General features: G+C 54.0%; 1 protein-coding gene across 1 annotated transcript; it reads right to left on the bottom strand.

Annotated features, from left to right (window-relative positions):
* Window positions 1-39481: 39481 nt before the first annotated feature.
* Window positions 39482-69537, bottom strand: SCRT1 (scratch family transcriptional repressor 1). The gene is made up of 2 exons (XM_072131821.1): window positions 67533-69537; window positions 39482-45998 (listed from the first exon to the last, which is right to left on the bottom strand). The coding sequence occupies exons 1-2, from the start codon at window positions 67636-67638 to the stop codon at window positions 45274-45276; spliced, it is 831 nt and encodes a 276-aa protein (XP_071987922.1). The 5' UTR covers window positions 67639-69537; the 3' UTR covers window positions 39482-45273.
* Window positions 69538-71325: the final 1788 nt, after the last annotated feature.

The raw sequence follows: 71325 nt of genomic DNA, 5'->3' as shown, positions 1-71325 counted from the left end.
CCTGTGTATGGTGATGGTAGAACCTCCTCTCCTCTAGGTGTAGAGGATGCCCCCTGTCTATGGTGATGGTAGAACCTCCTCTCCTCTAGGTGTAGAGGATGACCCCTGTCTATGGTGATGGTAGAACCTCCTCTCCTCTAGGTGTAGAGGATGCCTCCTGTCTATGGTGATGGTAGAACCTCCTCTCCTCTAGGTGTAGAGGATGCCCCCTGTCTATGGTGATGGTAGAACCTCCTCTCCTCTAGTTGTAGAGGATGCCCCCTGTCTATGGTGATGGTAGAACCTCCTCTCCTCTAGGTGTAGAGGATATCCCCTGTCTATGGTGATGGTAGAACCTCCTCTCCTCTAGGTGTAGGGGATTTCCCTTGTCTATGGTGATGGTAGAACCTCCTCTCCTCTAGGTGTAGAGGATGTCCCCTGTCTATGGTGATGGTAGAATCTCCTCTCCTCTAGGTGTAGAGGATGTCCCCTGTCTATGGTGATGGTAGAATCTCCTCTCCTCTAGGTGTAGAGGATGCCCCCTCTCTATGGTGATGGTAGAACCTCCTCTACTTTAGGTGTAGAGGATGCCCCTCTCTATGGTGATGGTAGAACCTCCTCTCCTCTAGGTGTAGAGGATGTCCCCTGTCTATGGTGATGGTGGTATCTCCTCTAGGTGTAGAGGATGCCTCCTGTCTATGGTGATGAAAGAATCTCCTTTAGGTGTAGAGGATGCCCCTGTGTATGGTGATGGTAGAACCTCCTCTCCTCTAGGTGTAGAGGATGCCCCCTGTCTATGGTGATGGTAGAACCCCCTCTTCTCTAGATGTAGAGGAGGCCCCTGTCTATGGTGATGGTAGAACCTCCTCTCCTCTAGGTGTAGAGGATGCCCCCTGTCTATGGTGATGGTAGAACCTCCTCTCCTCTAGGTGTAGAGGATGCCCCTGTCTATGGTGATGGTAGAACCTCCTCTCCTCTAGGTGTAGAGGATGCCCCTGTCTATGGTGATGATAGAACCTCCTCTCCTCTAGTTGTAGAGGATGCCCCCTGTCTCAGGTGATGGTAGAACCTCCTCTCCTCTAGGTGTAGAGGATGCCCCCTGTCTATGGTGATGGTAGAACCTCCTCTCCTCTAAGTGTAGAGGATGCCCCTGTCTATGGTGATGGTAGAACCTCCTCTCCTCTTGGTTTAGAGGATGGCCCCTGTCTATGGTGATGGTAGAACCTCCTCTCCTCTAGGTGTAAAGGATGCCCCCTGTCTATGGTGATGGTAGAACCTCCTCTCCTCTAGGTGTAGAGGATGCCCCCTGTCTATGGTGATGGTAGATCCTCCTCTCCTCTAGGTGTAGATGATGCCTCCTGTCTATGGTGATAGTAGAACCTCCTCTCCTCTAGGTGTAGAGGATGCCCCCTGTCTATGGTGATGGTGGAACCTCCTCTCCTCTAGATGTAGAGGATGCCCCTTGTCTATGGTGATAGTAGAACCTCCTCTCCTCTAGGTGTAGAGGATGCCCCCTGTCTATGGTGATGGTGGAACCTCCTCTCCTCTAGATGTAGAGGATGCCCCTTGTCTATGGTGATGGTAGAACCTCCTCTCCTCTAGGTGTAGGGGATTTCCCTTGTCTATGGTGATGGTAGAACCTCCTCTCCTCTAGGTGTAGAGGATGCCCCCTGTCTATGGTGATAGTAGAACCTCCTCTCCTCTAGGTGTAGAGGATGCCCCCTGTCTATGGTGATGGTAGAACCTCCTCTCCTCTAGGTGTAGAGGATGCCCCCTGTCTATGGTGATGGTAGAACCTCCTCTCCTCTAGGTGTAGAGGATGCCCCCTCTCTATGGTGATGATAGAACCTCCTCTCCTCTAGGTGTAGAGGATGCCCCCTGTCTATGGTGATGGTAGAACCTCCTCTCCTCTAGGTGTAGAGGATGCCCCCTGTCTATGGTGATGATAGAACCTCCTCTCCTCTAGTTGTAGAGGATGCCCCCTGTCTATGGTGATGGTAGAACCTCCTCTCCTCTAAGTGTAGAGGATGCCCCTGTCTATGGTGATGGTAGAACCTTCTCTCCTCTAGGTGTAGAGGATGCCCCTGTCTATGGTGATGGTAGAACCTCCTCTCCTGTAGGTGTAGAGGATGCCCCTGTCTATGGTGATGGTAGATCCTCCTCTCCTCTAGGTGTAGAGGATGCCTCCTGTCTATGGTGATGGTAGAACCTCCTCTCCTCTAGGTGTAGAGGATGCCCCCTGTCTATGGTGATGGTAGAACCTTCTCTCCTCTATGTGTAGAGGATGCCCCTGTCTATGGTGATGGTAGAACCTCCTCTCCTGTAGGTGTAGAGGATGCCCCTGTCTATGGTGATGATAGAACCTCCTCTCCTCTAGTTGTAGAGGATGCCCCCTGTCTATGGTGATGGTAGAACCTCCTCTCCTCTAAGTGTAGAGGATGCCCCTGTCTATGGTGATGGTAGAACCTTCTCTCCTCTAGGTGTAGAGGATGCCCCTGTCTATGGTGATGGTAGAACCTCCTCTCCTCTAGGTGTAGAGGATGCCCCTGTCTATGGTGATGGTAGAACCTCCTTTCCTCTAGGTGTAGAGGATGCCCCCTGTCTGTGGTGATGGTAGGACCTCCTCTCCTCTAGGTGTAGAGGATGCCCCCTGTCTATGGTGATGATAGAACCTCCTCTCCTCTAGGTGTAGAGGATGCCCCCTGTCTATGGTGATGGTAGAACCTCCTCTCCTCTAAGTGTAGAGGATGCCCCTGTCTATGGTGATGGTAGAACCTTCTCTCCTCTAGGTGTAGAGGATGCCCCTGTCTATGGTGATGGTAGAACCTCCTCTCCTCTAGGTGTAGAGGATGCCCCTGTCTATGGTGATGGTAGAACCTCCTTTCCTCTAGGTGTAGAGGATGCCCCCTGTCTGTGGTGATGGTAGGACCTCCTCTCCGCTAGGTGTAGAGGATGCCCCCTGTCTATGGTGATGGTAGAACCTCCTCTCCTCTGGGTGTAGAGGATGCCCCCTGTCTATGGTGATGATAGAACCTCCTCTCCTCTAAGTGTAGAGGATGCCCCCTGTCTATGGTGATGGTAGAACCTCCTTTCCTCTAGGTGTAGAGGATGTCCCCTGTCTATGGTGATGGTAGATCCTCCTCTCCACTAGTTGTAGAGGATGCCCCCTGTCTATGGTGATGGTAGGACCTCCTCTCCTCTAGGTGTAGAGGATGCCCCCTGTCTATGGTGATGGTAGAACCTCCTCTCCTCTAGGTGTAGGGGATTTCCCTTGTCTATGGTGATGGTAGAACCTCCTCTCCTCTAGGTGTAGAGGATGCCCCCTCTCTATGGTGATGGTAGAACCTCCTCTCCTCTAGGTGTAGAGGATGCCCCCCGTCTATGGTGATGATAGAACCTCCTCTCCTCTAGGTGTAGAGGATGCCCCCTCTCTATGGTGATGGTAGAACCTCCTCTCCTCTAGGTGTAGAGGATGCCCCCTGTCTATGGTGATGGTAGAACCTCCTCTCCTCTAGGTGTAGAGGATGCCCCCTGTCTATGGTGATGGTAGAACCTCCTCTCCTCTAGGTGTAGAGGATGCCCCCTCTCTATGGTGATGGTAGAACCTCCTCTCCTCTAGGTGTAGAGGATGCCCCCTGTCTATGGTGATGGTAGAACCTCCTCTCCTCTAGGTGTAGAGGATGCCCCCTGTCTATGGTGATGGTAGAACCTCCTCTCCTCTAGGTGTAGAGGATGCCCCCTCTCTATGGTGATGGTAGAACCTCCTCTCCTCTAGGTGTAGAGGATGCCCCCTCTCTATGGTGATGGTAGAACCTCCTCTCCTCTAGGTGTAGAGGATGCCCCCTGTCTATGGTGATGATAGAACCTCCTCTCCTCTAGTTGTAGAGGATGCCCCCTGTCTATGGTGATGGTAGAACCTCCTCTCCTCTAAGTGTAGAGGATGCCCCTGTCTATGGTGATGGTAGAACCTTCTCTCCTCTAGGTGTAGAGGATGCCCCTGTCTATGGTGATGGTAGAACCTCCTCTCCTGTAGGTGTAGAGGATGCCCCCTGTCTATGGTGATGGTAGAACCTCCTCTTCTCTAGGTGTAGAGGATGCCCCCTGTCTATGGTTATGATAGTACCTCCTCTCCTCTAGGTGTAGAGGATGCCCCCTGTCTATGGTGATGGTAGATCATCCTCTCCTCTAGGTGTAGAGGATGCCTCCTGTCTATGGTGATGGTAGAACCTCCTCTCCTCTAGGTGTAGAGGATGCCCCCTGTCTATGGTGATGGTAGAACCTCCTCTCCTCTAGGTGTAGGGGATTTCCCTTGTCTATGGTGATGGTAGAACCTCCTCTCCTCTAGGTGTAGAGGATGTCCCCTGTCTATGGTGATGGTAGAATCTCCTCTCCTCTAGGTGTAGAGGATGCCCCCTCTCTATGGTGATGGTAGAACCTCCTCTCCTTTAGGTGTAGAGGATGCCCCTCTCTATGGTGATGGTAGAACCTCCTCTCCTCTAGGTGTAGAGGATGTCCCCTGTCTATGGTGATGGTAGTATCTCCTCTAGGTGTAGAGGATGCCTCCTGTCTATGGTGATGATAGAATCTCCTTTAGGTGTAGAGGATGCCCCTGTGTATGGTGATGGTAGAACCTCCTCTCCTCTAGATGTAGAGGAGGCCCCTGTCTATGGTGATGGTAGAACCTCCTCTCCTCTAGGTGTAGAGGATGTCCCCTGTCTATGGTGATGGTAGAACCTCCTCTCCTGTAGGCGCAGAGGATGCCCCCTGTCTATGGTGATGGTAGAACCTCCTCTAGGTGTAGAGGATGCCCCCTGTCTATGCTGATGGTAGAACCTCCTCTCCTCTAGGTGTAGAGGATGCCCCTGTCTATGGTGATGGTAGAACCTCCTCTCCTCTAGGTGTAGAGGATGCCCCCTGTCTATGGTGATGGTAGAACCTCCTCTCCTCTAGGTGTAGAGGATGCCCCCTGTCTATGGTGATGGTAGAACCTCCTCTCCTCTAGGTGTAGAGGATGCCCCCTGTCTATGGTGATGGTAGGACCTTCTATCTTCTAGGTGTAGAGGATGCCCCCTTGTCCTGGTCACAGACCTAGGTATAAAAAGATCTTTGGAGAGATCCTTGTACTGTCCGTTCAGGTATTTGTACATTGTAATGAGGTCTCCCCTCAGTCGTCTTTTTTCTAAACTGAATTATCCCAAATTTTGTAATCTGTCAGTGTATTCTAGTCCCCCCATTCCCCTAATAATCCTGGTTGCTCTCCTCTGCACCCGTTCCAGCTCTACTATATCCTTTTTATATACTGGTGCCCAAAACTGTACACAATATTCCATGTGTGGTCTGACCAGGGATTTGTATAAGGGCAAAACTATGTCTTTATCATGAGAATCTATTCCTCTCTTGATACATCCCATAATTTTATTTGCTTTAGCAGCAGCCGCCTGGCTCTGGTCACTAAAATTAAGTTTACCATCCACCAATACCCCCAAGTCCTTTTTAGCTCCAGTTTTACCAAGTAATTGACCGTTTAGAACATAATTATACTTTTTGTTTCTATGGCCCAAGTGCATAACTTTACATTTATGTACATTAAACCTCATGTAAACCCACTACAAGGTCATTAATAAAAATATTAAAAAGAAGTGGCCCCAATACTGACCCCTGTGGCCTTCACTGGTAACATCAACCCAATCTGAGAATGTGCCATTAATGACCACCCTCTGTTTTCTATCACTAAGCCAATTACTTACCAAAATACACAGATTTTCTCCTATTCCCAGCAGTCTCATTTTATATACCAACCTTTTATGTGGCACGGTGTCAAATGCCTTTGAAAAGTCCAGATATACAACATCCACAGCGTCCCCCAAATCCAGTCTTGAACTTACCTCCTCGTAGAAACCAATCAGATTAGTCTGACAGGACCGATCCCTCATAAACCCGATGCTGACGCTGGGTTATAAGGTTGTGCACAGTGAGATACTCCAGGATAGCATCTCTAACAAACCCCTCAAATATTTTCCCCACCACAGCAGTTAGACTCACGGGTCTGTAGTTTCCAGGATCGCTATTTGATCCTTTTTTGTATATTGGTACCACATTTGCTATGCGCCAGTCCTGTGGAGCATAACCAGTCCTCCGTTATTTTTAATATTTGAAGATTCACTGTCTGTCTATCACGGTACATAGTTCATGCAGAACCCGGGGGTGTATGCCATCTGGCCCCGGTGATTTATCTATCTTAGTGGTTGCGAGGCGGCGCCGTACCTCTTCCTGGGTTAAACTGTTGACATTCCAAAAATAATTTACATTATTCCTCATTGTGTCTTCCACCAGGGGATTTTCCTGGGTAAAGACAGTTGAGAAGGCGACATTCAGTAGATTGGCCCTTTCCTCATCTCCTTCCACCATGACCCCCATGTTATTTCTAAGGGGACCCACGCTCTCTGTTTTTAGTTTCTTATCATTTATATACTTGATGAATAATTTGAGATTATTTTTGCTCTCCCTGGCAATATTTCTCTCAGTCTCTATTTTTGCGGCCTTTATCTGCTTTTTACAGGATTTATTTTTCTCTCCATAATCCTGTAATGCCTCATCGCTACCTTCACGTTTTAGCACCTTAAACGCTTTATCTTTCTCGCTTATTGCTTTCCTTACAAGACTAGTTAGCCACATAGGGTTTTTCTTGTTCCTTTTATGCTTTTTCCCATAAGGTATGTGTTTCTCACAGGACTTTTTCAGAATGTATGAGAAAAATTCCCATTTTTTTGGGGGGGGGCTTTTGTCTTTGAGAACTTTATCCCAGTCTATGCCTTTAAGGTCTTCCCTTAGTTGATGAAAATTTGCCCTCCTGAAGTTTAGAGTGTTGGTTGCCCCTTCACTAACGCTCTTAGTAAAGCGTAATACAAAATCAATGATATTATGATCACTATTCCCCAGGTTCCCCCCAACCTGTAGTTTTGATATCCTATCAGGTCTGTTGGTCAGGATAAGGTCCAGCAGTGCCCCCCCTCTTGTTGGCTCCAGGACTAGTTGCGACAGGTAATTGTCTTTTGTTGTTGACAAGAACCTGCTTCCTTTGAAGGACCTGCAGGTTTCTGCCCCCCAGTCGATATCTGGGTAATTGAAGTCCCCCATGATAAGTACTTCACCTTGCTTTGAAGCCGCATCCATTTCACTTCTCAGCATTTCCTCTGCTGCCTCCATGAATGGTATCCCTCAAGGCAAAGACCATGAGGGAAAGGAGGAACACTTACTGCAGGAGGTAAGGATGTATAAAAGTTTTTTTATTTCAATCAATGATAAAATTGAAAACAAACAAAAAAAAACACATAGACAGAGTACATACGGTGCGGTAAGTCACAGGGAAAAACGGCATACAGAGCCCAAGGCAGTATTAGAACATAAAACTGTACAATGTTGTACAGAACCTAGGAGGACCGTGTGTGACGGGGAAACCTCTGAAGTCTTAAGCTATACAAATTTATCATGTCGAACCATGCAAACCCAAGGGTGTGGGTCTGCCCTAAAATAACACTAGTCCTTACCGATTGTAGATGGATATAGGATGTTCTGCTGGCTAGGATGACTGCCTGCCCCGACGCGCGTTTCGGCTCAGAATAGAGCCTTCCATTATATTTGGAGCCTTTTAACAAACCCCTAGTAATATTTTATTATTCTTTTTCCCTCCTCTTATCTCCACCCATAGGGACTCCACATTTGCGTTACTGATGTCATCTCGTAGGACGGGCTTGAGGCAAGAATTCACATATAAACAAACCCCTCCCCCTTGTCTATTTATACGATCCTTTCTAAAAAAGACTATAACCATCTATAGTAACAGCCCAGTCATAGTCATTTTCCCTGTCCGTATTCCTTTTGTCCTTATTCCCCAATCTCATTCCAGCCCCCCTTCCTCCCCCATGGACTATGACTCTTCCCAGCTCTCTATCTACACTGTCTCTTTGCCCTGCACAAGTGTAGTTGCCCTCCCCCCAGGTCCTCCAACCTTCTAGCCATTTTTTCCCCCAAAACAGCCGCCCCCGCCCCCCAGCCCATCCCTACTGTAGAGCCTGTAGCCGACAGAAAAGTCAGCCCAGTTCTCCATGAACCCAGAGCTGATATCCTCCTCATCCGCCAGCCTGGCAAACTTATTGGGGTGCACCAGATCAGGACTAGACTCCCTACAACTCTTCCCTCTACCCCGCCTTCTACATGTTACCCAACTAGCTGCCCCCTCACTCTGCACCTCCATACTTCCCTCCCCACACCCATCTGCCCCCTCACTCTGCCCCTCCATACTTCCCTCCCCACACCCATCTGCCCCCTCACTCTGCACCTCCATACTTCCCTCCCCACCCCCATCTGCCTCCTCACTCTGCCCCTCCATACTTCCCTCCCCACACCCATCTCCCCCCTCACTCTGCACCTCCATACTTCCCTCCCCACACCCATCTGCCCCCTCATTCTGCACCTCCATACTTCCCTCCCCACACCCATCTGCCCCCTCACTCTGCACCTCCATACTTCCCTCCCCACACCCATCTCCCCCCTCACTCTGCACCTCCATACTTCCCTCCCCACACCCATCTGCCCCCTCATTCTGCACCTCCATACTTCCCTCCCCACACCCATCTGCCCCCTCACTCTGCACCTCCATACTTCCCTCCCCCCACCCATCTGCCCCCTCACTCTGCACCTCCATACTTCCCTCCCCACACCCATCTGCCCCCTCATTCTGCACCTCCATACTTCCCTCCCCACCCCCATCTTCCCCCTCACTCTGCACCTCCATACTTCCCTCCCCACCCCCATCTGCCCCCTCACTCTGCACCTCCATACTTCCCTCCCCACACCCATCTGCCCCCTCACTCTGCACCTCCATACTTCCCTCCCCACACCCATCTGCCCCCTCACTCTGCACCTCCATACTTCCCTCCCCACCCCCATCTGCCCCCTCACTCTGCACCTCCATACTTCCCTCCCCACACCCATCTGCCCCCTCACTCTGCACCTCCATACTTCCCTCCCCACACCCATCTACCCCCTCACTCTGCACCTCCATACTTCCCTCCCCACATCCATCTGCCTCCTCACTCTGCCCCTCCATACTTCCCTCCCCACACCCATCTCCCCCCTCACTCTGCACCTCCATACTTCCCTCCCCACACCCATCTGCCCCCTGACTCTGCACCTCCATACTTCCCTCCCCACACCCATCTCCCCCCTCACTCTGCACCTCCATACTTCCCTCCCCATACCCATCTGCCCCCTCACTCTGCACCTCCATACTTCCCTCCCCCCACCCATCTCCCCCCTCACTCTGCACCTCCATACTTCCCTCCCCCCACCCATCTGCCCCCCTCACTCTGCACCTCCATACTTCCCTCCCCACACCCATCTGCCCCCTCACTCTGCACCTCCATACTTCCCTCCCCACACCCATCTGCCCCCTCACTCTGCACCTCCATACTTCCCTCCCCCCACCCATCTCCCCCCTCACTCTGCACCTCCATACTTCCCTCCCCACACCCATCTGCCTCCTCACTCTGCACCTCCATACTTCCCTCCCCACACCCATCTGCCCCCTCATTCTGCACCTCCATACTTCCCTCCCCACACCCATCTGCCCCCTCACTCTGCACCTCCATACTTCCCTCCCCACACCCATCTGCCCCCTCACTCTGCACCTCCATACTTCCCTCCCCACACCCATCTGCCCCCTCACTCTGCACCTCCATACTTCCCTCCCCACACCCATCTTCCCCCTCACTCTGCACCTCCATACTTCCCTCCCCCCACCCATCTGCCCCCCTCACTCTGCACCTCCATACTTCCCTCCCCCCACCCATCTGCCCCCTCACTCTGCACCTCCATACTTCCCTCCCCACACCCATCTGCCCCCTCACTCTGCACCTCCATACTTCCCTCCCCACACCCATCTGCCCCCTCACTCTGCACCTCCATACTTCCCTCCCCCCACCCATCTGCCCCCTCACTCTGCACCTCCATACTTCCCTCCCCACACCCATCTCCCCCCTCACTCTGCACCTCCATACTTCCCTCCCCACACCCATCTGCCCCCTCACTCTGCACCTCCATACTTCCCTCCCCACACCCATCTGCCCCCTCACTCTGCACCTCCATACTTCCCTCCCCACACCCATCTTCCCCCTCACTCTGCACCTCCATACTTCCCTCCCCCCACCCATCTGCCCCCTCACTCTGCACCTCCATACTTCCCTCCTCACACCCATCTGCCTCCTCACTCTGCCCCTCCATACTTCCCTCCCCACACCCATCTGCCCCCTCACTCTGCACCTCCATACTTCCCTCCCCACACCCATCTCCCCCCTCACTCTGCACCTCCATACTTCCCTCCCCACACCCATCTCCCCCCTCACTCTGCACCTCCATACTTCCCTCCCCCCACCCATCTCCCCCCTCACTCTGCACCTCCATACTTCCCTCCCCACACCCATCTGCCTCCTCACTCTGCACCTCCATACTTCCCTCCCCACACCCATCTGCCCCCTCACTCTGCACCTCCATACTTCCCTCCCCACACCCATCTTCTCCCTCACTCTGCACCTCCATACTTCCCTCCCCACACCCATCTGCCCCCTCACTCTGCACCTCCATACTTCCCTCCTCACACCCATCTGCCCCCTCACTCTGCACCTCCATACTTCCCTCCCCACACCCATCTGCCCCCTCACTCTGCACCTCCATACTTCCCTCCCCACACCCATCTGCCCCCTCACTCTGCACCTCCATACTTCCCTCCTCACACCCATCTGCCCCCTCACTCTGCACCTCCATACTTCCCTCCCCACACCCATCTGCCTCCTCACTCTGCACCTCCATACTTCCCTCCCCCCACACATCTCCCCCCTCACTCTGCACCTCCATACTTCCCTCCCCACACCCATCTGCCTCCTCTCTCTGCACCTCCATACTTGCCTCCCCACACCCATCTGCCCCCTCACTCTGCACCTCCATACTTCCCTCCCCACCCCCATCTGCCCCCTCACTCTGCACCTCCATACTTCTCTCCCCCCACCCATCTGCCCCCTCACTCTGCACCTCCATACTTCCCTCCCCACACCCATCTTCTCCAGAGAGTTTGTGCTCCAGGAGCAGCAAACTTCGCTCCATATTATCAATTGCCAATAGCCTTGAAACTTGCTCAGTTAGATCCAGAATCTGGGCTTCCAGATGAGCAATTTTCACACACCCCACACAGCAGTATATACCCCCTCACACACCCCACACAGCAGTATATACCCCCTCACACACCCCACACAGCAGTATATACCCCCTCACACACCCCACACAGCAGTATATACCCCCTCACACATCCCACACAGCAGTATATACCCCCTCACACACCCCACACAGCAGTATATACCCCCCTCACACATCCCACACAGCAGTATATACCCCCTCACACACCCCACACAGCAGTATATAGCCCTCACACATCCCACACAGCAGTATATACCCCTCACACACCCCACACAGCAGTATATACCCCCTCACACACCCCACACAGCAGTATATACCCCCTCACACACCCCACACAGCAGTATATACCCCCTCACACATCCCACACAGCAGTATATACCCCCTCACACATCCCACACAGCAGTATATACCCCCTCACACACCCCACACAGCAGTATATACCCCCTCACACACCCCACACAGCAGTATATAGCCCCCCTCACACACCCCACACAGCAGTATATACCCCCTCACACATCCCACACAGCAGTATATACCCCCTCACACACCCCACACAGCAGTATATACCCCCCTCACACACCCCACACAGCAGTATATACCCCTCACACACCCCACACAGCAGTATATACCCCCTCACACACCCCACACAGCAGTATATACCCCCTCACACACCCCACACAGCAGTATATACCCCCTCACACACCCCACACAGCAGTTTTCCCCCTCACACACCCCACACAGCAGTATATACCCCCCTCACACACCCCACACAGCAGTATATACCCCCTCACACACCCCACACAGCAGTATTCCCCCTCACACACCCCACACAGCAGTATATACCCCCTCACACACCCCACACAGCAGTATATACCCCCTCACACATCCCACACAGCAGTATATACCCCCTCACACACCCCACACAGCAGTATATACCCCTCACACACCCCACACAGCAGTATATAGCCCTCCCCCTCACACCCCACACAGCAGTATATAGCCCCCCCCCTCACACACCCCACACAGCAGTATATACCCCCTCACACACCCCACACAGCAGTATATACCCCCTCACACACCCCACACAGCAGTATATACCCCCTCACACACCCCACACAGCAGTATATACCCCCTCACACACCCCACACAGCAGTATATACCCCCTCACACACCCCACACAGCAGTATATACCCCCCTCACACATCCCACACAGCAGTATATACCCCCTCACACACCCCACACAGCAGTATATACCCCTCACACATCCCACACAGCAGTATATACCCCTCACACACCCCACACAGCAGTATATACCCCTCACACATCCCACACAGCAGTATATACCCCCTCACACACTCCACACAGCAGTATATACCCCCTCACACACCCCACACAGCAGTATATACCCCCTCACACACCCCACACAGCAGTATATACCCCTCACACACCCCACACAGCAGTATATACCCCCTCACACACCCCACACAGCAGTATATACCCCCTCACACACCCCACACAGCAGTATATACCCCTCACACATCCCACACAGCAGTATATACCCCCTCACACCCCACACAGCAGTATATAGCCCTCACACACCCCACACAGCAGTATATACCTCCTCACACACCCCACACAGCAGTATATACCCCCCTCACACACCCCACACAGCAGTATATACCCCTCACACACCCCACACAGCAGTATATACCCCTCACACATCCCACACAGCAGTATATACCCCCTCACACACCCCACACAGCAGTATATACCCCCCTCACACACCCCACACAGCAGTATATAGCCCTCACACACCCCACACAGCAGTATATACCCCCTCACACACCCCACACAGCAGTATATACCCCCCTCACACACCCCACACAGCAGTATATAGCCCTCACACACCCCACACAGCAGTATATACCCCTCACACACCCCACACAGCAGTATATACCCCTCACACACCCCACACAGCAGTATATACCCCCTCACACACCCCACACAGCAGTATATACCCCTCACACATCCCACACAGCAGTATATACCCCCTCACACCCCACACAGCAGTATATAGCCCTCACACACCCCACACAGCAGTATATACCTCCTCACACACCCCACACAGCAGTATATACCCCCCTCACACACCCCACACAGCAGTATATACCCCTCACACACCCCACACAGCAGTATATACCCCTCACACATCCCACACAGCAGTATATACCCCCTCACACACCCCACACAGCAGTATATACCCCCCTCACACACCCCACACAGCAGTATATAGCCCTCACACACCCCACACAGCAGTATATACCCCCTCACACACCCCACACAGCAGTATATACCACCTCACACACCCCACACAGCAGTATTCCCCCTCACACACCCCACACAGCAGTATATACCCCCTCACACACCCCACACAGCAGTATATACCCCCTCACACACCCCACACAGCAGTATATACCCCCTCACACATCCCACACAGCAGTATATACCCCCTCACACACCCCACACAGCAGTATATACCCCCTCACACATCCCACACAGCAGTATATACCCCCTCACACACCCCACACAGCAGTATATACCCCTCACACACCCCACACAGCAGTATATACCCCCTCACACATCCCACACAGCAGTATATACCCCCTCACACACCCCACACAGCAGTATATACCCCCCTCACACACCCCACACAGCAGTATATAGCCCCCCCCCTCACACACCCCACACAGCAGTATATACCCCCTCACACATCCCACACAGCAGTATATACCCCCTCACACATCCCACACAGCAGTATATACCCCCTCACACACCCCACACAGCAGTATATACCCCCCTCACACACCCCACACAGCAGTATATAGCCCCCCCCCCTCACACACCCCACACAGCAGTATATACCCCCTCACACACCCCACACAGCAGTATATACCCCCTCACACACCCCACACAGCAGTATTCCCCCTCACACACCCCACACAGCAGTATTCCCCCTCACACACCCCACACAGCAGTATATACCCCCTCACACACCCCACACAGCAGTATATACCCCCTCACACACCCCACACAGCAGTATTCCCCCTCACACACCCCACACAGCAGTATATACCCCCTCACACACCCCACACAGCAGTATATACCCCCTCACACACCCCACACAGCAGTATATACCCCCTCACACATCCCACACAGCAGTATATTCCCCTCACACACCCCACACAGCAGTATATACCCCCTCACACACCCCACACAGCAGTATATACCCCCTCACACACCCCACACAGCAGTATATACCCCCTCACACACCCCACATAGCAGTATTCCCCTCACACACCCCACACAGCAGTATATACCCCTCACACACCCCACACAGCAGTATATACCCCTCACACATCCCACACAGCAGTATTCCCCCTCACACACCCCACACAGCAGTATATAGCCCCCCCCTCACACACCCCACACAGCAGTATATAGCCCCCCCCCTCACACACCCCACACAGCAGTATATAGCCCCCCCCTCACACACCCCACACAGCAGTATATACCCCCCCTCACACACCCCACACAGCAGTATATACCCCCTCACACATCCCACACAGCAGTATATAGCCCCCCCCCTCACACACCCCACACAGCAGTATATACCCCCTCACACACCCCACACAGCAGTATATACCCCCTCACACACCCCACACAGCAGTATATACCCCCTCACACATCCCACACAGCAGTATATACCCCCCTCACACATCCCACACAGCAGTATATACCCCCTCACACACCCCACACAGCAGTATACATACCTCCCAACCGTCCCGTTTTGGGCGGGACAGTCCCGTTTTTTAACCCTTGTCCCGCCTGCACGGACCGTTAAGTGAAAGTCCCGGTTTTTTTGCGGTTTCACGGATTTTTCCGTTTTGTCCCGCCCCCGAGTCCCGCCCCCCCCGAGTCCCGCCCCCGAGTCCCGCCCCCGTCCTGCTCAGGATACAGAGAAGCCAGGGGGCGGGGTACAGCGTCCTCCTCCTCTCCAGCTCCCGGGCTGTCTGCTGCAGAGCCGGCACCTCCCCCATCCCCTCCCCTGGGAGGCAGAGCCCTCCCTGTCCTCAGGCTGCCACTTGCAGGCACATGGATGGATGGATGGATGGATGGAGCAGTGCAGAGTGTCATGTTCTCTGCACTGCCCCTGCACAGCAGCCCCAGGGGATCATCCTCCGTGCAGGCAGGAACTCTCCAGCACTGCTACATCAATGGCTCCCTGCCCCCACCTCCTCCTGCTCCTCACTGAAGTTCGTCTGATGAAGCAGAGCCGAGTGTGTGCAGCTGCTGCAGTGTGATAACAGGTACTCTACAGTGACTGCAGGCAGCAGCTAAAGGGTTAAACACTTTCCTCCATAGACCCCCTGCCCCATCCCTAACCCCCCCAGTGCCCTTCTATTCTGCTTTTATTGTACCATATACTTAATCCCTTAACCCCTTAAGGACGGAGGGTTTTTCTCTCATTTCTCGCTCTCCAACTTCAAAAATCCATAACTTTTTCATTTTTCCGTGTACAGAGCTGTGTGAGGGCTTATTTTGTGCGTAACAAATTTTACTTTCCCGTAATGTTATTTATTTTAACATGCCGTGTACTGCGAAGCTGCAAAAAATTCCAAATGTGGAAAAATTTTTTTAAAAAACCGCACATGTCACGTTCTTGTGGGCTCAGTTTTTTCGACTTTGACTGTGCACTCAAAATAACACCTCAGCTTTATTCTTTGGTTTGGTGCGATCGCGGTGATACCGGATTTATAGGTTTTATTGTGTTTTAATACATTTTCAAAAATTAAACGCATGTGTGCAAAAAAAAAAAAAAAAAAATTTTTGCCATCTTCTGACGCTAATAACTTTTTCATATTTCGGTGCACGGAGCTGGGGGTGGGGTCATTTTTGGCGAAATGAGGCGACGTTTTCATTGCTACCATTTTGAGGTCTGTGCGACATTTTGATCATTTTTAATTTCATTTTTTATGTGATGTAAAAAGGTGTAAAAGTCGCATTTCGGACATTTGGGCGCCATTTCCCGCCTCGGAGGTCACCGCCGCCCGTAACCGTTTTTATATTTTGATAGATCGGGCATTTTGGGACGCGGTGATACCTAATATGTTTGTGATTTTTACTGTTTATTATGTTTTATATCCGTTCTAGGGAAAGGGAGGTGATTAGAATTTTTAATATTTTATAAATTTTTTTTATTTTTAAAACCTGTTTTTTCTTTTTTTTCCACTATTTCTTAGACCATCTACGGTACATTAACCCTAGATGGTCAGATCGCTCCTACCATATACTGCAATACTTCTGGCTCATTGTAACGAACCTGCAGAAGCCATGTAGCCTCGTGTCAAAAGAAGACCCGAGGCTACCACGGCAAACGATCGCCGCCCCCGATGACGTTCGGGGGCACAGCGATCGTAAAAAAGACTTTGCCGGCGACAATGACCGACTGCGGTTATTAGCGGTGGGGGTTTTCTGCAACATGCAAAACCCCCCACCTTGTATGAAGAAGACTCAGCCCGTGAGCCCTCTTCATACACTCCTTATACTCTCTGCGTCGTAGAGCTACGGCGCAGAGCGTTAAGGGGTTAAAGGGGTTTTCCCACAAATACAAGTTAGGCCCTATCCATAGGACAGGGCTTAACCTGCTGATGTGTGGGGGTTTCAGTGATGTGACCCCCATAGATCATGAAAACGAGGGGTCTGTTGGGGTCCACATAAGGTCCATGTCATCGCTCTATGACGGTAATGGAGCAGAATGGTCATACACGGCCGCCTGCTCCATTACTCTGACGGAACAATTTTTGCGTTTCCATATTTCACTCCCCACTTTCAAAAATCAATAACTTTTTTATTTTTCCACGTACAGAGCTGTGTGCGGCCTGTTTCTGCGTAACAAATTATACTTCCTAGTGACAGTATTAAATATTCCAGGCCCTGTACTGGGAAGCGGGAAGGAAAATATCAAATGTGTTTTTTATGGCTTTCACTGCGCGCTCAATAGGACTCCTCCCCTTTACTGCGCTCCATAGGACCCCTCCCCTTTACTGCGCTCCATAGGACCCCTCCCCTTTACTGCGCTCCATAGGACCCCTCCCCTTTACTGCGCTCCATAGGACCCCTCCCCTTTACTGCGCTCCATAGGACCCCTCCCCTTTACTGCGCTCCATAGGACCCCTCCCCTTTACTGCGACAACGAGCATGTCCCCCCCCTAGACAACGAGGATTTCCCCCCCTAGACAACGAGCATTTCCCCCTGTTAGACAACGAGCATGTCTCCCCCTGACCCCTAGACAACGAGCATGTCCCCCCCCAAGACAACGAGCATGCCCCCCCCCCAGACAACGAGCATGTCCCCCCCCCCAGACAACGAGCATTCCCCCCCCTAGACAACGAGCATGTCTCCCCCGACTCCTAGACAACGAGCATGTCCCCCCCCTAGACAACTAGCATTCCCCCCCCCTAGACAACGAGCATGTCTACCCCTGACCCCTAGACAACGAGCCTGTCCTCCCCTGTGGCTGCGTGCCCTTTTTTGTGTGTTTGTGTTATTTTTGTCTTCCAGGACCGTGCCTGCTGTGGACTGCTTCGGATTCGAAGGATTACGTCTATGACCGACATTTCTAACAAATAAAATGGTCAACGAGGGTGTGTCTGCGTCTTTTGTTCAATAAAATTTTCTGAAAACGGTGTGATTATTTATTTTTTTGCGACACTCTTCATAGTTTGCCGTAGTAGTGGTGCCGGCTAGGTGACGGTGCTCATTACTAAGGGCTGGCCTTAGTGTTTGCCTTCATTTTTTTGGCAAATTTACACTAACGCCCATACCATTACCCCGGTACCCACCGCCACCAGGGGTGCCGGGAAGAGCCGGGTACAAACCAGTACCTGACCGTCTATAGATGGTCAGGTGTTGGGGCGGCTGCAGGCTGTTATTGTTGCGCTGGGATAGCCCCCTAACAGTGGCCTATCCCAGCTCAGTAATGGCAGGCTGCTGCTGCTTTTTTGTATCAGGCTGATTTGAACAATAGGGGGCACCCCATGCCGTTTTTCCCCCCCATTTTTTTGTAAAAATGGGGGAAACAGCCTGGGAGCCCCCTTTAAAGGGGGGACCCCACGCATATTTTTGTCAAAAATTTGAAGAAAAAACGGCATGGGGTGCCCCTATTTTTCAAATCAGCCTGATACAAAAAAGCAGCAGCAGCCTGCCATTACTGAGCTGGGATAGGCCACTGTTAGGGGGCTATTCCAGCGCAACAATAACAGCCTGCAGCCGCCCCAACACCTGACCATCTATAGACGGTCAGGTACTGGTTTGTACCCGGCTCTTCCCGGCACCCCTGGTGGCGGTGGGTACCGGGGTAATGGTATGGGCGTTAGTGTGAATTTGCCAAAAAAATTAAGGCAAACACTAAGGCCAGCCCTTAGTAATGAGCACCGTCATCTAGCCGGCACCACTACTACGGCAAACTATGAAGAGTGTCGCAAAAAAATAAATAATCACACCGTTTTCAGAAAATTTTATTGAACAAAAAACGCAGACACACCCTCGTTGACCATTTTATTTGTTAGAACTGTCGGTCATCGATGTAATCCTTCGAATCGGAAGCAGTCCACAGCAGGCACGGTCCTGGAAGACAAAAATAACACAAACACACAAAAAAGGGCACGCAGCCACAGGGGGGGACAGGCTCGTTGTCTAGGTGGGGGACATGCTCGTTGTCTAGGGGGGGGGGACATGCTCGTTGTCTAGGGGGGGACATGGTCGTTGTCTAGGTGGGGGTACATTCTCGTTGTCTAGGTGGGGGTACATGCTCGTTGTCTAGGGGGGGGCATGCTCGTTGTCTAGGGGACATGCTCGTTGTCTAGGGGGGGCATGCTTGTTGTCTAGGGGGGGCATGCTCGTTGTCTAGGGGGGGCATGCTCGTTGTCTGGGGGGGACATGCTCGTTGTCTAGGGGGGGGCATGCTCGTTGTCTGGGGGCGGACATGCCCGTTGTCTGGGGGGGACATGCTCGTTGTCTGGGGGGGACATGCTCGTTGTCTGGGGGCGGACATGCCCGTTGTCTGGGGGGGACATGCTCGTTGTCTAGGGGGGGACATGCTCGTTGTCTAGGGGAGGACATGCTCGTTGTCTGGGGGGGGCATGCTCGTTGTCTAGGGGAGGACATGCTCGTTGTCTAGGAGGGCATGCTCGTTGTCTAGGGGGAGTGGAATATGCCCCCCAATTATATACATAAATATACATTGGTGCCAGTGGATGCGTTGAAGGTATGAGCAGTGGCGTGGCCAGGGGGTGTGGTTAGGGGGCGTGGCTAGGGTGTGGCTTCTGTGGGTAAAAAAATCGCCGCGGCGCGCTTCGCGCGCCGCCATTTTGTCCCTCTTTCTCCTCCACAAAAGTTGGGAGGTATGAGTATATACCCCCTCACACACCCCACACAGCAGTATATACCCCCTCACACACCCCACACAGCAGTATATACCCCTCACACACCCCACACAGCAGTATATAACCCCTCACACACCCCACACAGCAGTATATACCCCCTCACACACCCCACACAGCAGTATATACCCCCTCACACATCCCACACAGCAGTATATACCCCCCTCACACATCCCACACAGCAGTATATACCCCCTCACACATCCCACACAGCAGTATATACCCCCTCACACACCCCACACAGCAGTATATACCCCCTCACACACCCCACACAGCAGTATTCCCCCTCACACACCCCACACATCAGTATATACCCCCTCACACATCCCACACAGCAGTATATACCCCCTCACACATCCCACACAGCAGTATATACCCCCTCACACATCCCACACAGCAGTATATAGCCCTCACACATCCCACACAGCAGTATATACCTCCTCACACACCCCACACAGCAGTATATACCCCTCACACATCCCACACATCAGTATATACCCCCTCACACATCCCACACAGCAGTATATACCCCCTCACACATCCCACACAGCAGTATATACCCCTCACACACCCCACACAGCAGTATTCCCCCTCACACTCCCCACACAGCAGTATATACCCCTCACACACCCCACACAGCAGTATATTCCCCCTCACACACCCCACACAGCAGTATATACCCCCTCACACACCCCACACAGCAGTATATACCCCCTCACACATCCCACACAGCAGTATATACCCCTCACACACCCCACACAGCAGTATATAGCCCCCCCCCCCTCACACACCCCACACAGCAGTATATACCCCTCACACATCCCACACAGCAGTATATACCCCTCACACATCCCACACAGCAGTATATACCCCCTCACACACCCCACACAGCAGTATATACCCCCCTCACACATCCCACACAGCAGTATATACCCCTCACACACCCCACACAGCAGTATATACCCCCTCACACATCCCACACAGCAGTATATACCCCCTCACACACCCCACACAGCAGTATATACCCCTCACACACCCCACACAGCAGTATATACCCCTCACACACCCCACACAGCAGTATTCCCCCTCAAACGGCTGCTCAAGGAAAGCATACATGGCACAGGATGTACACTGCGTAGCAATGCCACATATGGAGTCTATTGTTCTAATGGGGATTACAATAGGATTATGCACAGAAAGAAGAATTTACAGTCAAAGTAACACAAAACACAGCAGTTACCTGCTAAAGCCCCTCAAACTTAAGTCCCTTAAACCTAAGTCACACTTAGGACTCGGCACACACTGAGGATCAATGCACACTCGCCACCAAGCTCCCACACTCGCTTTTCTGATGCTTTTTTAAAGGTAATGTGCCACAAAACTCTGCAGAGCTCACTGCAACAAGATCTGGCTGCAGTGACTAGGTGTTAGTATCAGAGAGCAGGCGATAGTATCAGAGACCAGGCGATAGTATCAGAGACCGGGCGATGGTATCAGAGATCGGGCGATGGTATCAGAGACCAGGCGAAAGTATCAGAGACCAGGTGATAGTATCAGAGACCAGGCGATAGTATCAGAGAGCAGGCGATAGTATCAGAGACCAGGCGATAGTATCAGAGACCAGGCGATAGTATCAGAGACCAGGCGATAGTATCAGAGAGCAGGCGATAGTATCAGAGACCAGGCGATGGTATCAGAGACCAGGCGATGGTATCAGAGATCAGGCGATGGTATCAGAGACCAGGCGAAGATATCAGAGACCAGGCGATAGTATCAGAGACCAGGCGATAGTATCAGAGACCAGGCGATAGTATCAGAGACCAGGCGATAGTATCAGAGACCAGGTGGATAGTATCAGAGACCAGGTGATAGTATCAGAGACCAGGCGATGGTATCAGAGACCAGGCGATGGTATCAGAGACCAGGCGATGGTATCAGAGACCAGGCGATGGTATCAGAGACCAGGCGATGGTATCAGAGACCAGGCGATGGTATCAGAGACCAGGCGATGGTATCAGAGACCAGGCGATGGTATCAGAGACCAGGCGATGGTGTCAGAGACCAGGCGATGGTGTCAGAGACCAGGCGATGGTGTCAGAGACCAGGCGATGGTGTCAGAGACCAGGCGATGGTGTCAGAGACCAGGCGATGGTGTCAGAGACCAGGCGATGGTGTCAGAGACCAGGCGATGGTGTCAGAGACCAGGCGATGGTGTCAGAGACCAGGCGATGGTGTCAGAGACCAGGCGATGGTGTCAGAGACCAGGCGATGGTGTCAGAGACCAGGCGATGGTGTCAGAGACCAGGCGATGGTGTCAGAGACCAGGCGATGGCATCTGATTTCTGATTCTTGCGACCACATGTACAGATACCTTTTGGCTATATAAAGTTTTATGCCAAGAATCATGAAACTTCTCAAAGTAACGGGATCAATTTCCAAATTCTGGCATAGAATCAATGCTGCTCCACAGAAGGTGTGAAATAGAAGGGTCTCAAGCTAAAAGAGGCCTCAATGTGGCCTGAGGTGGGGGAGATACTGAGGCTGGTACTTCGAGGAGTGGGGGATGCCCTGAGGCTTTACGTGTATTGTAGGCGTAGGCCAACGCTGTGGCCATTCCCCAGGGGCTCATGTCAGAGAGGTCAGGATCTACAAGTTCTACAAATGACCGGAGATCATCAAGGCGTCCACATACGTCTGTACCCCCACCTCTGGAAGTTACCAAAGTGTTTGTCCTGGATCCGCCCTGCACCCACACTACTGCCAATTAGCCCAGCGCTTAGTTCAGGGGTCTGGATCCTACTTTCTAAATTTCTCCACCCAATACCGATTGTTCAGAGACTCATTGGAGGCGTCTGGTCACAAGTTCTGCTCCACCATCCCTGGAGATTGCTGGGGCAGAGGCCATGAATCTGCAGAAACCCCACCCCCCCCACCCCCCCAGATTGTGGAACATTTTGTTCAATGACATTTCCCGCCAAGGCCGATGTCTGATAAGAATCTTCCAGGATGGAAAGTGGGAGATTTATTACGTGTCTGAGCTAATTATACTCTGAGATCTGACTATTAACATCCAAGATCTTCATCCAGGGACCTCTGGTGGGAGCTGAGTACGGAGGGGGTGCTCGGGGCATAGAGAAACTCATGACAAAAACTGGAGAAGACTCCTGGAGTGTCCTACAGAAGAGACAGAGGAGTCCTCCAACACCTTCTCACACACCGTGCAATCAGCTGTCAGGAGATGATTCCAGGGAAGCAACGTTCAATGCGTTCCACTAAAGATGGCGGCACTGAGTATAGAAGATGGGGGCAGCACAGGCCATGAGGATCGCCGCCCCAGATATTAGATAACCGCCTCCCCGAGATTGTACCCCTGCCCTAACCCCCTCCCCAAGAGTGTACCCCTGCCCTAACCCCCTCCCCAAGAGTGTACTCCTGCCCTAACCCACTCCCCAAGAGTGTACCCCTGCCCTAACCCACTCCCCAAGAGTGTACCCCTGCCCTAACCCACTCCCCAAGAGTGTACCCCTGCCCTAACCCACTCCCTAACAGTGTACCCCTGCCCTAACCCACTCCCTAACAGTGTACCCCTGCCCTAACCCCCTCCCCAAGAGTGTACCCCTGCCCTAACCCACTCCCCAAGAGTGTACCCCTGACCTAACCCACTCCCTAGCAGTGTACCCCTGCCCTAACCCACTCCCCAAGAGTGTACCCCTGCCCTAACCCACTCCCTAACAGTGTACCCCTGCCCTAACCCCCTCCCCAAGAGTGTACCCCTGCCCTAACCCCCTCCCCAAGAGTGTACCCCTGCCCTAACCCACTCCCTAACAGTGTACCCCTGCCCTAACCCCCTCCCCAACAGTGTACCCCTGCCCTAACCCACTCCCCAAGAGTGTAACCCTGCCCTAACCCCCTCCCCAAGAGTGTACCCCTGCCCTAACCCACTCCCTAACAGTGTACCCCTGCCCTAACCCACTCCCCAAGATTGTACCCCTGCCCTAACCCACTCCCCAAGAGTGTACCCCTGCCTTAACCACCTCCCCAAGATTGTACCCCTGCCCTAACCCCCTCCCCAAGAGTGTACCCCTGCCCTAACCCACTCCCTAACAGTGTACCCCTGCCCTAACCCACTCCCCAAGAGTGTACCCCTGCCCTAACCCACTCCCCAAGAGTGTACCCCTGCCCTAACCCCCTCCCCAAGAGTGTACCCCTGCCCTAACCCACTCCCCAAGAGTGTACCCCTGCCCTAACCCACTCCCCAAGAGTGTACCCCTGCCCTAACCCCCTCCCCAAGAGTGTACCCCTGCCCTAATCCCCTCCCCAAGAGTGTACCCCTGCCCTAACCCCCTCCCCGAGAGTGTACCCCTGCCCTAACCCACTCCCCAAGATTGTACTCCTGCCCTAACCCACTCCCTAACAGTGTACCCCTGCCCTAACCCACTCCCCAAGATTGTACTCCTGCCCTAACCCCCTCCCCAAGAGTGTACCCCTGCCCTAACCCACTCCCCAAGAGTGTACCCCTGCCCTAACCCACTCCCCAAGAGTGTACCCCTGCACTAACCCACTCCCTAACAGTGTACCCCTGCCCTAACCCACTCCCTAACAGTGTACCCCTGCCCTAACCCCCTCCCCAAGAGTATACCCCTGCCCTAACCCACTCCCCAAGAGTGTACCCCTGCCCTAACCCACTCCCCAAGAGTGTACCCCTGACCTAACCCACTCCCTAGCAGTGTACCCCTGCCCTAACCCACTCCCTAACAGTGTACCCCTGCCCTAACCCCCTCCCCAAGAGTGTACCCCTGCCCTAACCCACTCCCCAAGAGTGTACCCCTGCCCTAACCCCCTCCCCAAGAGTGTACCCCTGCCCTAACCCACTCCCTAACAGTGTACCCCTGCCCTAACCCCCTCCCCAAGAGTGTACCCCTGCCCTAACCCACTCCCCAAGAGTGTACCCCTGCCCTAACCCACTCCCCAAGAGTGTACCCCTGCCCTAACCCACTCCCCAACAGTGTACCCCAGCCCTATTCCACTCCCTAACAGTGTACCCCTGCCCTAACCCACTCCCCAAGAGTGTACCCCTGCCCTAACCCACTCCCTAACAGTGTACCCCTGCCCTAACCCCCTTCCCAAGAGTGTACCCCTGCCCTAACCCACTCCCCAAGAGTGTACCCCTGCCCTAACCCACTCCCTAACAGTGTACCCCTGCCCTAACCCACTCCCTAACAGTGTACCCCTGCCCTAACCCCCTCCCCAAAATTGTACTCCTGCCCTAACCCACTCCCCAAGAGTGTACCCCTGCCCTAAGCCCCTCGCCAAGAGTGTACCCCTGCTCTAAGCCACTCTCTAACAGTGTACCCCTGCCCTAATCCCCTCCCCAAGAGTGTACCCCTGCCCTAACCCCCTCCCCGAGAGTGTACCCCTGCCCTAACCCCCTCCCTAACAGTGCACCCCTGCCCTAACCCCCTCCCCAAGAGTGTACCCCTGCCCTAACCCCCTTCCCAAGAGTGTACCCCTGCCCTAACCCACTCGCTAAGATTGTACCCCTGCCCTAACCCACTCCCCAAGAGTGTACCCCTGCCCTAACCCCCTCCCCAAGAGTGTACCCCTGCGCTAACCCACTCCCTAACAGTGTACCCCTGCCCTAACCCAGTCCCTAACAGTGTACCCCTCCCCTAACCCCCTCCCCAAGAGTGTACCCCTGCCCTAACCCCCTCCCTAACAGTGTACCCCTGCCCTAACCCCCTCCCCAAGAGTGTACCCCTGCCCTAACCCACTCCCTAACAGTGTACCCCTGCCCTAACCCACTCCTCCAGACCTTCTCCTCCAGACTCCTCTGTCCTCCTCCTCCTCCAGAATCCTCTGTCCTCCTCCTCCTCCAGTCTCCTCTGTCCTCCTCCTCCTCCAGACCCCTCTGTCCTCCTCCTCCTCCAGTCTCCTCTGTCCTCCTCCTCCTCCAGACTCCTCTGTCCTCCTCCTCCAGACTCCTCTGTCCTCCTCCTCCTCCAGACCCCTCTGTCCTCCTCCTCCAGACCCCTCTGTCCTCCTCCTCCAGACTCCTCTGTCCTCCTCCTCCTCCAGACCCCTCTGTCCTCCTCCTCCTCCAGACCCCTCTGTCCTCCTCCTCCAGACTCCTCTGTCCTCCTCCTCCTCCAGACCCCTCTGTCCTCCTCCTCCTCCAGAATCCTCTGTCCTCCTCCTCCTCCAGAAACCTCTGTCCGCCTCCTCCTCCAGACCCCTCTGTCCTCCTCCCCCTCCAGACCCCTCTGTCCTCCTCCTCCTCCAGTCTCCTCTGTCCTCCTCCTCCTCCAGACTCCTCTGTCCTCCTCCTCCAGACTCCTCTGTCCTCCTACTCCTCCAGACCCCTCTGTCCTCCTCCTCCTCCAGACTCCTCTGTCCTCCTCCTCCTCCAGAATCCTCTGTCCTCCTCCTCCTCCAGACTCCTCTGTCCTCCTCCTCCTCCAGACTCCTCTGTCCTCCTCCTCCTCCAGACCCCTCTGTCCTCCTCCTCCAAACCCTTCTGTCCTCCTCCTCCAGACTCCTCTGTCCTCCTCCTCCAGACTCCTCTGTCCTCCTCCTCCTCCAGACTCCTCTGTCCTCCTCCTCCTCCAGAATCCTCTGTCCTCCTCCTCCTCCAGACTCCTCTGTCCTCCTCCTCCTCCAGACTCCTCTGTCCTCCTCCTCCTCCAGACCCCTCTGTCCTCCTCCTCCAAACCCTTCTGTCCTCCTCCTCCAGACTCCTCTGTCCTCCTCCTCCAGACCCCTCTGTCCTCCTCCTCCAAACCCTTCTGTCCTCCTCCTCCAGACTCCTCTGTCCTCCTCCTCCAGACTCCTCTGTCCTCCTCCTCCAGACCCCTCTGTCCTCCTCCCCCTCCAGACCCCTCTGTCCTCCTCCCCCTCCAGACCCCTCTGTCCTCCTCCTCCAGACTCCTCTGTCCTCCTCCTCCTCCAGACCCCTCTGTCCTCCTCCTCCTCCAGACCCCTCTGTCCTCCTCCTCCAGACTCCTCTGTCCTCCTCCTCCTCCAGACCCCTCTGTCCTCCTCCTCCTCCAGACCCCTCTGTCCTCCTCCTCCAGACTCCTCTGTCCTCCTCCTCCTCCAGACCCCTCTGTCCTCCTCCTCCTCCAGACTCCTCTGTCCTCCTCCTCCTCCAGACCCCTCTGTCCTCCTCCTCCTCCAGACCCCCTCTGTCCTCCTGCTCCAGACTCCTCTGTCCTCCTCCTCCTCCAGTCTCCTCTGTCCTCCTCCTCCTCCAGACTCCTCTGTCCTCCTCCTCCAGAATCCTCTGTCCGCCTCCTCCTCCAGACTTCTCTGTCCTTCTCCTCCTCCAGACTCCTCGGTCCTCCTCCTCCTCCTCCAGACTCATCTGTCCTCCTCCAGACTCCTCTGTCCTCCTCCTCTATACTCATCTGTCCTCCTCCTCCCCAGACTCCTCTCTCCGTCTCCTCTAGACTCCTCTGTCCTCCTCCTCCCCCAGATTCCTCTGTTCTCCTACTCCTTCACACTTCTCTGTCCTCCTCCTCCAGAATCCTCTCTCCTCCTCCTCCTCCTCCTCCTCCAGACTCCTCTCTCCTCCTCCTCCTCCAGACTCCTCTTTTCTTATCCAAACTCCTCTGTCCTCCTCCTCCAGACTCCTCTTTCTCCTCTAGACCCCTCTGTCCTCCTCCTCCAGACACATCTGTCCTCCTCCACCAGACTCCTCTGTCCTCCTCCAGACTCTTCTGTCCTCCTTCTCCTCCAGACTCTTCTGTCCTCCTCCTCCAGACTCCTCTGTCCTCCCCCTCCTCCAGACTCCTCTGTCCTCCTCCTCCTCCAAATTCCTCTGTCATCCTTCTCCAGACTCTTCTGTCCTCCTTCTCCTCCTCCAGACTCCTCTGTCCTCTTCCTCCAGACTCCGCTGTTCTCCTCCACCATACTCCTCTGTCCTCCTCCTCCTCCAGACTCCTCTATCCTCCTCCTCCAAACTCCTCTGTCCTCCTCCTCCAGACTTCTATGTTCTCCTCCTCCTCCAGACTCCTCTGTTCTTCTCCAGACCCCTCTGTCCTCCTCCTCCTGACCCCTCTGACCTCCTCCTTCAGACCCCTCTGTCCTCCTTCTCCAGACTCCTATGTCCTCCTCCTATAGACCCCCTGCCCTCATCCTCCAGACTCCTCTGACCTCCTCCTCCAGACTCCTCTGCCCTCCTTCTCCTTCAGACTCCTATGTCATCCTCCTCCAGACTACTATGTCCTCCTCCACACTCTTCTGTCCTCCTCGTCCTCCAGACCCCTCTGTCCTCCTCCTCCCCCAGACTCCTCTGTCCTCCTCCTCCTCCTCCTGACTCCTCTGTCCTCCTCATCCTCCTGACTCCTCTGTCCTCTTCCACCAGACTCCTCTGTTCTCCTCCTCCTCCAGACCCCTCTGACCTCCTCCTCCTCCAGACCCCTCTGTCCTCCTCCTCCTCCTCCAGACTCCTCTGTCCAACTCCTACTCCGGACTCTTCTGTCCTCCTCCTCCTCCAGACCCCTCTTTCCTCCTCCTCCAGACTCATATGTCTTCTACTTGACTCCTCTGTCCTCCTCCTCAAGACCCCTCTGTCCTCGTCCTCCTACTGACTCCTCTGTTCTCCTCCTACTCCAGACTCCTCTGTCCTCCTGCTCCTCCAGACTCTTCTGTCCTCCTCCTCCAGACCCCTCTTTCCTCCTCCTCCAGACTCCTCTGTCCTCCTCCTCCTCCAGACTCCTCTATCCTCCTCCTCCAAACTCCTCTGTCATCCTCCTCCAGACTTCTATGTTCTCCTCCTCCAGACCCCTCTGTCCTCCTTCTCCAGACTCATCTGTCCTCCTCCTCCCCAGACTCCTCTGTCCGTCTCCTCTAGACTTCTATGTTCTCCTCCTCCAGACCCCTCTGTCCTCCTTCTCCAGACTCATCTGTCCTCCTCCTCCCCAGACTCCTCTGTCCGTCTCCTCTAGACTCATATGTCCTCCTCCTCCTCCAGACTCCTCTTTTCTTATCCAAACTCCTCTGTCCTCCTCCTCCAGACTCCTTTGTCCTCCTCCTCCTCCAGACTCCTCTGTACTCCTCCTCCAGACACATCTGTCCTCCTCCAGACTCTTCTGTCCTCCTTCTTCTCCAGACTCTTCTGTCCTCCTCCTCCAGACTCCTCTGTCCTCCTCCTCCTCCAAATTCCTCTGTCCTCCTTCTCCAGACTCTTCTGTCCTCCTTCTTCTCCAGACTCTTCTGTCCTCCTCCTCCAGACTCCTCTGTCCTCCTCCTCCTCCAAATTCCTCTGTCCTCCTTCTCCAGACTCTTCTGTCCTCCTTCTCCTACTTCAGACTCCTCTGTCCTTTTCCAGACTCCAATGTCCTCCTCCTTCAGACTCCTCTGTCCTCCTCCTCCAGACTCCTCTGTCCTCTTCCTCCAGACTCCGCTGTTCTCCTCCACCATACTCCTCTGTCCTCCTCCTCCTCCAGACTCCTCTATCCTCCTCCTCCAAACTCCTCTGTCCTCCTCCTCCAGACTTCTATGTTCTCCTCCTCCAAACCCCTCTGTCCTCCTCCAGACTCCTCTGTCCTCCTTCTCCAGACTCCTCTGTCCTCCTCCTCCTCCAGACTCCTCTGTCCTCCTCTTCCAGACTCCTCCTCCTCCAGACTCCTCATTTCTTCTCCAGACCCCTCTGTCCTCCTCTGTCCTCCTCCTCCAGACTCCTCTGTCCTCCTCCTCCAGACTCCTCTATTCTTCTCCAGACCCCTCTGTCCTCCTTCTCCAGACTCCTCTGTCCTCCTCCTCCTCCAGACTCCTCTGTCCTCCTCTTCCAGACTCCTCCTCCTCCAGACTCCTCATTTCTTCTCCAGACCCCTCTGTCCTCCTCTGTCCTCCTCCTCCAGACTCCTCTGTCCTCCTCCTCCAGACTCCTCTATTCTTCTCCAGACTCCTCTGTCCTCCTCCTCCAGAACCCTCTGTCCTCCACATCCTCCAGACTCCTCTGTCCTCCACATCCTCCAGACTCCTCTGACCTCCTCTTCCAGACTCCTCTGACCTCCTCCTCCAGACTCCTCTGCCCTCCTTCTCCTTCAGACTCCTATGTCATCCTCCTCCAGACTACTATGTCCTCCTCCTCCTGCAGACTCCTCTGTCCTCCTCCTCCTCCAGACTCTTCTGTCCTCCTCGTCCTCCAGACCCCTCTGTCCTCCTCCTCCCCCAGACTCCTCTGTCCTCCTCCTCCTCCTCCTGACTCCTCTGTCCTCCTCCTGCTCCAGACTCCTCTGTCCTCTTCCACCAGACTCCTCTGTTCTCCTCCTCCTCCAGACCCCTCTGACCCTGCTCCTCCTCCAGACCCCTCTGTCCTCCTCCTCCTCCTCCAGACTCCTCTGTCCAACTCCTACTCCGGACTCTTCTGTCCTCCTCCTCCTCCAGACCCCTCTTTCCTCCTCCTCCAGACTCATATGTCTTCTACTTGACTCCTCTGTCCTCCTCCTCCTGACCCCTCTGACCTCCTCCTTCAGACCCCTCTGTCCTCCTTCTCCAGACTCCTATGTCCTCCTCCTATAGACCCCCTGCCCTCATCCTCCAGACTCCTCTGACCTCCTCCTCCAGACTCCTCTGCCCTCCTTCTCCTTCAGACTCCTATGTCATCCTCCTCCAGACTACTATGTCCTCCTCCACACTCTTCTGTCCTCCTCGTCCTCCAGACCCCTCTGTCCTCCTCCTCCCCCAGACTCCTCTGTCCTCCTCCTCCTCCTGACTCCTCTGTCCTCCTCCTCCTCCAGACTCCTCTGTCCTCTTCCACCAGACTCTTCTGTCCTACTCATCCTCCAGACCCCTCTTTCCTCCTCCTCCAGACTCATATGTCTTCTACTTGACTCCTCTGTCCTCCTCCTCAAGACCCCTCTGTCCTCGTCCTCCTACTGACTCCTCTGTTCTCCTCCTACTCCAGACTCCTCTGTCCTCCTGCTCCTCCAGACTCTACTGTCCTCCTCCTCCAGACCCCTCTTTCCTCCTCCTCCAGACTCCTCTGTCCTCCTCCTCCCCCAGACTCCTCTATCCTCCTCCTCCAAACTCCTCTGTCCTCCTCCTCCAGACTTCTATGTTCTCCTCCTCCAGACCCCTCTGTCCTCCTTCTCCAGACTCATCTGTCCTCCTCCTCCCCAGACTCCTCTGTCCGTCTCCTCTAGACTCATATGTCCTCCTCCTCCTCCAGACTCCTCTTTTCTTATCCAAACTCCTCTGTCCTCCTCCTCCAGACTCCTTTGTCCTCCTCCTCCTCCAGACTCCTCTGTCCTCCTCCTCCAGACACATCTGTCCTCCTCCAGACTCTTCTGTCCTCCTTCTTCTCCAGACTCTTCTGTCCTCCTCCTCCAGACTCCCCTGTCCTCCTCCTCCTCCAAATTCCTCTGTCCTCCTTCTCCAGACTCTTCTGTCCTCCTCCTCCAGACTCCTCTGTCCTCTTCCTCCAGACTCCAATGTCCTCCTCCTCCAGACTCCTCTGTCCTCCTCCTCCAGACTCCTCTGTCCTCTTCCTCCAGACTCCGCTGTTCTCCTCCACCATACTCCTCTGTCCTCCTCCTCCTCCAGACTCCTCTATCCTCCTCCTCCAAACTCCTCTGTCCTCCTCCTCCAGACTTCTATGTTCTCCTCCTCCAGACCCCTCTGTCCTCCTCCAGACTCCTCTGTCCTCCTTCTCCAGACTCCTCTGTCCTCCTCCTCCTCCAGACTCCTCTGTCCTCCTCTTCCAGACTCCTCCTCCTCCAGACTCCTCATTTCTTCTCCAGACCCCTCTGTCCTCCTCCTCTGTCCTCCTCTGTCCTCCTCCTCCAGACTCCTCTGTCCTCCTCCTCCAGACTCCTCTATTCTTCTCCAGACCCCTCTGTCCTCCTCCTCCAGACTCCTCTGTCCTCCTCCTCCAGAACCCTCTGTCCTCCACATCCTCCAGACTCCTCTGTCCTCCTCCAGACTCCTCTGTCCTCCTCCTCCTCCAGACTCCTCTGTCCTCCTCCTCCTCTAGACTCATCTGTCCTCCTCCTCCTCCAGACCCCTCTGCCCTCATTCTCCAGACTCCTCTGTCCTCCAGACCCCTCTGACCTCCTCCTTCAGACCCCTCTGTCCTCCTTTTCCAGACTCCTCTGTCCTCCTCCTACAGACCCGCTGCCCTCATCCTCCAGACTCCTCTGCCCTCCTCTTCCTCCAGACTCCTCTATCCTCCTCCAGACTCCTCTGTCCTCCTCCTCCTCCAGACCCCTCTGCCCTCATTCTCCAGACTCCTCTGTCCTCCAGACCCCTCTGACCTCCTCCTTCAGACCCCTCTGTCCTCCTTTTCCAGACTCCTCTGTCCTCCTCCTACAGACCCGCTGCCCTCATCCTCCAGACTCCTCTGCCCTCCTCTTCCTCCAGACTCCTCTATCCTCCTCTAGACTCCTCTGTCCTCCTCCTCCTCCAGACTCCTCTGTTCTTCTCCAGACCCCTCTGTCCTCCTCCTCCTGACCCCTCTGACCTCCTCCTTCAGACCCCTCTGTCCTCCTTCTCCAGACTCCTATGTCCTCCTCCTATAGACCCCCTGCCCTCATCCTCCAGACTCCTCTGACCTCCTCCTCCAGACTCCTCTGCCCTTTTTCTCCTTCAGACTCCTATGTCATCCTCCTCTAGACTACTATGTCCTCCTCCACACTCTTCTGTCCTCCTCGTCCTCCAGACCCCTCTGTCCTCCTCCTCCCCCAGACTCCTCTGTCCTCCTCCTCCCCCAGACTCCTCTGTCCTCCTCCTCCTCCTCCTGACTCCTCTGTCCTCCTCCTCCTCCAGACTCCTCTGTCCTCTTCCACCAGACTCCTCTGTTCTCCTCCTCCTCCAGACCCCTCTGACCTCCTCCTCCTCCAGACCCCTATGTCCTCCTCCTCCTCCTCCAGACTCCTCTGTCCAACTCCTACTCCGGACTCTTCTGTCCTCCTCCTCCTCCAGACCCCTCTTTCCTCCTCCTCCAGACTCATATGTCTTCTACTTGACTCCTCTGTCCTCCTCCTCAAGACCCCTCTGTCCTCGTCCTCCTACTGACTCCTCTGTTCTCCTCCTACTCCAGACTCCTCTGTCCTCCTGCTCCTCCAGACTCTTCTGTCCTCCTCCTCCTCCAGACTCTTCTGTCCTCCTCCTCCTCCAGACCCCTCTTTCCTCCTCCTCCAGACTCCTCTGTCCTCTTCCTCCTCCAGACTCCTCTGTCCTCCTCCTCCTCCAGACTCCTCTGTCCTCCTTCTCCAGACTCCTCTTTTCTCCTCTTCCAGACCTCTCTATCTTCCTCCCCCTCCAGACTCCTCTTTTCTTATCCAGACCCCTCTGTCCTCCTCCTCTAGACTCCACTGTCCTCCTCCTCTAGACTCCTCTGTCCCCCTCCAGACTCCTCTGTCCTCCTCCAGACTCCTCTGTCCTCCTCCTCCAGACTCCTCTGTCCTCCTCCTCCTCTAGAGTCCTCTGTCCTCCTCCTCCAGACTCATCTTTCCTCCACCTCCTTCAGATTCCCCTGCACTCCTCCTCCAGAATTCTCTGCCCTCCTCCTCCAGGGCCGTCTGTCCTCTTCCTCCTCCAGACTCCTCTGTCCTCTTCCTCCTCCAGACTCCTCTGTCCTCCTCCTCCTCCAGACTCCTCTGTCCTCGTTCTCCAGACTCCTCTTTTCTCCTCTTCCAGACCTCTCTATCTTCCTCCCCCTCCAGACTCCTCTTTTCTTATCCAGACCCCTCTGTCCTCCTCCTCTAGACTCCTCTGTCCTCCTCCTCCTCCAGACTCCTCTTTTCTTATCCAGACCCCTCTGTCCTCCTCCTCCAGACTCCTCTGTCCTCCTCCAGACTCCTCTGTCCTCCTCCTCCAGACTCCTCTGTCCTCCTCCTCCTCTAGAGTCCTCTAGACTCATCTTTCCTCCACCTCCTTCAGACTCCCCTGCACTCCTCCTCCAGAATTCTCTGCCCTCCTCCTCCAGGGCCGTCTGTCCTCCTCCTTCTCCAGACTCCTCTGTCCTCTTCCTCCTCCAGACTCCTCTGTCCTCCTCCTCCTCCAGACTCCTCTGTCCTCGTTCTCCAGACTCCTCTTTTCTCCTCTTCCAGACCTCTCTATCTTCCTCCCCCTCCAGACTCCTCTTTTCTTATCCAGACCCCTCTGTCCTCCTCCTCTAGACTCCTCTGTCCTCCTCCTCCTCCAGACTCCTCTTTTCTTATCCAGACTCCTCTGTCCCCCTCCAGACTCCTCTGTCCCCCTCCAGACTCCTCTGTCCTCCTCCAGACTCCTCTGTCCTCCTCCTCCAGACTCCTCTGTCCTCCTCCTCCTCTAGAGTCCTCTGTCCTCCTCCTCCAGACTCATCTTTCCTCCACCTCCTTCAGATTCCCCTGCACTCCTCCTCCAGAATGCTCTGCCCTCCTCCTCCAGGGCCGTCTGTCCTCTTCCTCCTCCAGACTCCTCTGTCCTCTTCCTCCTCCAGACTCCTCTGTCCTCCTCCTCCTCCAGACTCCTCTGTCCTCGTTCTCCAGACTCCTCTTTTCTCCTCTTCCAGACCTCTCTATCTTCCTCCCCCTCCAGACTCCTCTTTTCTTATCCAGACCCCTCTGTCCTCCTCCTCTAGACTCCTCTGTCCTCCTCCTCCTCCAGACTCCTTTTTTCTTATCCAGACCCCTCTGTCCTCCTCCTCCAGACTCCTCTGTCCTCCTCCCCCTCCAGACTCCTCTGTCCTCCTCCTCCAGACTCCTCTGTCCTCCTCCTCCAGACTCCTCTGTCCTCCTCCTCCTCTAGAGTCCTCTAGACTCATCTTTCCTCCACCTCCTTCAGACTCCCCTGCACTCCTCCTCCAGAATTCTCTGCCCTCCTCCTCCAGGGCCGTCTGTCCTCCTCCTTCTCCAGACTCCTCTGTCCTCTTCCTCCTCCAGACTCCTCTGTCCTCTTCCTCCTCCAGACTCCTCTGTCCTCCTCCTCCTCCAGACTCCTCTGTCCTCCTTCTCCAGACTCCTCCTTTCTCCTCTTCCAGACCTCTCTATCTTCCTCCCCCTCCAGACTCCTCTTTTCTTATCCAGACCCCTCTGTCCTCCTCCTCTAGACTTCTCTGTCCTCCTCCTCCTCCAGACTCCTCTGTCCCCCTCCAGACCCCTCTGTCCTCCTCCTCCAGACTCCTCTGTCCTCCTCCTCCAGACTCCTCTGTCCTCTTACTCCTCCAGACCCCTCTGTCCTGCTCCAGACTCCTCTGTCCTCCTCCTCCTCCAGACTTCTCTGTCCTCCTCCTCCAGACCCCTCTGCCCTCCTCTTCCTCCAGACTCCGTTGTCCTCCTCCTCCTCCAGACCCCTCTGTCCTCCTCCTCCTCCAGACTCCTCTGTCCTCCTCCAGACTCCTCTGTCCTCCAGACTCCTCTGTCCTCCTCCAGACTCCTCTGTCCTCCTCCAGACCCCTCTGTCCTCCAGACTCCTCTGTCCTCCTCCAGACTCCTCTGTCCTCCAGACTCCTCTGTCCTCCTCCTCCTCCAGACCCCTCTGTCCTCTTCCTCCAGACTCCTCTGTCCTCCTCCTCCAGACTCCTCTGTCCTCCTACTCCTCCAGACTCCTCTGTTCTCCTCCTCCAGACTCCTTTGTCCTCCTCCTCCTCCAGACCCCTCTGTGCTCCTCCTCCTCCAGACTCCTCTGTCTTCCTCCAGACCCTCTGTCCTCCTCCTCCAGACCCCTCTGTCCTCCTCCTCCAGACTCCTCTGTCCTCCTCCTTCTCCAGACCCCTCTGTCCTCCTCCTCCAGACTCCTCTGTCCTCCTCCTCCAGACCCCTTTGTCCTCCTCCTCCAGACTCCTCTGTCCTCCTCCTTCTCCAGACCCCTCTGTCCTCCTCCTCCAGACCCCTCTGTCCTCCTCCTCCAGACTCCTCTGTCCTCCTCCTCCTCCTCCAGACCCCTCTGTCCTCTTCCTCCAGACTCCTCTGTCCTCCTCCTCCAGACTCCTCTGTCCTCCTACTCCTCCAGACTCCTCTGTTCTCCTCCTCCAGACTCCTTTGTCCTCCTCCTCCTCCAGACCCCTCTGTCCTCCTCCTCCTCCTCCAGACTCCTCTGTCTTCCTCCAGACCCCTCTGTCCTCCTACTCCAGACTCCTCTGTCCTCCTCCTTCTCCAGACCCCTCTGTCCTCTTCCTCCAGACCCCTCTGTCCTCCTCCTCCTCCAGACTCCTCTGTCTTCCTCCAGACCCCTCTGTCCTCCTCCTCCAGACTCCTCTGTCCTCCTCCTTCTCCAGACCCCTCTGTCCTCCTCCTCCAGACTCCTCTGTCCTCCTCCTCCAGACCCCTCTGTCCTCCTCCTCCAGACTCCTCTGTCCTCCTCCTTCTCCAGACTCCTCTGTCCTCCTCCTCCAGACCCCTCTGTCCTCCTCCTCCAGACTCCTCTGTCCTCCTCCTTCTCCAGACCCCTCTGTCCTCCTCCTCCAGACTCTTCTGTCCTCCTACTCCTCCAGACTCCTCTGTTCTCCTCCTCCAGACTCCTTTGTCCTCCTCCTCCTCCAGACCCCTCTGTCCTCCTCCTCCTCCAGACTCCTCTGTCTTCCTCCAGACCCCTCTGTCCTCCTCCTCCAGACTCATCTGTCCTCCTCCTTCTCCAGACCCCTCTGTCCTCTTCCTCCAGACCCCTCTGTCCTCCTCCTCCAGACTCCTCTGTCCTCCTCCTTCTCCAGACCCCTCTGCCCTCCTCCAGACTCCTTTGTCCTCCTCCTCCTCCAGACCCCTCTGTCCTCCTCCTCCAGACTCCTCTGTCCTCCTCCTTCTCCAGACCCCTCTGTCCTCCTCCTCCAGACTCCTCTGTCCTCCTCCTCCAGACTCCTCTGTCCTTCTACTCCTTCAGACCCCTCTGTCCTCCTCCAGACTCCTTTGTCCTCCTCCTTCTCCAGACTCCTCTGTCCTCTTCCTCCTGCAGACTCCTCTGTCCTCTTCCTCCTCCAGACTCCTCTGTCCTCCTCCTCCTCCAGACCCCTCTGTCCTCCTTCTCCAGACTCCTTCTTTCTCCTCTTCCAGACCTCTCTATCTTCCTCCCCCTCCAGACTCCTCTTTTCTTATCCAGACCCCTCTGTCCTCCTCCTCTAGACTCCTCTGTCCTCCTCCTCCTCCAGACTCCTCTGTCCCCCTCCAGACCCCTCTGTCCTCCTCCTCCAGACTCCTCTGTCCTCCTCCTCCAGACTCCTCTGTCCTCTTACTCCTCCAGACCCCTCTGTCCTGCTCCAGACTCCTCTGTCCTCCTCCTCCTCCAGACTTCTCTGTCCTCCTCCTCCAAACCCCTCTGCCCTCCTCTTCCTCCAGACTCCGTTGTCCTCCTCCTCCTCCAGACCCCTCTGTCCTCCTCCTCCTCCAGACTCCTCTGTCCTCCTCCAGACTCCTCTGTCCTCCAGACTCCTCTGTCCTCCTCCAGACTCCTCTGTCCTCCTCCAGACTCCTCTGTCCTCCTCCAGACTCCTCTGTCCTCCAGACTCCTCTGTCCTCCTCCTCCTCCTCCAGACCCCTCTGTCCTCTTCCTCCAGACTCCTCTGTCCTCCTCCTCCAGACTCCTCTGTCCTCCTACTCCTCCAGACCCCTCTGCCCTCCTCTTCCTCCAGACTCCTTTGTCCTCCTCCTCCTCCAGACCCCTCTGTCCTCCTCCTCCTCCAGACTCCTCTGTCTTCCTCCAGACCCCTCTGTCCTCCTCCTCCAGAATCCTCTGTCCTCCTCCTTCTCCAGACCCCTCTGTCCTCCTCCTCCAGACTCCTCTGTCCTCCTCCTCCAGACTCCTCTGTCCTCCTCCTCCAGACTCCTCTGTCCTCCTCCTCCAGACCCCTTTGTCCTCCTCCTTCTCCAGACCCCTCTGTCCTCCTCCTCCAGACCCCTCTGTCCTCTTCCTCCAGACTCCTCTGTCCTCCTCCTCCAGACTCCTCTGTCCTCCTACTCCTCCAGACTCCTCTGTTCTCCTCCTCCAGACTCCTTTGTCCTCCTCCTCCTCCAGACCCCTCTGTCCTCCTCCTCCTCCAGACTCCTCTGTCTTCCTCCAGACCCCTCTGTCCTCCTACTCCAGACTCCTCTGTCCTCCTCCTTCTCCAGACCCCTCTGTCCTCTTCCTCCAGACCCCTCTGTCCTCCTCCTCCTCCAGACTCCTCTGTCTTCCTCCAGACCCCTCTGTCCTCCTCCTCCAGACTCCTCTGTCCTCCTCCTCCTCCAGACCCCTCTGTCCTCCTCCTCCAGACTCCTCTGTCCTCCTCCTCCAGACCCCTCTGTCCTACTCCTCCAGACTCCTCTGTCCTCCTCCTTCTCCAGACTCCTCTGTCCTCCTCCTTCTCCAGACTCCTCTGTCCTCCTCCTCCAGAGCCCTCTGTCCTCCTCCTCCAGACCCCTCTGTCCTCCTCCTCCAGACTCCTCTGTCCTCCTCCTTCTCCAGACCCCTCTGTCCTCCTCCTCCAGACTCCTCTGTCCTCCTCCTCCTCCAGACTCCTCTGTCCTCCTCCTTCTCCAGACCCCTCTGTCCTCCTCCTCCAGACTCCTCTGTCCTCCTCCTCCTCCAGACTCCTCTGTCCTCCTCCTCCAGACTCCTCTGTTCTCCTCCTCCAGACTCCTTTGTCCTCCTCCTCCTCCAGACCCCTCTGTCCTCCTCCTCCTCCAGACCCCTCTGTCCTCCTCCTCCAGACTCCTCTGTCCTCCTCCTTCTCCAGACCCCTCTGTCCTCCTCCTCCAGACTCCTCTGTCCTCCTCCTTCTCCAGACCCCTCTGCCCTCCTCCAGACTCCTTTGTCCTCCTCCTCCTCCAGACCCCTCTGTCCTCCTCCTCCTCCAGACTCCTCTGTCTTCCTCCAGACCCCTCTGTCCTCCTCCTCCAGACTCCTCTGTCCTCCTCCTTCTCCAGACCCCTCTGTCCTCCTCCTCCAGACTCCTCTGTCCTCCTCCTCCAGACTCCTCTGTCCTCCTCCTCCTCCAGACTCCTCTGTCCTCCAGACTCCTCTGTCCTCCTCCAGACTCCTCTGTCCTCCAGACTCCTCTGTCCTCCTCCTCCAGACTCCTCTGTCCTCCTCCTCCAGACTCCTCTGTCCTTCTACTCCTCCAGACCCCTCTGTCCTCCTCCAGACTCCTCTGTCCTCCTCCTCCTCCAGACTTCTCTGTCCTCCTCCTCCAGACCCCTCTGCCCACCTCCTCCTCCAGACTCCTTTGTCCTCCTCCTCCTCCTCCTCCAGACCCCTCTGTCCTCCTCCTCCTCCAGACTCCTCTGTCCTCCTCCAGACCCCTCTGTCCTCCTCCAGACCCCTCTGTCCTCCTCCAGACTCCTCTGTCCTCCTCCTCCTCCAGACCCCTCTGTCCTCTTCCTCCAGACTCCTCTGTCCTCCTCCTCCAGACTCCTCTGTCCTCCTCCTCCTCCTCCAGACCCCTCTGTCCTCTTCCTCCAGACTCCTCTGTCCTGCTCCTCCAGACTCCTCTGTCCTCCTCCTCCAGACTCCTCTGTCCTCCTCCTCCTCCTCCAGACCCCTCTGTCCTCTTCCTCCAGACTCCTCTGTCCTGCTCCTCCAGACTCCTCTGTCCTCCTCCTCCAGACTCCTCTGTCCTCCTCCTCCTCCTCCTCCAGACCCCTCTGTCCTCTTCCTCCAGACTCCTCTGTCCTGCTCCTCCAGACTCCTCTGTCCTCCTCCTCCAGACTCCTCTGTCCTCCTCCTCCAGACTCACTCCTCCGTGGATGGTGGTTTGCAGGTCAGCCACCGGTGTATTTTGGTAACAATCTTGTGGACAGTGAGGTCGGGTCTGTTGGGATATCGATCCCTTTCCCAGCAGTGAATGAAAGAAGAAGACGGATGGAGTTTATTGATTGCTTTATTGAGGTGCAGTAAAGGCCTATAATAAATTGTACATTGTGCTTTCATTCTACGTAGATCGCCCCCTCTTTCCACGCATAAAAATAACACCTCCCCCGGGGGGTGGGGGCGGAGTCCAGAACATCCATCATGAAAAATCGCTGTATCCACCGTTGTAAGAAGAGCCAAAGGATCTGCATGAGCTGCAGCCACAGGATGATGCATGAGCTGCGGCCACAGGACGATGCATGAGCTGCAGCCACAGGACGATGCATGAGCTGCAGCCACAGGACGATGTATGAGCTGCGGCCACAGGACGATGCATGGGCTGCAGCCACAGGACGATGCATGAGCTGCAGCCACAGGACGATGGATGAGCTGCGGCCACAGTACGATGCATGAGCTGCAGCCACAGGACGATGCATGAGCTGCAGCCACAGTACGATGCATGAGCTGCGGCCACAGGACGATGCATGAGCTGCGGCCACAGGACGATGCATGAGCTGCGGCCACAGGACGTTGCATGAGCTGCGGCCACAGGACGATGCATGAGCTGCGGCCACAGGACGATGCATGAGCTGCGGCCACAGGACGATGCATGAGCTGCGGCCACAGGACGATGCATGAGCTGCGGCCACAGGACGATGCATGAGCTGCGGCCACAGGACGATGCATGAGCTGCAGCCACAGGACGATGTATGAGCTGCAGCCACAGGACGATGCATGAGCTGCAACCACAGGACGATTTATGAACTGCAGCCACAGGACGATGTATGAGCTGCAGCCACAGGACGATTTATGAACTGCAGCCACAGGACGATGTATGAGATGCGGCCACAGGACGATGCATGAGCTGCAGCCACAGGACGATGCATGAGCTGCAGCCACAGGACGATGCATGAGCTGCAGCCACAGGACGATTTATGAACTGCAGCCACAGGACGATGTATGAGCTGTGGCCACAGGACGATGTATGAGCTGCAGCCACAGGACGATACATAAGCTGCAGCCACAGGACGATGCATGAGCTGCAGCCACAAGGCGATTCATGAGCTGCAGCCACAAGACAATGCATGAGCTGCAGCCACAAGACAATGCATGAGCTGCAGCCACAGGACGATGGACAGGACGATGCATGAGCTGCGACCACAGGACCATGTATGAGCTGCAGCCACAGGACGATACATAAGCTGCAGCCACAAGAGGATGCATGAGCTGCAGCCACAAGAGGATGCATGAGCTGCAGCCACAAGAGGATGCATGAGCTGCAGCCACAGGATGATGCATGAGCTGCAGCCACAGGACCTTGTATGAGCTGCAGCCACAGGACGATACATAAGCTGCAGCCACAAGAGGATGCATGAGCTGCAGCCACAAGAGGATGCATGAGCTGCAGCCACAGGACGATGCATGTGCAATTGTCCATTTCCAGTCCTGACTCCTGACAGCGTCCAATGTTTTTTCTTTTAAATTAACTAAACAAGTGCAGAAATACCTGAAGGATTCCCCGCCCCCTCCTGGCATGAGCTCCGCCCCTGATCCTGTGGGAGGGGCACTGGCACCAGGAGGGAGGGGCGATTAATAATCGTTTTTGTGCTGAATTCACATTATCATAAATATCGTCATAACTAAAGCAATTGCTACTGTAGAAAGGTGGTCACATGGCTTATCACTGACGCCAACGCTGCTTATCACTGACGCCAACGCCGCTTATCACTGACGCCAACGCCGCTTATCACTGACGCCAACGCCGCTGATCACTGACGCCAACGCCGCTGATCACTGACGCCAACGCCGCTGATCACTGACGCCAACGCTGCTTATCACTGACGCCAACGCCGCTGATCACTGACGCCAGCTCCGCTTATCACTGACGCCAACGCCGCTGATCACTGACGCCAACGCCGCTTATCACTGACGCCAACGCAGCTGATCACTGACGCCAACGCCGCTTATCACTGACGCCAACGCCGCTGATCACTGACGCCAACGCCGCTGATCACTTACGCCAACGCCGCTGATCACTGACGCCAACGTCGCTTATCACTGACGCCAACTCCGCTTATCACTGACGCCAACGCCGCTGATCACTGACGCCAGCTCCGCTTATCACTGACGCCAACGTCGCTTATCACTGACGCCAACTCCGCTTATCACTGACGCCAACGCCGCTGATCACTGACGCCAGCTCCGCTTATCACTGACGCCAACGTCGCTTATCACTGACGCCAACACCGCTTATCACTGACGCCAACGCCGCTGATCACTGACGCCAGCTCCGCTTATCACTGCCGCCAACGCCGCTTATCACTGACGCCAGCGCTGCTGATCACTGACGCCAACGCCCCCTGTCACTGACGCCAACGCCGCTGATCATTGCCGCCAACGCCGCTCGTCACCGACGCCAACGCCGCTGATCACCGACGCTGCTCGTCACTGATGCCGACGCCGCTTTTTACTGACGCCAACGCCGCTTATCACTGACGCCATCGCCGCTGATCACTGACGCCAACGCCGCTTATCACGGACGCCAACGCCGCTGATCACTGACGCCAACGCCGCTGATCACTGACGCCAACACCGCTTATCATTGACGCCAACGTCGCTCCTCACCGACGCCACCGACGCTCATCTCTGACGCCAACGCCGCTCATCACTGACGCCAACGCCGCTCATCTCTGACACCACGTAATTTTTTTCATTATTTTTCATTTTTTAACAAAAAATTTAATCCTGTAGCGTCATCTTCATCCTCCAGGAAGTCAGAGATTCTATGTCCTACATCTAAATTGCGCTAATCTGCAGGCAACGCATTACATGGAAGAAAAAAGGAAATGTCGCCCCTTTCCCGCACCTCGTCCGCTCCAAGCTGCAGAAACGCGGCAGGGAAAGGGTCGAACAGCGCTGCATGATCACCAGGCGACCACCGGGGGGCCCAGGGGGTCACTGCACCCACAGGGGCCTGAACTGGTACCAGAACATCCTGCCTGCTATTCTGTGTTATCAGTGCTGTTACATGGGACTGCAGGACGCATCTACTACACAGGACGCAGCTGGTTCCTGGAGGACAGGTCTATATATTGGGCCTCTCACTGCTCCCGCATCCAGGGCATCCTGGGGGTTGTAGTGCACCCGGCTGCTGACCCCTCCTGTGTGACTCATGCAGCGCTGATCTAAAGCAGAGTCCCCAAAATACAAGGTCATTCGCTAAATCCCTGATACAAGAGTAATGGCGGCAGAGCTGCCCGGACGCGCATGCACGACATGTGGTTATTATTGCTTCATCTTCAGTATCGATTCCCCACGGGAACATATTGCAACTAAGCGCTTCCCCCCTCCCCCCAAACCCTACAAAAGTGGCAGCGATTCCAAATTCTGCATGCAAACCCCCAGAAAATAAGGTGACATGGACCAGTCCACAGTCCACGCCTCTCCCTACGATTGTGCCACGGTTTTCTCTGCTTTGTCCTGGGACCAGGTGGGGAATTTTTTTCGGAATCTCATATTTTCTGAACAGAAAAGTGACTTATGCTTTGGCATAGAGATAGAGATACTGATCAGTAACCTGACCCCAGTCATAGCCCCGACTGGGACCCCCACCACGCTGGTCAATGCCCATCACTAATGGGCCACCACCATCCATGGCCGGAGTGTCCAGCGCTTATTGCTAGCTATGAGACCTGGGGCCGGTGGGGCTCCAGACATCATTGTCATTGAGCGGCTCCATCATGACCCAATCACAAAGGACGCACAACCCTTTCACTGCTGGGGTCTCCTCATTATTGCAGGAGGTCCACGTCTCATGGAGTCTTGATGACTGAGTGGTCATCCTGGTAGGTTGTTGGGCTTTGAGAATGGAGAGTTATGAAGGTTGTGAAGGTGATGGATTGTCAGGGTGGGGGTAGAGGTTACTCATGGACCAGTCACATTGGAAGGTCTCATGCACAAGACCGTTAGACACAACCATGTGCCGCACTGCCCGGCACATAAACAATACAACACAGCCTATTTTTGGATGTTTTTGAAGTACAAAATGTGCATCATAAGGGTTTGTCCGGCACATGCGGCCTGTTTCTGCGGTGGGTTACCCAGGAGATCAGGTCACGTGCGCGCCAACCCACCATATTTTACTGCGGATATGGCTCATTTACGGTGGCTCGTGGCTTACACACAGGTGACACGTGGCTGGAAAACCACTGCAAAAACAGGACCGCAAAATGCATCCGGTGGTGTGCATGAGGCCTAAGATGGGGGAATACGACTTATCGGGACCTCCTCAGTAGGAGAAACACAAGTCCTAACATCCTTGGCTCCACAGTTGGACTGAGATGTTCTACAAGCACAAAGCTCCTCGGCTTCTCTTCTGCCATGAGGTCTGGATGGGAAAGTCGGACACAGTTCCATCACCACAATCATCACCAGGATGGATCTGGTGGAGCACTACACTAGTCAGAGCCTGTGACATATTCATGAATTCCCTCCATGGTGGGAGGTGGTTTTTTAAATTCCGCCGTTTTTCAGAATCCGTTGGGTTGTCCGACTGCCATGAAAGCCGCCGTGATTGCGACAAAAACCGATCGCGGAATTCATCGCAAAACGGAAAAATTCGGGAAACCCAACGAAAGTGCGGCCACGGAGCCCTTAGTAAATGAGCCCCATTGTTTCCATGATATGGTGGAAGGTCAATGAGAACATCTTCTAGGCTCCAAAATCTATATCACCCTCTACTAAACGGCAAGATAAGGGACATGGAAAACCCCGAGAAGATAATGTAGAGACACCACAAGGGTGAAGTCTACTATTTCTAGTCACTGACAATGGGGAGAGCAGCTCAGTTACCCGAAATGAATAGAGGTAAAGGATCACAACCCCCACCATCAGAACATCATTGTGACTGGTCAACCCCTTAAAGTAACGCAGAGAAAAACACTGCCCCCCCCCCCCCGGGTCCCCCATAAAACTCCATTCTGTATTGTCCTACAACAATGGACCAGGGTGTGATTAAGACTGGAAGACATCTTGTCAGAGCCTTGGGAGGGTCATGTACATGCTGGAAGGAATGATAATGTGATGGGTTAAAGTTCTGGTGGTCAAACTGGCAGCAGTGAAAGGGTTAATGCGTATTGTCTGCTCATAACCACAGACATCCATGAAAATACATCTGATTAAAAAAAGAAACATCCTAAAAAATCTATAAAACCCTCAAGGTTTTTGTGGAGTGAAGAAGGCGAGGATGCACTGGAAGCACATGGAGAGGACGCCCAGTGAAGCCTTCTCCTCCTGATGGGCGCTCAAATGACCTCCCCCAGGTCTCCATTTATTGCTCCTTGTAGTAAATTCCTACTGGTCCAAACAAGTTTCCTACTTATTGTAGGAAACCCCCAGTATCAGCATCGGAGACGGGTAAGGGCTGAATGGCTCCTGTGCGGCCCCAGGGCATTCACAAATGAAGGACCAATTGGAAGAAGAGGATGGTTTCTAGAAGAAGAAGCAGGTCTTCTCCAATCTGTGACTTCACGTTATGGCTACAATCTCAGGCCTGCTCCCTTCCCAGGCTCCATGATGAAACTAAAAGTCTAAAGAAGATGCTTTGATGCAAATAGCAAGACCCATCGTTCAATGTAAGAAAAGGGAAGCTCCCCCTGGGTCACCAGGATCTCCGGTGAGGAGAAACAACCATCAGAGGAGCAAGAAGACACATGAGCAAGAGGAGATATACTCTGCACCGGAGCGGCCATGGAGTCAGGTACAAGGATGCAGGTAGTGGTCATGTCCTCCATGAACGGAGCAGCTTCAGTCCTCCTCTGGGCTGAGTGGAGGCACCGAGCCCTTGAAGCAGGCAGACTCGTAGTGTTTGTTCAGGTAGGACTTGAGAGCGAAGGTCTTGCTGCATCGCTTGCACTTGTAGTGTTTGAAGGCAGAGTGCGTCTGCATGTGGGCACGGAGGTTGGAGCGGTCAGCAAAGGCTTTTCCACAGTGGGCACAGCCAAAGGGCTTTTCGCCAGTGTGGGACCTCAGATGACCCTGGAGAAGCCACGGGCGGCTGAAAGCTTTCCCACAGGTATCACACTTGTGCTTGAGGTCGTGTGTGAGGAGATGCATGGCCATGGCCGGCATGGACACATATACCTTGCCACAGGTCGGGCACTTCTTGGCTAGCTTGCTATCCAGGCTGCGATGAGTCTGCTTGTGTCGGCTTAGGTTTGAAGATGTGGCGTAGCTCTTCCCGCACTCGCTGCAGCTATGTCTCTGAATTGAACGACCTCCAGTTAAGACCTTACGACGAGACCGACCATCAGTGATGAAGAACGTATCCACTGAGTACCCCTCACTAACTGCTGTGTCCCCATTGATGTAGCCCCCGGTGATCTCAGAGCGGGGGCTGTCAGGGGGCTCAGAGTCGGGGGCTCCATACTCGCTTTGCACTGCTGTATACAGGGTGTCTGGGGAGGGGACTTTGATAGCTCCATTGCTGTCTCCATCGTATACGGATGGCGTGATGTAGTCACTGATGTAACCTGAAAGACAGAAGTACAATAGTTACAGTATTGTGAGGAGTTATTATGCCCCTCCCCCTTGACTATGACACCTACCCACCAGGTAATCTGTCCCCCCCCCCCTCCATGTGTCCTCTGTCCCATGAGTAGAAATGTTAATAGATGTAGACTCTACGACTGAGGCATAACCAGAACCAGAATCGTCAGAACTCGGATTTCTCAGTTCTTGGCAATGGGTCAGTAATCAGCAGCATCTGATATTCGTGGACAACGAGCGCCATGGATCAGACGTGTCTGCTGGACCTCACCATGACCCATCACAAAGGTCATTCCCCTCCACCAACATCCACTCCTGGTCAGAGCAACGAGATGTCCACAATGTCAATGGTTCTCCTCCAGGACCTTAGAGAACGATTAGCTTTGTGTGATCGCCGACTGTACAAACTTTTATACTTCAGGGAATGGAGGAGCCTGACACCGACCTTGGATATACACATAGGAGGAGCCTGACACAAGCCATAGATATACAACTAGCCGGAGCCTGACACAGACCTTGGATATACACATAGGAGGAGCCTGACACAAGCCTTATAGTACCATAATATATAGTATTATATCTAGGTGTAGAGGATGCCCCCTGTCTATGGTGATGGTAAAACCTCCTCTCCTCTAGGTGTAGAGGATGCCTCCTGTCTATGGTGATGGTAGAACCTCCTCTCCTCTAGGTGTAGAGGATGCCCCCTGTCTATGCTGATGGTAGAACCTCCTCTCCTCTAGGTGTAGAGGATGCCCCCTGTCTATGGTGATGGTAGAACCTCCTCTCCTCTAGGTGTAGAGGATGCCCCCTGTCTATGGTGATGGTAGAACCTCCTCTCCTCTAGGTGTAGAGGATGCCCCCTGTCTATGGTGATGGTAGAACCTCCTCTCCTCTAGGTGTAGAGGATGCCCCCTGTCTATGGTGATGGTAGAACCTCCTCTCCTCTAGGTGTAGAGGATGCCCCTGTCTATGGTGATGGTAGAACCTCCTCTCCTTTAGGTGTAGAGGATGCCCCTGTCTATGGTGATGGTAGAACATCCTTTCCTCTAGGTGTAGAGGATGCCCCCTGTCTATGGTGATGGTAGAACCTCCTCTCCTCTAGGTGTAGAGGATGCCTCCTGTCTATGGTGATGGTAGAACCTCCTATCCTCTAGGTGTAGAGGATGCCTCCTGTCTATGGTGATGGTAGAACCTCCTCTCCTCTAGGTGTAGAGGATGCCCCCTGTCTATGGTGATGGTAGAACCTCCTCTCCTCTAGGTGTAGAGGATGCCCCCTGTCTATGGTGATGGTAGAACCTCCTCTCCTCTAGGTGTAGAGGATGCCCCCTGTCTATGGTGATGGTAGAACCTCCTCTCCTCTAGGTGTAGAGGATTCCCCCTGTCTATGGTGATGGTAGAACCTCCTCTCCTCTAGGTGCAGAGGATGCCCCCTGTCTATGGTGATGGTAGAACCTCCTCTCCTCTAGGTGTAGAAGATGCCCCCTGTCTATGGTGATGATAGAACCTCCTCTCCTCTAGGTGTAGAGGATGCCCCTGTCTATGGTGATGGTAAAACCTCCTCTAGGTGTACAGGATGTCCCCTGTCTATGGTGATGGTAGAACCTCTTCTCCTCTAGGTGTAGAGGATGCCCCCTGTCTATGGTGATGATAGAACCTCCTCTCCTCTAGGTGTAGAGGATGCGCCCTGTCTATGGTGATGGTAGATCCTCCTCTCCTCTAGGTGTAGAGGATGTCCCCTGTCTATGGTGATGGTAGAACCTCCTCTCCTCTAGGTGTAGAGGATGCCCCTGTCCATGGTGATGGTAGAACCTCCTCTCCTTTAGGTGTAGAGGATGGCCCCTGTCTATGGTGATGGTAGAACCTCCTCTCCTCTAGGTGTAGAGGATGCCCCCTGTCTATGGTGATGGTAGAACCTCCTCTCCTCTAGGTGTAGAGGATTCCCCCTGTCTATGGTGATGGTAGAACCTCTTCTCCTCTAGGTGTAGAGGATGCCTCCTGTCTATGGTGATGGTAGAACCTCCTCTCCTCTAGATGTAGAGGATGCCCCCTGTCTATGGTGATGGTAGAACCTCCTCTCCTCTAGGTGTAGAGGATGTCCCCTGTCTATGGTGATGGTAGAACCTCCTCTCCTCTAGGTGTAGAGGATGGCCCCTGTCTATGGTGATGGTGGAACCTCCTCTCCTCTAGGTGTAGAGGATGCCCCCTGTCTATGGTGATGGTAGACCCTCCTCTCCTCTAGGTGTAGAGGATGTCCCCTGTCTATGGTGATGGTAGAACCTCCTCTCCTCTAGGTGTAGAGGATGCCTCCTGTCTATGGTGATGGTAGAACCTCCTCTCCTCTAGGTGTAGAGGATGCCTCCTGTCTATGGTGATGGTAGAACCTCCTCTCCTCTAGGTGTAGAAGATGCCCCCTATCTATGGTGATGCTAGAACCTCCTCTCCTCTAGGTGTAGAGGATGCCCCTTGTCTATGGTGATGATATAACCTCCTCTCCGCTAGGTGTAGAGGATGCCCCCTGTCTATGGTGATGGCAGAACCTCCTCTCCTCTAGGTGTAGAGGATGTCCCCTGTCTATGGTGATGGTAGAACCTCCTCTCCTCTAGGTGTAGAGGATGCCTCCTGTCTATGGTGATGGTAGAACCTCCTCTCCTCTAGGTGTAGAGGATGCCTCCTGTCTATGGTGATGGTAGAACCTCCTCTCCTCTAGGTGTAGAAGATGCCCCCTATCTATGGTGATGCTAGAACCTCCTCTCCTCTAGGTGTAGAGGATGCCCCTTGTCTATGGTGATGATATAACCTCCTCTCCTCTAGGTGTAGAGGATGCCCCCTGTCTATGGTGATGGTAAAACCTCCTCTCCTCTAGGTGTAGAGGATGCCCCCTGTCTATGGTGATGGTAGAACCTCCTCTCCTCTAGGTGTAGAGGATGCCCCTGTCTATGGTGATGGTAGAACCTCCTCTCCTCTAGGTGTAGAGGATGCCCCCCTGTCTATGGTGATGGTAGAACCTCCTCTCCTCTAGGTGTAGAGGATGCCCCCTGTCTATGGTAATGGTAGAACCTCCTCTCCTCTAGGTGTAGAGGATGCTCCCTGTCTATGGTGATGGTAGAGCCGCCTCTCCTCTAGGTGTAGAGGATGCCTCCTGTCTATGGTGATGGTAGAACCTCCTCTCCTCTAGGTGTAGAGGATGCCCCCTGTCTATGGTGATGGTAGGACCTCCTCTCCTCTAGGTGTAGTGGATGCCCCCTGTCTATGGTGATGGTAGAACCTCCTCTCCTCTAAGTGTAGAGGATGCCCCCTGTCTATAGTGATGGTAGAACCTCCTCTCCTCTAGGTGTAGAGGATGCCCCCTGTCTATGGTGATGGTAGAACCTCCTCTCCTCTAGGTGTAGAGGATACTCCCTGTCTATGGTGATGGTAGAACCTCCTCTCCTCTAGGTGCAGAGGATGTCCCCTGTCTATAGTGATGGTAGAACCTCCTCTCCTCTAGGTGTAGAGGATGTCCCCTGTCTATGGTGATGGTAGAACCTCCTCTCCTCTAGGTGTAGAGGATGCCCCCTGTCTATGGTGATGGTAGAACCTCCTTTCCTCTAGGCGTAGAGGATGCCCCCTGTCTATGGTGATGGGAGAACATCATCTCCTCTAGGTGTAGAGGATGCCCCTGTCTATGGTGATGGTAGAACCTCCTCTCCTTTAGGTGTAGAGGATGCCCCTGTCTATGGTGATAGTAGAACCTCCTCTCCTCTAGGTGTAGAGCATGCTCCCTGTCTAAGGTGATGGTAGAACCTCCTCTCCTCTAGGTGTAGAGGATGCCCCCTGTCTATGGTGATGGTAGAACCTCCTCTCCTCTAGGTGTAGATAATGTCCCCTGTCCCATGTTGATGGAATACTTTTGTTAAAGAGTGCTAAGGCTAGGCTGTTGATAGTGTAATTTGACAATATGCTTTGGTTGGTGAGGGCTGAGGCTAGGCTCTCATTGGTGGGAGGTGATGGCATGTTTTGGTTGAAGAGGGCTGAGGCTAGGTTCTCGTTGGTTGGAGGTGATGGTATGCTTTGGTTGGTGAGGGCTGAGGCTTGGTTCTCGTTGGTTGGAGTTGATGACATGCTTTGGTTGGTGAGGGCTGAGGCTAGACTCTCATTGGTGTGACATGATGGTATGCTTTGGTTGGTGAGGGCTGAGGCTAGGCTCCCATTGGTGGGAGGTGATGGCATGTTTTTGTTGTAAAGGGCTGAGGCTAGGTTCTCGTTGGTTGGAGGTGATTGTATGCTTTGGTTAGTGAGGGCTGAGGCTAGACTCTCATTGGTGTGAGATGATGGTATGCTTTGGTTAGTGAGGGCTGAGTCTAGGCTATGGTTGGTGTGAGGTGACGGTATGTTTTGGTTGGTGAGTGGCGAGGGTAGGCTCTTGTTGGTGTGAGGTGATGGTATGCTTTGGTTGGTGAGGTGCTGAGGCTCTTGTTGCAGTGAAGGGACAGTATGATCTGGTTGGTATGAAGTGATGCTACAGTGTGGTGCTGAATTACCCTATGCTCCGAATTTTGTGAGGTGATGCTAAGCTCTGATTGGTGTTGGGTGATGGTATGCTTTGGTTGGTGAGGGGTGAGGCTACCCTTTGGTTGGTGTGGAGTGATGGTACACTCTAGACGATTTTGGTTGATGCTATGCTCACCCTCTGAGGTGAGGGCTGACGCAAGGCTCTCATTGGTGTGAGGTGATGATATGCTTTAGTTGGTGAGGGGTGAGGCTAGGTTCTCGTTGGCGCGAGGTGATGGTATACTTTAGTTGGTAAGGGTGAGGCTAGGCTCTTGTTGGTGTGAGATAATGGTATGCTTTGGTTAGTGAGGGCTTAGGCAAGGCTATGGTTGGTGTGAGGTGACGGTATGCTTTGGTTAGTGAGGGCTGAGGCTAGACTCTCATTGGTGTGAGGTGATGATATGCTTTGGTTGGTGAGAGCTGAGTCTAGGCTATCGTTAGTGTAAGGTCACGGTATTCCTTGGTTGCTGAGGTTAGGCTATGGTTGGTGTGAGGTGACGGTATGCTTTGGTTGGTGAGGGCTGAGGCTAGGCTATTCTTGGTGTGAGGTGATGGTATGCTTTGGTTGGTGAGGGCTGAGGCTAGGCTATGGTTGGTGTGAGGTGACGGTATGCTTTGGTTGGTAAGGGGTGAGGCTAGGCTCTCTTTGGTGTGAGGTGATGATATGCTTTGGTTGGTGAGGGCTGAGTCTAGTCTATCATTAGTGTAAGGTGACGGTATTCCTTGTTTGCTCAGGCTAGGCTCTCATTGGTGTGAGGTGATGGTATGCTTTAGTTGGTGAGGGGCTGAGGCTAGGCTATGGTTGGTGTGAGGTGACGGTATTCTTTGGTTGGTGAGGGGCTGAGGCTAGACTATGGTTGGTGTGAGGTGATAGTATGCTTTGGTTGGTGAGGGCTGAGGCTAGGCTCTCATTGGTGTGAGATGATGGTATGCTATGGTTGGTGAGTGCTGAGGCTAGACTCTCTTTGGTGTGAGGTGATGGTATGCTTTGGTTGGTGAGGGCTGAGGCTACACTCTCATTGGTGTGAGGTGATGGTATGCTTTGGTTGGTGAGGGCTGAGGCTAGGCTCTCTTTGGTGTGAGGTGATGATATGCTTTGGTTGGTGAGAGCTGAGTCTAGGCTATCGTTAGTGTAAGGTGACGATATTCCTTGGTTGCTGCGGCTAGGCTATGGTTGGTGTGAGGTGATGATATGCTTTGGTTGGTGAGGGCTGAGTCTAGACTATCGTTAGTGTAAGGTGACGGTATTCCTTGGTTGCTGAGGCTAGGCTATGGTTGGTGTAAGGTGACGGTATGCTTTGGTTGGTGAGGGCTGAGGCTAGGCTATGGTTGGTGTGAGGTGACGGTATGCTGTGGTTGGTATAAGGTCATGCTATGCTGTGGTTGGTACAGGGTCATGCTACACTGTGGTTGGTACAGGGTCATGCTACGCTATGGTTGGTACAGGGTCATGCTACGCTGTGGTTGGTTTTGGGTGATGCCATGCTGTGTTTGGTACAGGGTCATGCTACGCTGTGGTTGGTTTTTGGTGATGTTATGCTGCGGTTGGTTTTGGGTGATGCCATGCTGTGGTTGGTACAGGGTCATGCTATGCTGTGGTTGGTACAGGGTCATGCTATGCTCTGGTTGGTACAGGGTCATGCTATGCTGTGGTTGGTATAGGGTCATGCTATGCTGTGGTTGGTACAGGGTCATGCTACGCTGTGGTTGGTACAGGGTCATGCTACGCTGTGGTTGGTTTTTGGGTGATGCCATGCTGTGGTTGGTACAGGGTCATGCTATGCTGTGGTTGGTACAGGGTCATGCTATGCTGTGGTTGGTATAGGGTCATGCTATGATGTGGTTGGTACAGGGTCATGCTATGCTGTGGTTGGTATAGGGTCATGCTATGCTGTGGTTGGTACAGGGTCATGCTACGCTGTGGTTAGAATAGGGTTATGCTATGCTGTGGTTGGTACAGGGTCATGCTACACTGTGGTTGGTTTAGGGCCATGCTATGCTGTGGTTGGTACAGGGTCATGCTATGCTGTGGTTGGTACAGGGTCATGCTATGCTGTGGTTGGTTTTGGGTGATGCCATGCTGTGGTTGGTACAGGGTCATGCTATGCTGTGGTTGGTACAGGGTCATGCTATGCTGTGGTTGGTTTTGGGTGATGCCATGCTGTGGTTGGTACAGGGTCATGCTATGCTGTGGTTGGTACAGGGTCATGCTATGCTGTGGTTGGTACAGGGTCATGCTATGCTGTGGTTGGTACAGGGTCATTCTATGCTGTGGTTGGTACAGGGTCATGCTATGCTGTGGTTGGTATAGGGTCATGCTACACTGTGGTTGGTATAGGGTCATGCTATGCTGTGGTTGGTACAGGGTCATGCTATGCTGTGGTTGGTACAGGGTCATGCTACGCTGTGGTTGGTACAGGGTCATGCTACGCTCTGGTTGGTACAGGGTCATGCTATGCTGTGGTTGGTACAGGGTCATGCTATGCTGTGGTTTGTATAGGGTCATGCTATGCTGTGGTTGGTACAGGGTCATGCTATGCTGTGGTTGGTATAGGGTCATGCTATGCTGTGGTTGGTACAGGGTCATGCTATGCTGTGGTTGGTATATGGTCATGCTACACTGTGGTTGGTACAGGGTCATGCCACGCTGTGGTTGGTACAGGGTCATGCTACGCTGTGGTTGGTTTTTGGTGATGCTACGCTGTGGTTGGTACAGGGTCATGCTATGCTCTGGTTGGTTTTTGGTCATGCTATGCTCTGGTTGGTTTTTGGTCATGCTATGCTCTGGTTGGTACAGGGTCATGCTATGCTCTGGTTGGTACAGGGTCATGCTACACTGTGGTTGGTTTTGGTTGATGCTATGCTCTGGTTGGTTTTGGTTGATGCCATGCTGTGGTTGGTACAGGGTCATGCTACGCTGTGGTTGGTATAGGTTCATGCTATGCTCTGGTTGGTTTTGGTTGATGCTACGTTGTGGTTGGTTTTGGGTGATGCTATGCTGTGGTTGGTATAGGGTCATGCTATGCTGTGGTTGGTATAGGGTCATGCTATGCTGTGGTTGGTACAGGGTCATGCTATGTTGTGGTTGGATTTGGTTGATGCCATGCTGTGGTTTGTTTTGGGTGATGCTATGCTGTGGTTGGTATAGGGTCATGCTATGCTCTGGTTGGTACAGGGTCATGCTACACTGTGGTTGGTACAGGGTCATGCTATGCTGTGGTTGGTACAGTATCATGCTACACTGTGGTTGGTACAGGGTCATGCTATGCTGTGGTTGGTATAGGGTCATGCTATGCTGTGGTTGGTATAGGGTCATGCTACGCTGTGGTAGGTTTAGGGTGATGCTACGCTGTGGTTGGTACAGGGTCATGCTATGCTGTGGTTGGTACAGGGACATGCTATGCTCTGGTTGGTACAGGGTCATGCTACGCTGTGGTTGGTATAGGGTCATGCTATGCTGTGGTTGGTACAGGGACATGCTATGCTCTGGTTGGTACAGGGTCATGCTATGCTGTGGTTGGTTTTGGGTGATGCTATGCTGTGGTTGGTATAGGGTCATGCTATGCTGTGGTTGGTACAGGGTCATGCTACACTGTGGTTGGTACAGGGTCATGCTACGCTCTGGTTGGTTTTGGGTGATGCCATGCTGTGGTTGGTTTTGGGTGATGCCATGCTGTGGTTGGTACAGGGTCATGCTATGCTGTGGTTGGTACAGGGTCATGCTATGCTGTGGTTGGTACAGGGTCATGCTATGCTGTGGTTGGTATAGGGTCATGCTATGCTGTGGTTGGTATAGGGTCATGCTATGCTGTGGTTGGTACAGGGTCATGCTATGCTGTGGTTGGTACAGGGTCATGCTATGCTGTGGTTGGTATAGGGTCATGCTATGCTGTGGTTGGTACAGGGTCATGCTATGCTGTGGTTGGTATAGGGTCATGCTACGCTCTGGTTGGTACAGGGTCATGCTATGCTCTGGTTGGTACAGGGTCATGCTATGCTGTGGTTGGTACAGGGTCATGCTATGCTGTGGTTGGTATAGGGTCATGCTATGCTGTGGTTGGTACAGGGTCATGCAATGCTGTGGTTGGTACAGGGTCATGCTATGCTCTGGTTGGTAAAGGGTCATGCTATGCTGTGGTTGGTACAGGGTCATGCTATGCTGTGGTTGGTACAGGGTCATGCTACGCTGTGGTTGGTTTTGGGTGATGCTACGCTCTGGTTGGTTTTGGGTTATGCCATGCTCTGGTTGGTACAGGGTCATGCTATGCTGTGGTTGGTATAGGGTCATGCTACGCTGTGGTTGATACAGGGTCATGCTATGCTGTGGTTGGTACAGGGTCATGCTACACTGTGGTTGGTACAGGGTCATGCTATGCTGTGGTTGGTACAGGGTCATGCTACGCTGTGGTTGGTATAGGGTCATGCTATGCTGTGGTTGGTACAGGGTCATGCTATGCTGTGGTTGGTAAAGGGTCATGCTACACTGTGGTTGGTACAGGGTCATGCTATGCTGTGGTTGGTATAGGGTCATGCTATGCTGTGGTTGGTACAGGGTCATGCTATGCTGTGGTTGGTATAGGGTCATGCTACGCTGTGGTTGGTACAGGGTCATGCTATGCTGTGGTTGGTACAGGGTCATGCTACACTGTGGTTGGTACAGGGTCATGCTATGCTGTGGTTGGTACAGGGTCATGCTATGCTGTGGTTGGTTTTGGGTGATGCTACGCTCTGGTTGGTTTTGGGTTATGCCATGCTCTGGTTGGTACAGGGTCATGCCATGCTGTGGTTGGTACAGGGTCATGCTATGCTGTGGTTGGTACAGGGTCATGCTATGCTGCGTTTGGTTTTGGGTGATGCTACGCTCTGGTTGGTACAGGGTTCTGGTTGGTACAGCGTCATGCTACGCTGTGGTTGGTACAGGGTCATGCTACGCTGTGGTTGGTACAGGGTCATGCTACGCTGTGGTTGGTACAGGGTCATGCTATGCTGTGGTTGGTACAGGGTCATGCTATGCTGTGGTTGGTACAGGGTCATGCTATGCTGTGGTTGGTACAGGGTCATGCTATGCTGTGGTTGGTTTTGGGTGATGCCATGCTGTGGTTGGTACAGGGTCATGCTATGCTGTGGTTGGTACAGGGTCATGCTATGCTGTGGTTGGTACAGGGTCATGCTATGCTGTGGTTGGTACAGGGTCATTCTATGCTGTGGTTGGTACAGGGTCATGCTATGCTGTGGTTGGTATAGGGTCATGCTATGCTGTGGTTGGTATAGGGTCATGCCACGCTGTGGTTGGTACAGGGTCATGCTATGCTGTGGTTGGTACATGGTCATTCTATGCTGTGGTTGGTACAGGGTCATGCTATGCTGTGGTTGGTACAGGGTCATGCTATGCTGTGGTTGGTACAGGGTCATGCTATGCTCTGGTTGGTATAGGGTCATGCTACGCTGTGGTTGGTACAGGGTCATGCTACGCTGTGGTTGGTACAGGGTCATGCTATGCTGTGGTTGGTACAGGGTCATGCTATGCTGTGGTTGGTACAGGGTCATGCTATGCTGTGGTTGGTACAGGGTCATGCTATGCTGTGGTTGGTACAGGGTCATGCTATGCTGTGGTTGGTACAGGGTCATGCTACACTGTGGTTGGTACAGGGTCATGCTACACTGTGGTTGGTACAGGGTCATGCTACGCTGTGGTTGGTACAGGGTCATGCTATGCTGTGGTTGGTACAGGGTCATGCTATGCTGTGGTTGGTACAGGGTCATGCTATGCTGTGGTTGGTACAGGGTCATGCTACACTGTGGTTGGTACAGGGTCATGCTACGCTCTGGTTGGTATAGGGTCATGCTATGCTGTGGTTGGTACAGGGTCATGCTATAATGTGGTTGGTATAGGGTCATGCTATGCTGTGGTTGGTACAGGGACATGCTACACTGTGGTTGGTACAGGGTCATGCTATGCTGTGGTTGGTACAGGGTCATGCTATGCTGTGGTTGGTACAGGGTCATGCTATAATGTGGTTGGTATAGGGTCATGTTATGCTGTGGTTGGTACAGGGACATGCTACACTGTGGTTGGTATAGGGTCATGCTATGCTGTGGTTGGTACAGGGACATGCTACGCTGTGGTTGGTACAGGGTCATGCTATGCTGTGGTTGGTACAGGGTCGTGCTATGCTGTGGTTGGTACAGGGTCGTGCTATGCTGTGGTTGGTACAGGGTCATGCTATGCTGTGGTTGGTACAGGGTCGTGCTATGCTGTGGTTGGTACAGGGTCGTGCTATGCTGTGGTTGGTACAGGGTCATGCTATGCTGTGGTTGGTACAGGGTTCTGGTTGGTACAGGGTCATGCTACGCTTGTCGGTGTTGGTTGGTATAGGGTCGTGCTATGCTGTGGTTGGTACAGGGTCATGCTACGCTCTGGTTGGTACAGGGCTCTGGTTGGTACAGGGTCATGCTACGCTAGTCGGTGTTGGTTGATACTGGGTTCTGGTTGGTACAGGGTCATGCTACGCTAGTCGGTGTTGGTTGATACTGGGTTCTGGTTGGAATGGGCTGACGTTACGCTCTTGTTGACACATAAACTGGTGAAAGACGTGTTTGGGGTGATGATCCGGCTGTGAGGCGCCTTGTTGCTTGCTTGGCAGCCATCTTTGTTTTAGGCGGAGTGCAGGCACAGGGCTAATCCCTGACAACCCCCAGCAGAGTATCTCACCCATGCCAGTGCAACACTCTGCAGCTCCAGGCAGGGATGGGTTAATGCCGTTACTGCAGTCAGAGCTGCGCATTCAGCGGATTTCCCAGAATAGAATCCGACTTCTTATTTCCATCCAAAACAATGAGATTCCAGCAGTTGTGAGCCCCCTCCATCCGCCCCTGCTCCCCCCATCCGCCCCTGCTCCCTCCATCCGCCCCTGCTCCCTCCATCCGCCCCTGCTCCCTCCCTCTGGAATATCTCAAGGTCAGCAGCTTTGATCCAGGGGCCCCATGACGCCCGGGGAGGGGTGGGGGACCTGTAACCTGGGCCCCTGAGATTATCCCCATTAGGAGCCACAAGCGGTCCGGTCCCAGCTCATCCAGAACGGCGCCCCCCAGGCTGTGCCCTTGAATACTTACAGCAACGGCAGGAGCTGCAGAGAACATCCCCCAACTCTAAATATAGAAAGCAGAGGCCTTGCAGCAGATGCAGAGCAATTTGCCTGTGAGCGCCAACTGTGAAGAGTTGATAGTGTGCCAAGAGCTGCAGAGCATTGTGTATAGGTGGCTGAAGCTGCAGAGCATTGTGTATAGGAGTCTGGAGCTGCAGAGCATTGTGTATAGATGGCTGGAGCTGCAGAGCATTGTGTATAGGAGTCTGGAGCTGCAGAGCATTGCGTATAGGTGGCTGGAGCTGCAGAGCATTGTGTATAGGTGGCTAGAGCTGCAGAGCATTGTGTATAGGTGGCTGAAGCTGCAGAGCATTGTGAATAGGTGACTGGAGCTGCAGAGCATTGTGTATAGGTGGCTGGAGCTGCAGAGCATTGTGAATAGATGGCTGGAGCTGCAGAGCATTGTGTATAGGTGGCTGAAGCTGCAGAGCATTGTGTATAGGTGGCTGAAGCTGCAGAGCATTGTGTATAGGTGGCTGGAGCTGCAGAGCATTGTGTATAGGTGGCTGGAGCTGAAGAGCATTGTGTATAAGTTGCTGGAGCTGCAGAGCATTGCGTATAGGTGGCTGGAGCTGCAGAGCATTGTGTATAGGTGGCTGGAGCTGCAGAGCATTGTGTATAGGTGGCTGGAGCTGCAGAGCATTGCGTATAGGTGGCTGGAGCTGCAGAGCATTGCGTATAGGTGGCTGGAGCTGCAGAGCATTGTGTTTAGGTGGCTGAAGCTGCAGAGCATTGTGTATAGGTGGCTGGAGCTGCAGAGCATTGTGTATAGGTGGCTAGAGCTGCAGAGCATTGTGTATAGGAGTCTGGAGCTGCAGAGCATTGTGTATAGGAGTCTGGAGCTGCAGAGCATTGTGTATAGGTGGCTGGAGCTGCAGAGCATTGTGTATAGGAGTCTGGAGCTGCAGAGCATTGCGTATAGGTGGCTGGAGCTGCAGAGCATTGTGTATAGATGGCTGGAGCTGCAGAGCATTGTGTATAGGTGGCTGGAGCTGCAGAGCATTGTGTATAGGTGGCTGGAGCTGCAGAGCATTGTGTATAGGTGGCTGGAGCTGCAGAGCATTGTGTATGGGTGGCTGGAGCTGCAGAGCATTGCGTATAGGAGTCTGGAGCTGCAGAGCATTGCGTATAGGAGTCTGGAGCTGCAGAGCATTGTGTATAGGTGGCTGGAGCTGCAGAGCATTGTGTATAGGAGTCTGGAGCTGCAGAGCATTGTGTATAGGAGTCTGGAGCTGCAGAGCATTGTGTATAGGTGGCTGAAGCTGCAGAGCATTGTGTATAGGTTGTTGATGCTGCAGAGCATTGCGTATAGGTGGCTGGAGCTGCAGAGCATTGTGTATAGGTGGCTAGAGCTGCAGAGCATTGTGTATAGGAGTCTGGAGCTGCATGGCATTGTGTATAGGAGTCTGGAGCTGCAGAGCATTGTGTATAGGTGGCTGGAGCTGCAGAGCATTGTGTATAGGAGTCTGGAGCTGCAGAGCATTGTGTATAGGTGGCTGGAGCTGCAGAGCATTGCGTATAGGTGGCTGGAGCTGCAGAGCATTGTGTATAGATGGCTGGAGCTGCAGAGCATTGTGTATAGGTGGCTGGAGCTGCAGAGCATTGTGTATAGGTGGCTGGAGCTGCAGAGCATTGTGTATAGATGGCTGGAGCTGCAGAGCATTGTGTATAGATGGCTGGAGCTGCAGAGCATTGTGTATAGGTGGCTAGAGCTGCAGAGCATTGTGTATAGGAGTCTGGAGCTGCAGAGCATTGTGTATAGGAGTCTGGAGCTGCAGAGCATTGTGTATAGGTGGCTGGAGCTGCAGAGCATTGTGTATAGGTGGCTGGAGCTGCAGAGCATTGTGTATAGGAGTCTGGAGGTGCAGAGCATTGTGTATAGATGGCTGGAGCTGCAGAGCATTGTGTATAGGTGACTGGAGCTGCAGAGCATTGTTTATAGGAGTCTGGAGCTGCAGAGCATTGTGTATAGATGGCTGGAGCTGCAGAGCATTGTGTATAGGTGACTGGAGCTGCAGAGCATTGTGAATAGGTGACTGGAGCTGCAGAGCATTGTGTATAGGAGTCTGAAGCTGCAGAGCATTGTGAATAGATGGCTGGAGCTGCAGAGCATTGTGTATAGGTGGCTGGAGCTGCAGAGCATTGTGTTTAGGTGGCTGGAGCTGCAGAGCATTGTGTATAGGAGTCTGGAGCTGCAGAGCATTGTGTTTAGGTGGCTGGAGCTGCAGAGCATTGTGTATAGGAGTCTGGAGCTGCAGAGCATTGTGTATAGGAGTCTGGAGCTGCAGAGCATTGTGTATAGGAGTCTGGAGCTGCAGAGCATTGTGTATAGGTGGCTAGAGCTGCAGAGCATTGTGTATAGGAGTCTGGAGCTGCAGAGCATTGTGTATAGGTGGCTAGAGCTGCAGAACATTGTGTATAGGAGTCTGGAGCTGCAGAGCATTGTGTATAGGAGTCTGGAGCTGCAGAGCATTGTGTGTAGGAGTCTGGAGCGGCAGAGCATTATGAATAGGAGTCTGGAGCTGCAGAGCATTGTGTATAGATGGCTGGAGCTGCAGAGCATTGTGTATAGGAGTCTGGAGCTGCAGAGCATTGTCAATAGGAGACTGGAGCTGCAGAGCATTGTGTGTAGGTGGCTGGAGCTGCAGAGCATTGTGTATAGGTGGCTAGAGCTGCAGAGCATTGTGTATAGGTGGCTGGAGCTGCAGAGCATTGTGTATAGGTGGGTGGAGCTGCAGAGCATTGTGTATAGGTGGCTGAAGCTGCAGAGCATTGTGTATGGGTGGCTGGAGCTGCAGAGCATTGTGAATAGGTGTCTGGAGCTGCAGAGCATTGTGTATAGGTGGCTGGAGCTGCAGAGCATTGTGAATAGGTGACTGGAGCTGCAGAGCATTGTGTTTAGGTGGCTGGAGCTGCAGAGCATTGTGAATAGGTGTCTGGAGCTGCAGAGCATTATGTATAGGTGACTGGAGCTGCAGAGCATTGTGAATAGGTGACTGGAGCTGCAGAGCATTGTGTATAGGTGGCTGGAGCTGCAGAGCATTGTGAATAGGTGACTGGAGCTGCAGAGCATTGTGTATGGGTGGCTGGAGCTGCAGAGCATTGTGAATAGGTGACTGGAGCTGCAGAGCATTGTGTATAGGTGGCTGGAGCTGCAGAGCATTGTGAATAGGTGTCTGGAGCTGCAGAGCATTGTGTTTAGGTGGCTGGAGCTGCAGAGCATTGTGTATAGGTGGCTGGAGCTGCAGAGCATTGTGTATAGGTGGCTGGAGCTGCAGAGCATTGTGAATAGGTGTCTGGAGCTGCAGAGCATTGTGTATAGGTGGCTGGAGCTGCAGAGCATTGTGAATAGGTGACTGGAGCTGCAGAGCATTGTGAATAGGTGTCTGGAGCTGCAGAGCATTGTGAATAGGTGTCTGGAGCTGCAGAGCATTGTGTATAAGTGGCGGGAGCTGCAGAGCATTGTGAATAGGAGTCTGGAGCTGCAGAGCATTGTGTATAGGTGGCTGGAGCTGCAGAGCATTGTGAATAGGTGACTGGAGCTGCAGAGCATTGTGAATAGGTGTCTGGAGCTGCAGAGCATTGTGAATAGGTGGCTGGAGCTGCAGAGCATTGTGAATAGGTGACTGGAGCTGCAGAGCATTGTGTATAGGTGGCTGGAGCTGCAGAGCATTGTGAATAGGTGTCTGGAGCTGCAGAGCATTGTGTTTAGGAGGCTGGAGCTGCAGAGCATTGTGAATAGGAGTCTGGAGCTGCAGAGCATTGTGTATAGGATTCTGGAGGTGCAGAGCATTGTGTATAGATGGCTGGAGCTGCAGAGCATTGTGAATAGGTGACTGGAGCTGCAGAGCATTGTGTATAGGAGGCTGGAGCTGCAGAGCATTGTGTATAGGTGGCTGGAGCTGCAGAGCATTGTGTATAGGTGGCTGGAGCTGCAGAGCATTGTGAATAGGTGACTGGAGCTGCAGAGCATTGTGTTTAGGTGGCTGGAGCTGCAGAGCATTGTGAATAGGTGTCTGGAGCTGCAGAGCATTGTGTATAGGTGGCTGGAGCTGCAGAGCATTGTGAATAGGTGTCTGGAGCTGCAGAGCATTGTGTATAGGTGGCTAGAGCTGCAGAGCATTGTGTTTAGGTGGCTGGAGCTGCAGAGCATTGTGAATAGGTGTCTGGAGCTGCAGAGCATTGTGTATAGGTGGCTAGAGCTGCAGAGCATTGTGTATAGGTGGCTGGAGCTGCAGAGCATTGTGTATAGGTGGCTGGAGCTGCAGAGCATTGTGTATAGGTGACTGGAGCTGCAGAGCATTGTGAATAGGTGTCTGGAGCTGCAGAGCATTGTGTATAGGTGGCTGGAGCTGCAGAGCATTGTGAATAGGTGACTGGAGCTGCAGAGCATTGTGTATAGGTGGCTGGAGCTGCAGAGCATTGTGAATAGGTGTCTGGAGCTGCAGAGCATTGTGTTTAGGTGGCTGGAGCTGCAGAGCATTATGAATAGGAGTCTGGAGCTGCAGAGCATTGTGTATAGGATTCTGGAGGTGCAGAGCATTGTGTATAGGTGGCTGGAGCTGCAGAGCATTGTGAATAGGAGTTTGGAGCTACAGAGCATTGTGTATGGGTGGCTGGAGCTGCAGAGCATTGCGTATAGGAGTCTGGAGCTGCAGAGCATTGTGTATAGGAGTCTGGAGCCGCAGAGCATTGTGAATAGGAGTCTGGAGTAAGAGAGCATTGTGTATAGGAGTCTGGAGCGGCAGAGCATTGTGTATAGATGGCTGGAGCTGCAGAGCATTGTGAATAGGAGTCTGGAGCTGCAGAGCATTGTGTATAGGTGGCTAGAGCTGCAGAGCATTGTGTATAGGAGTCTGGAGCTGCAGAGCATTGTGTATAAGTGGCGGGAGCTGCAGAGCATTGTGTATAGGAGTCTGGAGCTGCAGAGCATTGTGTATAGGTGGCTAGAGCTGCAGAGCATTGTGTATAGGTGGCTAGAGCTGCAGAGCATTGTGTATATGTGGCTGGAGCTGCAGAGCATTGTGAATAGGTGGCTGGAGCTGCAGAGCATTGTGTATAGGTGGCTGGAGCAGCAGAGCATTGTGTATATGTGGCTGGAGCTGCAGAGCATTGTGAATAGGTGGCTGGAGCTGCAGAGCATTGTGTATAGGTGTCTGGAGCTGCAGAGCATTGTGTATAGGTGGCTGGAGCTGCAGAGCATTGTGTATAGGTGGCTGGAGCTGCAGAGCATTGTGTATAGGTGGCTGGAGCTGCAGAGCATTGTGTATAGGTGGCTGGAGCTGCAGAGCATTGTGAATAGGAGTCTGGAGCTGCAGAGCATTGTGAATAGGTGACTGGAGCTGCAGAGCATTGTGTATAGGTGGCTGGAGCTGCAGAGCATTGTGAATAGGTGACTGGAGCTGCAGAGCATTGTGTATAGGTGGCTGGAGCTGCAGAGCATTGTGTATAGGAGTCTGGAGCAGCAGAGCATTGTGTATAGGAGTCTGGAGCGGCAGAGCATTGTGTATAGGTGGCTAGAGCTGCAGAGCATTGTGTATAGGAGTCTGGAGCTGCAGAGCATTGTGTATAGGTGGCTAGAGCTGCAGAACATTGTGTATAGGAGTCTGGAGCTGCAGAGCATTGTGTATAGGAGTCTGGAGCTGCAGAGCATTGTGTATAGGTGGCTAGAGCTGCAGAGCATTGTGTATAGGAGTCTGGAGCTGCAGAGCATTGTGAATAGGAGTCTGGAGGTGCAGAGCATTGTGAATAGCAGTCTGGAGCTGCAGAGCATTGTGTATAGGTGGCTGGAGCTGCAGAGCATTGTGAATAGGAGTCTGGAGCTGCAGAGCATTGTGTATAGGTGGCTAGAGCTGCAGAGCATTGTGAATAGGTGACTGGAGCTGCAGAGCATTGTGTATAGGTGGCTGGAGCTGCAGAGCATTGTGTATGGGTGGCTGGAGATGCAGAGCATTGTGTATAGGTGGCTGGAGCTGCAGAGCATTGTGTATAGATGGCTGGAGCTGCAGAGCATTGTGAATAGGTGACTGGAGCTGCAGAGCATTGTGTTTAGGTGGCTGGAGCGGCAGAGCATTGTGAAGAGGTGACTGGAGCTGCAGAGCATTGTGTATAGGAATCTGGAGCGGCAGAGCATTGTGTTTAGGTGGCTGGAGCTGCAGAGCATTGTGGATAGGTGGCTGGAGCTGCAGAGCATTGTGTATAGGAGTCTGGAGCTGCAGAGCATTGTGTATAGGTGGCTGGAGCTGCAGAGCATTGTGTATTGGTGGCTGGAGCTGCAGGGCATTGTGTATAGGTGGCTGGAGCTGCAGAGCATTGTGTATAGGAGTCTGGAGCTGCAGAACATTGTGTATAGGAGTCTGGAGCTGCAGAGCATTGTGTATAGGTGGCTGGAGCTGCAGAGCATTGTGTATAGGTGGCTGGAGCTGCAGAGCATTGTGTATAGGTGGCTGGAGCTGCAGAGCATTGTGTATAGGTGGCTGGAGCTGCAGAGCATTGTGTTTAGGTGGCTGGAGCTGCAGAGCATTGTGTATAGGTGGCTGGAGCTGCAGAGGATTGTGAATAGATGGCTGGAGCTGCAGAGCATTGTGAATAGGAGTCTGGAGCTACAGAGCATTGTGTATGGGTGGCTGGAGCTGCAGAGCATTGTGTATAGGTGGCTGGAGCTGCAGAGCATTGTGTTTAGGTGGCTGGAGCTGCAGAGCATTGTGTATAGATGGCTGGAGCTGCAGAGCATTGTGTATAGATGGCTGGAGCTGCAGAGCATTGTGTATAGGTGGCTGGAGCTGCAGAGCATTGTGTTTAGGTGGCTGGAGCTGCAGAGCATTGTGTATAGGTGGCTGGAGCTGCAGAGCATTGTGTATAGGTGGCTAGAGCTGCAGAGCATTGCGTATAGGAGTCTGGAGCTGCAGAGCATTGTGTATAGGAGTCTGGAGCTGCAGAGCATTGTGTATAGGAATCTGGAGCCGCAGAGCATTGTGTAAAGGTGGCTGGAGCTGCAGAGCATTGTTTATAGGAATCTGGAGCCGCAGAGCATTGTGTATAGGTGGCTGGAGCTGCAGAGCATTGTGTATAGGAGTCTGGAGCCGCAGAGCATTGTTTATAAATGGCTGGAGCTGCAGAGCATTGTGTATAGATGGATGGAGCTGCAGAGCATTGTGTATAGGTGGCTGGAGCTGCAGAGCATTGTGTATAGGTGGCTGGAGCTGCAGGGCATTGTGTATAGGTGGCTGGAGCTGCAGAGCATTGTGTATAGGAGTCTGGAGCCGCAGAGCATTGTGTTTAGGTTGGCTGGAGCTGCAGAGCATTGTGTATAGGTGGCTAGAGCTGCAGAGCATTGTGTATAGGAGTCTGGAGCTGCAGAGCATTGTGTATAGGTGGCTGGAGCTGCAGAGCATTATGTATAGGTGGCTGGAGCTGCAGAGCATTATGTATAGGTGGCTGGAGTTCCAGAGCATTGTGTATAGGTGGCTGGAGCTGCAGAGCATTGTGTATAGGTGGCAGAGCATTGTGTATAGGTTGGCTGGAGCTGCAGAGCATTGTGTATAGGTGGCTGGAGCTGCAGAGCATTGTGTATGGGGTCAGATGCAGAGCCTTGCAGAGCTTTGTGTTCCGCTGGAGAGTAACATGTGTGCAGCTAGAGGGAGGTTAGGGCACCAATCAGCAGTCGGGTCTCTACTGCGGCTCGGTAGCTGCCCTGTGATTGGCTGCTCTGGGGGAGTTCTGCACTTTTACACCTGTTAGTGAATCGCAGTGCGAGTCTTGTGATGGTAACGATTCCTTGTGGAGGATGATGGGGGTGCTACTGCAGTGTGTAGTGTGACCTACCTGCATATCTATACGCTGCAACCCACAGCCCACCAGGACCCAACAAAATCAGTACACGGCGAGCGCGGCTACATCAGTACACGGTGAGCGCGGCTACATCAGTGCACAGCGAGAACAGCTACACCAGAACACGGCGAGCCAAGCTACATCAGTACACGGCGAGCCAAGCTACATCAGTACACGGCGAGCCAAGCTACATCAGTACACGGCGAGCCAAGCTACATCAGTACACGGCGAGCGCGGCTACATCAGTACACGGCGAGCCAAGCTACATCAGTACACAGCGAGAACAGCTACACCAGAACACGGCGAGCCAAGCTACATCAGTACACGGCGAGCCAAGCTACATCAGTACACGGCGAGCCAAGCTACATTAGTACACGGCGAGCGCAGTTACATCAATTCACAGCAAGAGCGGCTACATCAGTACATGGCGAGCACAGCTACATCAGTACACGGCGAGCGCGGCTACATCAGTACACGGCGAGCGTGGCTACATCAGTACATGGCGAGCACAGCTACATCAGTGCACAACGAGCGCAGCTACATCAGTACATGGCGAGCACAGCTACATCAGTACACGGCGAGCGCGGCTACATCAGTACACGGCGAGCGCAGCTACATCAGTACACAGCGAGAGCGGCTACATCAGTGCACAACGAGCGCAGCTACATCAGTACACAGCTAGTGGCGCTACATCAGTACACAGCGAGCTTGGCTACATCAGTGCACAACGAGCGCAGCTACATCAGTACACGGCGAGCGCAGCTACATCAGTACACAGCTAGTGGCGCTACATCAGTGCACAGCGAGCGCAGCTACATCAGTGCACAACGAGCACAGCTACATCAGTACACGGCGAGCGCAGCTCTATCAGTACACAGCTAGTGGCGCTACATCAGTGCACAGCGAGCGCAGCTACATCAGTACACAGCTAGTGGCGCTACATCAGTGCACAGCGAGCGCAGCTACATCAGTGCACAGCGAGCGCAGCTACATCAGTACACAGCTAGTGGCGCTACATCAGTACACAGCGAGCGCAGCTACATCAGTACACAGCGAGCGCGGCTAAATCAGTACACATCGAGCGTGGCTACATCAGTACACAGCGAGTGCAGCTACATCAGTAAACGGCGAGCCAAGCTACATCTATACACGGCGAGCGCAGCTACATCAGTACATGGCGAGAACAGCTCTATCAGTACACAGTGAGCGTGGCTACATCAGTACACAGCCAGTGGTGCTACATCAGTGCACAGCGAGCGCAGCTACATCAGTGCACCACGAGCGCGGCTACATCAGTGCACAACGAGCGCAGCTACATCAGTACACAGCTAGTGGCGCTACATCAGTACACAGCGAGCGCGGCTACATCAGTGCACAACGAGCGCAGCTACATCAGTACACGGCAAGCGCAGCTCTATCAGTACACAGCTAGTGGCGCTACATCAGTGCACAGCGAGCGCAGCTACATCAGTGCACAACGAGCGCAGCTACATCAGTACACGGCGAGCGCAGCTCTATCAGTACACAGCTAGTGGCGCTACATCAGTGCACAGCGAGCGCAGCTACATCAGTACACAGCTAGTGGCGCTACATCAGTGCACAGCGAGCGCAGCTACATCAGTACACAGCTAGTGGCGCTACATCAGTACACAGCGAGCGCAGCTACATCAGTACACAGCGAGCGCGGCTAAATCAGTACACATCGAGCGTGGCTACATCAGTACACAGCAAGCGCAGCTACATCAGTACACAGCTAGTGGCGCTACATCAGTACACAGCGAGCGCGGCTACATCAGTACACAGCGAGAGTGGCTACATCAGTACACAGCTGGTGGCGCTACATCAGTACACAGCGAGCGCAGCTACATCAGTGCACAGCGAGCGCAGCTACATCAGTTCACAGAAAGTGGTGCTACATCTGTACACAGCGAGTACCTCAACATGTATACATGGAGTGCAGCTACATTGATAAACCCTTTGTACAAGCCCTGCTGGGCATGTTAGTGCACCTACCTTTCTCAGAGAGGTGGGTTGTGAAGTCGGTACGGTGTCTTGCATACTCGCCCTCCGCAGAACAGAAGCCATCCTTCACCTTTTTCACTAGGAACGACCTTGGCATTGTTCCTTGTCGCCTCCAGAGGTGAGAGGTCAGGGGGAGGTGAGGGTCAGAACGGTGAAGAGAGGTGAAGGAGGGACATTCAGCCGCAGATCTCCTCCAGCCTCCTCACACAGCGGCCACAATGTTCTTCTGCAGGTCAGAGGCCCTGCATGGGGCAGAGGATGATGCTGCAGCCCTCTCGAGGCGGGGGTCCTCTGCTGGGCACCATCAGGTCTGCGGAGTTCAGCACTGGACAGCAGCCACCCCTAAGCTCCGGGCAGGCTCCAGGCTTCAGCACTGGACAGCTCCCAAATCCAGCGTCTGCTGCATCTCCCTCCAGTTGTGATCCTCGACGTTATCGCATACACTGCTATGTGGGGGTCTTGCATACACTGCTCTCTGATGTGGGGGTCTCGCACACCTCCCTCTGATGTGGGGGTCTCACACTTGGCTCTGTGATACAGGGGTCTTGCACACCTTTTCTTGTGATGTTGGGATCTCTTACATCTTCTGCTGCGATATGGGGGTCTCACACACCTTGCTTTGTGATGTAGGGGACTTGCACACCTTGCTTTATGATATGGGGGTCTTGCAGTTTTGTGGAGATCTCGTTCCCTCTGCTCTTTGTTGTAAAGCTCTCACTCCCTCTGTTCAGTGTTTTGTGGAGGTCTCATTCATCCTGATACATATTAAAGGGGTCTTGCTTCCCCTGTTCAGCATTATAGGTTCTAATTCAGCATGTTGCGTACGGTGCAGGTCTCGTTTCTCTGCTCTATACGGTGGAGGTGTCGCTCTCTCAGGTCTGTATGGTGCAGGTCTCGTTTCTCTGCTCTATACGGTGGTGTCGCTCTCTCAGGTCTGTACGGTGGAGGTGTCGCTCTCTCAGGTCTGTATGGTGCAGGTCTCGTTTCTCTGCTCTATACGGTGGTGTCGCTCTCTCAGGTCTGTACGGTGGAGGTGTCGCTCTCTCAGGTCTGTACGGGGGAGGTCTCGTTTCTCTGGTCTATACGGTGGTGTCGCTCTCTCAGGTCTGTACGGTGGAGGTGTCGCTCTCACAGGTCTGTACGGTGGAGGTCTTGTGTCTCAGGTCTGTACGGTGGAGGTCTTGTGTCTCTGGTCTGTATGGTGGAGGTGTTGTCTCTCCGGTTTGTATGATGGAGGTGTTGTCTCTCCGGTTTGTATGGTGGAGGTGTCGCTCTCTCGGGTCTGTATGGTGGAGGTGTCGCTCTCTCAGGTCTGTATGGTGGAGGTCTCGTCTCTGGGGTCTGTATGGTGGAGGTGTCGCTCTCTCGGGTCTGTATGGTGGAGGTCTTGCTCTCTGGGGTCTGTATGGTGGAGGTGTCGCTCTCTCAGGTCTGTATGGTGAAGGTGTCGCTCTCTCAGGTCTGTATGGTGGAGGTCTCGTCTCTGGGGTCTGTATGGTGGAGGTCTCGCTCTCTCGGGCCTGTTTGATGGAGGTCTCGCTCTCTCGGGTCTGTATGGTGGAGGTGTCGCTCTCTCTGGTCTGTATGGTGGAGGTCTCGTCTCTCGGGTCTGTATGTTGGAGGTCTTGCTTTCTCTGATCGGTAAGCTGGAGGTCTCATGTCGGATTCAGCTGCTCCGTGCTGGTAGTCTCACTGAGCCTATGTCCTCTCTGTGCCTCATGGTGGTTGTCTCTTTCAGCCTGCTATGTCTATTTCTGTCTCTGTTCCCTCGTCCTGTGTCTGTAGACTCCTCCTTCTGCCTGCGCTCTCCCCCTCATCCCTTCTCCATCCTCCTGGTCCAGGGCTCAGGGTGTCTGAACGCTTTCCAGTCCAGATGCTCGATTTAAAGGGCTGTGATCAGCTGCTGCAGGGCGGCCGGGGGTCATTCCCGGGGGACCTCACATCTGTATCTCTGCTGCTCAGCTCTGCAGTTGGAATCTCTCTGGAAAAAAGAAGGGGAAGTGGAGCCGGGAGGAGCGAGTGCTGCTCCCCAATCCGGGCTCCTTTGTCTTGCCCCCTCTTACATTGTGTATCTCTAGGTCCTCAGTCTCCCAGAAGATGAAGCCACTGGTGACCTGAGGCGCTGGGGTCAGCCTGGGTTCTCTACTGTACAAGCAGTGGATACAAGGGGCTTGGGAGATCCCCAGAACCTGGACCCGATCACCGGCTCCTGGGATTATCCTAAGAAGCCAGAACCTGCTTTCTTTGGGTCACAATGTGCTGAGGGACAAGGATGGGCAGATGCTCCTGCAGCCTCCAGACTACTACCCCCAATCTCCACACAACATCCCCACAATCACCCTTTTGATCATCCTCTTCTTCTTCATGATCATCATCAATATTTTTATGATAATCAAACTTCTTCTCATCATGAACAACATCTTCATCATCTCCTCATTACTTGAGAGAGTAGTCATCATCCTCTTTAGTCCTTATCATCATTAAAGGTCCTGACCGGGAATAAAACAAAAGTTATATATTTCTTTGGTTAGGGGCTAAAAAACAATGAACTTCTTATTCTCACCCTCCAGCGATGTAATTGTGGCAGCCTCTACACACGGTGTGACCCCGGCAGTGTCTACACGCGGTGCAGCCCTGGCAGTCTACACATGCGGATCAACCCCTGCAGTGTCTACACGTGGTGCGGCCCCGGCAGTGTCTACACATGCGGAGCGACCCCGGCAGTGTCTACACATGCGGAGCGACCCCGGCAGTGTCTACACATGTGGCGCAACCGCGGGAATGTGTACATACGGCGCGACCCTGGTAGTGTATACACACGGCGTGACCCCGGCAGAGCACACCATCCCGGTAGTAGGTGCAGCCCAGTAGTAGATGTAGCCTGGTAGTAGGTACAGGCTGGTGCAGCCCGGCAGTAGGTGCAGCCCGGTAGTAGGTGCAGCCTGGTAGTAGGTACAGGCTGGTAGTAGGTACAGGCTGGTGGTTGATGCAGCCAAGTAGTAGGTGCAGCCCGGTAGTAGGTGCAGCCCGGTAGTAGGTGCAGCCCGGTAGTAGATGCAGCCCGGTAGTAGATGCAGCCTGGTAGAAGGTGCAGCCCGGTAGAAGATGCAGCTTGGTAGAAGGTGCAGCCCGGTAGTAGATGCAGCCCGGTAAAAGGTGCAGCCCGGTAGTAGGTGCAGCCCGGTAGAAGATGCAGCCCGGTAGTAGATGCAGCCCGGTAGTAGATGCAGCCTGGTAGTAGGTACAGGTTGGTGGTAGATGCAGCCTGGTGGTTGATGCAGCCCGGTAGTAGGTGCAGCCCGGTAGAAGGTGCAGCCCAGTAGAAGGTGCAGCCCGGTAGTAGGTGCAGCCTGGTAGAAGGTGCAGCCCGGTAGAAGGTGCAGCCCGGTAGAAGATGCAGCCCGGTAGAAGATGCAGCCCGGTAGTAGATGCAGCCCGTTAGAAGGTGCAGCCCAGTAGAAGGTGCAGCCCGGTAGTAGATGCAGACTGGTAGTAGATGCAGCCCGGTAGAAGGTGCAGCCCAGTAGAAGGTGCAGCCCGGTAGTAGATGCAGCCCGGTAGAAGGTGCAGCCCAGTAGAAGGTGCAGCCCAGTAGAAGGTGCAGCCCAGTAGAAGGTGCAGCCCGGTAGTAGATGCAGCCCGGTAGTAGATGCAGCCCGGTAGTAGGTTCAGCCCGGTAGTAAGTGCAGCCCGGTAGTAGGTGCAGCCTGGTAGTAGGTACAGGCTGGTAGTAGGTACAGGCTGGTGGTTGATGCAGCCGAGGAGTAGGTGCAGCCCGGTAGTA

This window comes from Engystomops pustulosus, unplaced genomic scaffold, assembly GCF_040894005.1.
Source record: "Engystomops pustulosus unplaced genomic scaffold, aEngPut4.maternal MAT_SCAFFOLD_146, whole genome shotgun sequence".
Taxonomy (NCBI): domain Eukaryota; kingdom Metazoa; phylum Chordata; class Amphibia; order Anura; family Leptodactylidae; genus Engystomops; species Engystomops pustulosus.
Note: the sequence above shows the minus strand (reverse complement) of the source record. Positions and strands in the feature narration are given on the sequence as shown.

Excerpts from the sequence above, each read along its gene's own strand:
- SCRT1 (XM_072131821.1), bottom strand. The coding sequence starts at position 67,638 with ATGCCAAGGTCGTTCCTAGTGAAAAAGGTGAAGGATGGCTTCTGTTCT. Across the intron at positions 45,999-67,532 it reads AACCCACCTCTCTGAGAAAG|GTTACATCAGTGACTACATC; the intron begins GTAGGTGCACTA and ends TCTGTCTTTCAG.